General features: G+C 37.9%; 2 protein-coding genes and 2 long non-coding RNA genes across 5 annotated transcripts; 2 read left to right on the top strand and 2 right to left on the bottom strand.

Moving 5' to 3' along the window:
• The first annotated feature begins 21,465 nt into the window (after window positions 1-21,465).
• Window positions 21,466-22,502, top strand: LOC115925332. The gene is made up of 2 exons (XR_004064631.1): window positions 21,466-21,515; window positions 22,257-22,502. It is a non-coding gene; the product is annotated as an uncharacterized LOC115925332 (long non-coding RNA).
• Window positions 22,503-28,802: 6,300 nt separating this feature from the next.
• LOC115925330 lies at window positions 28,803-30,105 on the bottom strand. The gene is made up of 2 exons (XR_004064630.1): window positions 30,055-30,105; window positions 28,803-29,298 (listed from the first exon to the last, which is right to left on the bottom strand). It is a non-coding gene; the product is annotated as an uncharacterized LOC115925330 (long non-coding RNA).
• A 19,791-nt stretch (window positions 30,106-49,896) lies between these two features.
• Window positions 49,897-60,688, top strand: LOC105445794. The gene is made up of 6 exons (XM_030989004.1): window positions 49,897-50,132; window positions 57,094-57,258; window positions 57,671-57,753; window positions 58,853-58,956; window positions 59,827-59,876; window positions 60,513-60,688. Exons 1-6 carry the CDS (start codon window positions 49,983-49,985, stop codon window positions 60,639-60,641), a joined length of 681 nt encoding a protein of 226 aa, XP_030844864.1. The 5' UTR covers window positions 49,897-49,982; the 3' UTR covers window positions 60,642-60,688.
• A 2,597-nt stretch (window positions 60,689-63,285) lies between these two features.
• LOC590148 (COMM domain-containing protein 9) lies at window positions 63,286-70,487 on the bottom strand. Of its 2 annotated transcripts, XM_030989469.1 has the most exons (8): window positions 70,314-70,487; window positions 68,600-68,731; window positions 67,496-67,580; window positions 66,678-66,732; window positions 66,271-66,305; window positions 65,507-65,610; window positions 63,882-63,981; window positions 63,286-63,718 (listed from the first exon to the last, which is right to left on the bottom strand). In XM_030989469.1, the coding sequence occupies exons 1-8, from the start codon at window positions 70,362-70,364 to the stop codon at window positions 63,675-63,677; spliced, it is 606 nt and encodes a 201-aa protein (XP_030845329.1). In that variant the 5' UTR covers window positions 70,365-70,487; the 3' UTR covers window positions 63,286-63,674. The 2 variants fall into 2 exon arrangements, with proteins under 2 accessions (XP_030845329.1, XP_030845328.1); XM_030989468.1 differs by having other exon boundaries at window positions 63,286-63,981; window positions 70,314-70,485.
• Between the last annotated feature and the right edge of the window lie 1,602 nt (window positions 70,488-72,089).

The following is a 72,089-nucleotide window of genomic DNA, read 5'->3' as shown; positions in this document are numbered from 1 at the left end:
TCTGTGACACTGCTGATGATAGCATCTCATTCCAATGACGTTTTCAAATATAATTCTTGTTGCTATAGTTACCGACTCCAATGAAGCTACTTTAATGATCGCAAGGTAGTTTATCTAAGCTCGATGCAATCTAGATAAACATAATTATCATTTTCAGCCGATCATTCTGTTGATAAAAATGACTTTCTCAGACTCAATTTGTGTACGTACATCTGTTGAGAGCTATGTGTTAAAGTATACGAGTTACGCCCCTTCGGCGCCACACAGACGTTTAAAGCTAGCGTTGAAACTGATAGGCGTGCCTAGACCAAGTAAGACTAAAGTAATAATCTTTACTAGAATTATTATTTTTATTATTATTTGTAATTCAAAAAGTTTCATAATTTTTTTACTACGAGAAAATAACACTACTTTTAGTGGTTACTTTTATTATTATCATTATTGTTATTAATTGTATTTATACTCGTAATATTATAATTGTTATAATCATTATTACACCACTGTATTACTATCATTATTTTTATTTTTATCATTAGTACCATTATTTGGGTACATAGTAGTAGAAGTAGCAGTAGAAGTATTGTCAGTATCATCGTTATCATTATCATTAATTTAATGATCATCATCATCATCATCATCATCATCATCATCACCATCATCGTCGTCGTCGTCTTCATCGTCACCATAACACTGTTAAAACACTAGCAGTTTTCACAATGTCATCGGTTAGCATATATACACTTTTGGATCAATATACAGCAATATATTTTATGGCTGCTTTATAGAATAATATATTTGTAAAGCGCTTAGAGACATTTGTGATAAGCACTATATAAAAGTTAAATATTATTATTATTATTATTATAAAAATATGTATAAACGAGTTGGAAAACCATATTTTATGTTTATAGATCATGTTACAATGACATGAAAAACTCGAATGCAACCTGCAAGCCGTTAAAAATAATTCTGAATTTTCAGATTAAAAATTGATTGTTGGCGATGCATCACTCTCTGCTTTGAATGGCATTATATATCTGGGCCCTATCCTACAAAAAGTTGATATCAATCGCAACCTATTTTTTGTGTGTGATTGATATCAATCGCAGCTATGTACATAAGAGATAGGAAACTGCAAACTTGCGATTGATTGGAGGACTTGCGATTGATTTGGATCAATTTCAACTCTTCGTATGACGGGGCCCAGATAAGCTTATAATATTTGCTCGGAGATAGATTCGTTTGATGTTCTGATAATGTCCCATTTTTGCAATTATGGAAAATGAAATATGAAAAATGATAACTGCTTTATAAAATTGGCCTATATGAGTTGAAAAAACCCTATTTAATATTTATAGATGTTACAATGACATGACAAACTCGAACACAACCTACAAGCAAAACAAAATTTCTGAATTTTTAAATGTTGGCGACGCACCACTTGCTGCTTTTAATTGCATTATATATCTGGGCCCTATCTTACAATGAGTTGATATCAATCGCAACTTATTTGCGATTGATATCAATCGTTACATAAGAGATAGGAAACTGCAAACTTGCGATCGATTGGAGGACTTGCGATTGATTTGGATCAATTTCAACTCTTTGTATGACGGGACCCAGATAAGCTCATATTATTTGCTCGGAAATAGATTCGTTTGATGTTCTGATAATGTCCCATTTTTGCAATTATGGAAAATGAAATCTGCCGCCTTAATTCTTATGTGATTGCCTATCGTGTGATCTAGTTTGATTTAAAATGATAGGTATTAATACACAGATAGAGGGAGGGGAGGGGAGAGGGTGTGTGTATATGTGTGAGGGTGTGTGTGTGTGCGTGTGTGTGCTTAAAAAGAGAGAGAGAGGGTGTGTGTATGTGTGTGTGTGTGTGTTGTGTGTGTGCTTAAGAGAGGTAGAAATAGAGAGAGTGTGGGTGTGTATATGTGTGTGTGCGTGCGTTGTGTGTGTACTTTAGAGAGAGAGAATGTGTGTATGTGAGGGTGTGTGTGCTCGTGTGCGTGTGATTAAGAAAAATAGAGAGTGATGAACATGAGAGAGAGAGAGAGGGAGAGAGAGAGAGAGAGGGAGGGGAGAAAGAGAGGGAGTGGGTTGTGACTGAATAGTACCACAATATTATTTCAATACTTAGGCGAAATTTAAATCGCATACAAATTATGCATATTAACTGCATTGTGTAAAAACAATAAAATAAACAAAATACAGACCTCCTTGAATGAGTAACCAAATCTGCATTTTAGTCCATTTTCTTTTAAGAATAAAGTTTGAACTTTGAACTTTGAACCTAATTAAAAGACGACACGAAACGAAGAGCGAGGACTAGCACAAAAATTGCAAAGACATTCAATATAAATCTAACTTGGGTAATTTCAAGACTCAAGAGCATCACTCGTCACCACTTGAAATGAGCGATCATGACAATGATGTATTACATGATTCAGACATGATGGCAATATAATATCGTATTGAAATTGCCCTTGATATACTAAAGGTGATATTTACCAAGGTCTTGTAAAAGTATTTGCTAACGTGCTAACGTGATATTTAAATAAGTAGTGGACTATAACAAATGCGGCAAATAACGAAAGAGATGAACATTTGTGAGTTTAGAGGGGGAGTGTTCTTCTTTTTCTTCTTCCTCTTCTTCCTCCTCTTCTTCTTCCTCCTCCTCCTCCTCCTCGTCGTCTTCTTCTTCTTCTTCTTCTTCTCTTTCTCCTCCTCCTTCTTCTTCCCCTAATAAATGCGCTATAGGGAAGGGAATAAAGCTTGCTGAATATCTTCTATTTTATTAGTCCTTTTTCATCCAGGAACGGGGGATCTCGACGAAAAAAAAAAGAAGAAAAACATCTCAACCGTTTAGTGCATCATTACAATTTGCCCTCAGGAAACGTTTGCATAATTGACGCAGCAGACACGTCGAGTGTTTCGAAACGTTTAACAACATTTCACAAGCAAAACAGCAAGCCGTGCTGCGGTTGTTGGTCTAGGGTAAAACGAGATGGGGAGCGTGTTAATGGGAGTAAAGATACTTATGAGAGAGAGAGGGGAGAGAAAGAGAGAGTGGTGTAAGAGAGAGAGAGAGAGAGAGAGAAAAGATGAAAATAAGAGAGAGAGAGAGAGAGAGAGAAAAAAAAGATGAAAATAAGAGAGAGAGAGAGAGAGAGAGAGAGAAAAAAAAGATGAAAATAAGAGAGAGAGAGAGAGAGAGAGAGAGAGGGAGAAGATAAACATGATTAAGAAAATGAGTTGTAGAGTAGAAAGAGATCAGACATAGACGAAAGACTTCATGCATGACTGATTGTCAATGAAATGGAGTCAAATCTTTTGTCAATTCTGCTTGTTGCTACGGCAGACAGCCAATGAAAACGAACTTTTTAAAAATCAAATTATGGAAATGCAAGCATCACTTTAAACACACCTGCTCTTACCACTATACCCACAACTGCAATATTGTAACATGACGAACTGTTGTATAATTTGCCTTAGTCAATATTATGTTAGCATGTAATTATGCTTAAATACCTTTTTTCTTTTTTCTTTGGTAGAAATTATGTTCATTAAGTGTTTTTTAATTGTTAGTGGTATTTAGGCAGTAGTAACGTGACACGTTTAACACAAATTTAACTAAATGTTATGTAAGTTTTTTTACAATGTATTATATCCAATTCGTGTAATTCATATGCAATTCAGTTTTGAAACTGCCATTCATGAAAGATGCAATAAAATACCATTTATCTATCTATTTATCTAAACAAACAAAACTCAGAATATATTTCATCCCTTCTATCACCCCACTCTACAGGTCGTTCTGGTTTACGTTCATCACATAATATTAGACTTAAAGAAATACGTACCAAAAGAAATTGGGGGGATAGAGCATTTGCATCAGCAGCTCCTTCTTTGTGGAATAAGTTACCTCTCTCTATTCAGACGGCCAACACTCTCTCTTCTTTCAAAACTGGGCTTTAAACTCACCTGATGCTCAATACATATTGTTAAATTTATGTTGAATATGTTAAATATTGATTTAAATTATTTTTATGCGCCTTGAGCATTTCTAGAGATGGATATGTTGCGCTTTATAAATATTGTTATTATTATTCCTTGCTCATTTTTCCTGATTGAGGTGTTATATGAAAGGGCAAAAACTGAACCTTCTAGAAATGTGAATTTTTATTCGAAATTCAGATACCGCCCGCCAAATGACTTTTTTGTTTCCTTCCTTCAAATTGCTTTTAATCACTCATGCGTGACATATACATCATATTAGTTGCATCAAATGAAAGAGGAGGATCTAAGCTATACAAATATGTGTCTTTTAATAATTAAGATTGTGATTAAGTTATGATAAAACTCGACAATTCTCGGTTTCGTTTTTTCTGGGTCGCACTGTATAAAAGAAAGAGAGAGGTAGAGAGAGAGAGAGTGATAATATAGAAAGAGAGAGAGAGAGATACGAAAGTGTTCTAATGAGTTATTCTAACATGACTTGGCATGACTGCGGCACACAACTAATATAGGTTCACATCTAATACAGATAACAAGTGAGATACGAAATATCAACGGTGATGTTTGAGACTTTATAAACATAGTACACGAGGAGAGAGAGGGAGAGCGAGAGAAGGAGAGAGGAGAGAGAAAAGGAGTTACATAGATTACAGAGCGAGGGAGAGGACGATAGAGTGAGGGAGGGAGAGGAGATGAAGATCGAAAGAGTGAGAGAGATAGAGAAAAAGAGAGAGAGAGAGAGAGAGAGAAAGTGAGAAAATTGAGAAAGAAAGAAAGAAAAGGGAGACAAGGAGAGAAGGCTGTTAGTAGATGGATAGCAATGAAGGGGGAAGGGGCACTGGGTGCGGAAAGGATATTATCATACGTACATGATTGGTGTGAGTGCGTGTATTTCGACGGCAGTGTAGGCCTTCATAACTTTTGATGACATAATCATGTTTACTATAGCTCATGATGATCAGCCAATATATATTAACTTAATATTTGCATTGCAGTATCTATAAACAAAATTAACAATTTCGATTTCAACCATTACGTATTCTTGCTATGAGCAGAGAAAGCTACATGACGAGTTTTCGTCAGTTTGTTGTTGTTGGTGTTTATGGCGTTTTCCATCGTCGTGGGATGATTTTCGCCATAAAGATGCATTGGTGCCCACAAATAGCAAATCCTCTCATGAATTATAATGAGTTGCAATCAATATGTGTTCTACTTTCATATAACCTCTCATTAAGGGCAAGGGCGCAGTAAAGATGCATTTATTTCTGCGCGCGCAGTTTAGCACTGCAAGTATCAGGGGAACATCGCCTTTTAACTTGTGTTTATCATAGCAGTATCTACAAACAAAATTCTCAATTTCGATTACAACCATTATGCATTCTTGCTAACGCAGAGAAAGCTACACGAAAGGTATTTTTCAGTGATGCATTGGTGCCCATAAATAGCAAGTCTTTTCATGAATCCTAATGAGTTGTAATCACATGTGTTCTACTTTCATATACCTTCTCCTTTCGAGGGCAAGGACAAGTTAGAGATGCATTTATTTCCGCGCACGTGCAGTTTACACTATGAATATGACGGACAAAGAAAGTGGACAAAATATACAGTTCCTTAGGTAGACAAAGGAACATCCCTTCACTGCTATTATGTTAAAATTGAATATGCATGTGACACCTGTTCTACACATTTTTACATAATAGTAGTGAAGGGATGTTCCTTTGTCTACCTGAGGAACTGTATATTTTGTCCGTTTTCTTTGTCAGTCATATTCATAGTGTTAGCACTGTAAGTATATAGGGGGAACATCGCCATTTATCTTGTGTTTATAGCAGTATGCCTATGTATAAACAAAATTTACTTGTTTGATTGTACAATGATGTCAATTTTGCTATAGCAGAGAAAGCTACACGAAAGGTATTTTTCAGTGATGCATTGGTGTCCATAAATAGCAAATCTTCTCATGAATCCTAATGAGTAGTAATCACATGTGTTCTACTTCCATATACCTTCTCCTTTCGATGGCAAGGGCGAATTAGAGATGCATTTACTTTTGTGTGCACGCAGGTAAGCACTGCAAGTATTAGGGGAACATCGCCATATTATATTGTGTTTATCATTACACTCAACAAAAATTAAAGACGAGAAAGTTTGCAGTGCAGGACAGAGTCTATTTCTTTCTTTCGTTTATTCGGAATAATGTACCGAATCATCACTAATAAGATTATTGTAGAAGTACTACATGCAGAATGATGGCAAAGACTTAAAAAGAATGCTTAATCAAATCTGCGAATCTGACAATGAACTATTACGTAATCTGAACATGATTTCTGTAGCGAATACAATAGGGAATTTAACTCGAACTTACTTTGGTCTCTTGAAAGTCTGGGGATCGTTCATGCTGGATATTTTCCAAAATGTTCTTCCAGAATATATTTACCTTTCCTAGGAAATTGAACAAATAGAAATAAAACAACAACCAGGGAGTGTTTCACAAAGATCCTAAGTTGAACTTAACTCCAGGTTAGACTTAAACATTAAAATAAGATACATTCAAAAGCTAAAATTGAAGTATTTTAGACTTTTCATAAATTCCACATTAAGAACATGAAATCTCCTTGATAATAGAAAATATGAATGAGTTGAATCAACATTTTTGGCTTTTAAAATAACTTTTACAAAATATTTTCATAGATGCCAACAGATTGTTAAGTCCAGCTTGGAGATAAGTTCAACTTAGGATCTTTGTTAAACACTCCCCTGTAACTTATTTATTTGAAGTCCCTTTTCATTTTAAGAGTGGTTTTCCCTAAGGGTATAATGCCGACAAAGGGAATATAAATAATGAGCTTATACACATTCGAAACTCTAGTTTTGCCAACAGAATGTTAAACGCAACGAAACAATCTCTTACAGGTCTATCTTTCATGTCCTTTTTAAGTTTAATTGACCCATAGCTATCCGCCCCCCTTGTTGTTGAACCCAAGCAAGTTTTTATATTATATTTATATTTTGTTTTTCATTTTTGTGAAGATGTTATGTGATGTGACCGACGATTTGTTTGTTGTTTTTGCAAAGTAACTATAATATTACAGATAAAAAATCGAGAATTATAACAGATCTTTTGCACATTTTGCGAATTACTACTTTTTCACATGTTGTAGGGAGTCGTGAATGAAATTCCCGGACTTAGAATTAAACAGTGGAAGACTTCCCACGCTACTCATAGTAATGACCTATCAAAGATAATTTATGTGGAAGCCGTCGTGTGTGTCCTCGGTTGGAAGTTGTGTGTCCTTGGTTGGAATCCCCCCCCCCCCCTCCGCCCCAACCAAAACAAAAACAAAAAACAACAGCAGAAGTAATAAAATAAATAGTCTTTTACAGTTTTTACGTTCAAGTTCATTCATCTACTATTTTCAAATAACATTGCTTAACATAGAGAACATAATAATAATGTTTTACGTAAACATGGCGAGATGAAAGGGTACTTAACCCCCTGCAGAATCCGATTTCACGTGCCATCTCCTCCAATTTGGTATATCGATCAAATTTGGTTAATGTTTTACTCAAGGTGCCGGCCTTGAATATGTTTAAACCCGTGCACCATCCAAAATAGGCGACTTGGGATGGAACCCTGGTTCTACAAACACAACTTAAAGAGAAGGTTGAGTTCTGGGAAGAGGTGAAAAATAATTTGTGAGCGTTATCATTCTTATTATGCAAGTGTGGAAGAACATCAGATAAGACATGTTCCCTGAAAAGCATGGCTCTTCAAATGCCTTCATATTCTAAATATGTCGTGTAACATCGCAAAAATCTGGGTAGGATTTTTACCCCATGTGTTCGTGTAGTCCCATATACATCTTTCTGTGTACAGTGTTTGTAACTTTACCAAGACTTGGCCAAATTTTTTATCATTTTGATGATTCCAGAACCTTGCAATACACACAAACTCTTATATGCTAGATGATCAGCCTTTTATGGTCGATTCCACACCGTTTCTTTCACAATGCAATCGCATGACCAGAACTCAACTTCATCTTTAATATGGCACACAAGGCTACCGTTTGGGGAGGAAGTCGTCAAAATTGTCTTTCAATTTTATTCACTACTGTCTAAGGGCGCGTTCATGCTTGATTTTGAAGGCAGAATGAGCGATTTGTAACGCTCATCGTAAACGCTCATCGTAATCGCAGTTCCACGGTGCACTGTTCATGCTCACTTCTCCAGGCAATTCTCCTTGGGTGGCCTTCAGCTGGATTCGCAAACCTGTGTGCCATGCTACGTAGACCCACTAGAGGTCAGTGCGTTGACCCCATTTAAACGCGTTTACAAATTGTAAACGCATTTTTTTGTGAGTTTACGATCGGCGATCGTGATCGCCGTTTTTCGGTGATTCTACAAAAGTGAGCATGAACGCAATCGTGTTTTAAGCTTAACGCGTAACAGATGCCTGATTCTGGCCGTCAAAATCAAGCATGAACGCGCCCTAATCATCGTTGTTCATCGTCCGCCTTGTCGCCCCGAGGGCAAAAAACACTATTTTGATAGATAGTTTGATGCGTTGCACCAAGACGTCAACGGAATGATTGCATTGTTTACTGGTCACGATAATGTTTCCATCGTCGGAATGATTTGTGGACGTCAACGCGGAGATCGGGTTTCGTTGTGATTTAATCGCTCACCTCGACTCGATTTAAAACAATGATGAAGACGGACTAAAAGCGACTGCCGCGCCTTTGACTAAAAGTCACGTTCATATATGACTAGGTTAACCACCCGGGTTTGTTTTTTTAATGTATAAATGAATTGCAACTGCGCGCAACAAAGGTACTACGTGTATTCACATAGCTCTGTGTTATCAGATACAGAAATCAGAAGCGTATAACACTTTACGGTTGCATTATGAACAAGGTCTATGAACTAATGCGCCGTGTCGCTATGACGTTGGATTTTACAGTTTTAATGTGAAAACAGACTTTCTGAATTTAGAATGAGTAAATAATTTGAAGACGTTGCCAACATGCCATTCATGATTTGATTTACCTTTGTGTGTTTATACACCATAAAATAATATGCGATAGAAAGAGGAAGGGGAAAAGAGATTGTGATGAGGCTTCATTTCAAATTAAAACGTGGAGTATGAAAGTGACTGATGTTTTGGAGTTCACGCACAACTTCACAACGTTTTATGTTAATACGACGCTCCAATGGCTGCCTTCTGTCTATTTCCTTCTTTCTCTGACGTCATAATCGAAAGAACATTCACACTTTTGCTCTCGAACATAACATTTCTTCTGTGTTTGGTATAGAGAGTGGTGTAGGGTCACGTCTTTAGACCTCGCTGGTATGCACACATTAGGCGCGCATGTGGAGAGGTGATCGGGCACCAATCTTGATGCAAGGTCTTGAGACGGTGTGAACGTTCCTATTATTACTTACGGATGACCTACATTTTCTATTTTTCACGATCCATATGTCTTAATTTCTTGAAATGTGACCGTCTCACCTGAGAAGCATAGTCTACGAAATTGGAATGCGAGCACAGATGAGCTTTAAATTGGATCACTACGGCCGGTACTCATGGAAGCGTACTAAATGGTTTTCATATAGCATAAAGTGTTATGTTTGATAGGGAAATGCACGGGAATAAACTTGATGAACATTATTATTCTAATTCTCTTCAAAATCAAGGAAATCAGAGATGTGTGAGATATATCTATAATCACGGTAATAACACTTTGCTTATAGTTTTGTGCGGACTTTAAAATACAAATCTAGATGTCTTCTTTTGATCTCGAGGCTTTTACCAAAACGTTAGGTGATCACAACGTTGATTAAAATTTTTACCATTATTGGAGAATATTTCACCAATATGTTTCCTTTTGTTTATTGTCATTCACAACACTATGATTGGATTGCGTCTAAGGTCAAAGGTCAGATATCATCTATAAATTATCATAAGGCTCATTAAGTCAACGGATTGGTAAACACGTGTTAATGATTGCCACAGAGGCGCCTGGACGGTTGGTATCCTTAATGAGAAAACATTAAGTGGACAAACGGAAGACATTTTGATTCATATCATGACGAAGGAAGAGCTAAGAGGAGAAGAATGAGGAAAAGGAGGAGTATTAGGAGCAAGAGAAGAAGGAGGCGGAGAAGGATTAGGATAAAGAGGTGAATAGAAGGAGGAAGAGAATGAAGAAGGAGAAGAAGGAGAAGAAGGAGAAGAAGGAGAACTAAAAGGAGAAGGGGAAGAAGATGGAGGAGAAGAAGGAGAAACTGGAGAAATCTAAGGAAATAGAGAAGAATAAAAATAAAGAGGAGGAGGAGCAGAAAATAAAATTTACTTTCTAATTTGTCTTAAGAACTCAGATAAAGAGATAGAGGAGAGATAGACAAAAAGATAGAAAGAAAGATACATTGAACAAAAGATAGAGAGAGAGAGAGTGAGGAGGAGGGAGGCTAGGTGGAGATTAACATAGCGGATGCAAAGAAAAAGAGGTGAATATTAATGTGGGTTTTTATCGTGTTTATCAATATTAATGATAAAAAATGATAATGACTATTGCTTTGCAGAAAGTGCGGGAGCTATAAATAAATGGATGGGGGAGAAGATTCGTCGCATAAAAGTGAGAATTATAAGCATGAGGACATTTTTTCTTCCTACAGACGATGCTGTTTATATTAACATGTGTAATGCCTGTGAATTTACGGAATGGTTATCAGAGATTTTAAATAAATACCCCAGGCGCCGTTTTGCTCATTCTCTCAGAGTGGAAACGAATGTCTTTAAAGGCATCGTTTAACAATGTTAAATCTGAGATGCACGTCCCTCGTGTTACCAGTGTCTGTGATATGGTGTAATATTGAAGACTTGAAAAAACTGCGCTTCAAAATGATCAAGAAGTTCCTCAAAAAAATAAAAGTCTTTGAGTGACCGGTTTTACCATACTCGTTTTCCCCGATATACTGTAGTGTTATGAAAACCGTTTGGCAAACGGTTTTCAAAATTTGTAATTCCAATCATAAATATCTTGATAATCAGACAGGCGATCGGCTTGTAAAAGTCATGGGATTCCTGACTGACCTAAAGGTTTATAATTATCATTGCAGCATGAACTTAATCCAGGATTTTGTTTCAGAATCTGAGACAAAGTTAATGTGTTATTATGCTACAAAGATGAGTTTTATCATTCTGTCAAAACATGGTAAAAAGCCAAATATTATAATGCATACTAACGCATAATAGTGGACGGAGGGATTGTATACTTCACTAACAAGCCTAAATATACATCTCATATTCTCATTAGTATGTGCTGCTGATCCAGATAAACAGGTCTAATACTCCTGGGGCCATGTAACACAATTACACAAAGCTTAGCAATTGATCTTTAATACGATTGTTTTCTGCGATTGATTGCACATAGTGATCCCTACAATCAATCAAACAAAATTCAATCGTACGATCAATTGCTAAGCTTTGCGTTACGTAGCCAAGAGCCCTGTCTCATAAAACTTGTTATCTATAACAAGTGTTAAATTCCTATGACGAATTTGCTCTTACTCTCAGCAGATCTCAGCTTATAACAGTAATGTTGTTGTAACTTGTTATTGAATATTGAAAACAAGTTTGATGAAACAGGGCCCTGATCGCTTTGATGTGGAGTTTCGCAAGGAAACGTTCTTGGCCCGCTTTTGTTTATACCTATACTATCACTATCTATAATTTTCTATACGAACGACTGTACTATTCACATTCCATCTGCATGTTATTCTGTACAACCGATTCCCATGTAAACCATGACTATGCTAGGTGGTGTGCAGAAAGGGCGGGGGTGTTGAGGTGAGGGAGGTTTTAGGAGAATGCATACCACACTGTCGAATTTACACACGGAGAATTACAAATGCGCTCATCTAAACAAAAATCATCTTCTTTTCCAATCAATGTCACCTTCACCACTCTCCCTTTGTTTATCAATTGACGGCCGTTCATATAGATATTCATCCGCAGTTTTACAGTCTTTTGTCTTCTCTTTTAAAAAGAAAGAATAACAAATTGTCACGAGACCCATCTCCATGAGACTCCAATCTTTCGTCACCATCAGGAGTTCTGACTATCTCCATTTGAAGAAACCCTCTCTACTGGGCCCTGTTTCATAAAACTTGATATCAATAACAGGTTACAAGCTACTGTTATAACCTACTGAAATCGTGGAATCTGATTGGCTGAGAGCAAATTTGTCATAGAAATTTAGCATTTTTAAAAATTTTGTTATAGATAACAAGTTTTATGAAACGGGCCTCTGAGGTTTCCATCAAGCTGACAAACCGCAGGACTGTCTGCATGCATGGCGGTTTACACACCTGATAAAACAACTTCGATATCAGTGGTAGACCCGGGATTTTCTGGCGGATGGAGGGGGAGGGGGGGGGGCGGCGAGTTCGAAAACATGCTGACATGCAAAATTGAAGGAATGAGTTCATAAATGAATAGAGAATAGACTAATACAGAAATGAACACATAAATAATTAATTGAATAAATAACGAAAAAGAAAAAACATAGAGAATAAAATAGATAAAGAAATTGAATTAATATATTTAAAGTGATCAGCACACCATGATTCCTCCTTTCTTCTCCCCTTTTCCTTTTTTTGTTGTTGTTGGGGAGAGGAGGGGGGGGGGGGTGGATCCGCCACCGGACATATAAATCTAAGCTTCAAGTCTGCGAGATTTCGGGGGTGTTAGGATATTTTTAAAAGCGATGATTATATTTGTGTGCTAAGCTAAACCGTAAACACATTCATTGCAGAACAGTATGACCCCCTAGCATGCGATTTTAGTTACATTAATTAATTAATTCATCATCTCTAATATTGCCCTTTCTTCACTTCTAAATATAAATATGTCTATATAAAATTGAAATAAATGGAAGATCACACCATTTATTTCATTGTCAGTGATATATTAATTAGGAGCACGACGGTGGAACATGATTCTGCGTGCTCTGAAAGTAACTCACTGTAGTTACTCTGAGGATGATACAAGCTCTCTAATTGGTCGTATATCATTGTCAGTGATAACCATTATCTTGCAAGACTGTCTGTTCGGAACTAATTAGGGCACTCGGCTGTCAGAGAACATTGTTTATTGTATGGCACATGGCTTGCTGCTACGTGAATAACGGTAATCATTAATGGCGTAGCTATTAGAAGGAGGGGCGGGGCACTTGTCCCTCATTCGTATGCTAATAAGAGAGGGGAAGACGAAGAAACGGAGAGGAGGTAGAGGAAGAAGAAGGAAAAGAAGAATGAAATCAAAGACGAAGAAGAGGAAGAAAGGCAGTAAGGAGGACGAGAAGAAGAAGATGAAGAAGAAGAAGAAAAAAAGAAGAAGAAAAATGTATTAAAAAAAAGAAAAAGAAGAAAGAAGAACTATAAAAAGTAGAAGAAGACAACGAAGAAGGAGAAGAAAAGGAGAAGAAGAAGAATATGAAGAAGAGGAAGAAGAAGAACGAGAAGAAGAATGAAATCAAAGACGAAGAAGAGGAAGAAAGGCAGTAAGGAGGACGAGAAGAAGAAGATGAAGAAGAAGAAGAAAAAAGAAGAAGAAAAAGGTATTAAAAAAAAAGAAAAAGAAGAAAGAAGAACTATAAAAAGTAGAAGAAGACAACGAAGAAGGAGAAGAAAAGGAGAAGAAGAAGAATATGAAGAAGAGGAAGAAGAAGAACGAGAAGAAGAATGAAATCAAAGACGAAGAAGAGGAAGAAAGGCAGTAAGGAGGACGAGAAGAAGAAGATGAAGAAGAAGAAGAAGACAAGAAGAAGAAGAAAAATGTATTAAAAAAAAAGAAAAAGAAGAAAGAAGAACTATAAAAAGTAGAAGAAGACAACGAAGAAGGAGAAGAAAAGGAGAAGAAGAAGAATATGAAGAAGAGGAAGAAGAAGAACGAGAAGAAGAATGAAATCAAATGCGAAGAAGAGGAAGAAAGGCAATAAGGAGGACAAGAAGACGAAGAAGTATGAAATGGATAAGAAGACAACGAAGAGGAAGAAAAGATAGAAGAATAAAAGAAGAAGAAGGAGAAGGAGAAGAAGAAGAAGGAGAATAACAAGAATATGACGAAGAGGAAGAAGGGGAGGAAGAGAACGAAGAGGAGGAAAATGAAGAAGGAAAAGAAGAAAAGAAGAAGACGACAACAAGAAGAAAGAGAAGAGGAAAAAGAAATAGGTGATCAATCAAAATTAATACTTGTTTTCTTGTTAACTGAAGGACATTGTTTGTATCAAGCCGCATAACTTTAGCTTACATTACCGATCATCACGTTCCAAATATTCATCACTGACATCAGGCACAATCAGGAAGTATGCGATTGACATGATTGATGTTAGTAAAGGAAAGTCATGTTCGGCCATAAACAATATTGATTAAACCTACCTTGTGAAAGGATTCTTTAAAACAAACAAAAAACAAAGAAGAAAGAAAGGGATTTCTTTTCACACCACATCACATTATGATTAAAAACGCTGTAATGTGCTTCATGGTCATAGCAATATTATTTTGTCACGTCCTTGGAGTCGTGAATGCCCACTTGAAAATCCTTTTTTTTTCTTTATGTGTGCTGCTAGAAATAGAAACCCTGTTCTTCCTGTTAAGTTTATTTGTGTATATCCTTGTTTACAGGTAATCCAAGCACGTAACATACATTGTGTTTTCTTTTAATACGAACAGAAGATATCAGGACATTTTGTTTAAGCCCTGCCATATGCTATATTTCTCTGTTAGTTTTCAAATCTTTCCATGATATTTTAACCATTCTCCTGTACTCCCAAATTAAAGATAATACGATTTCCCTTTCCATAACATTGGTTAATGTCCACATAATTTGTTTTAAATATAATTGAAAGCAGTCGACATATTCATTATTTTCGCTCAATATCATAGACTTGATCTAATACACGAAAATAAGAAGAACCATACTCTAAATGTAGAAATAGGCAAGATCATGTACGAAGCATTTATATCCTGTTTAATTGTCTACACGAACTGTCACCGCACTTGAAGACTCAAGCCACCTCCAGGCGATTGAACATGTTGACAAGCTCAGAAAAAGACAAAATAACGTTTGAAGCGACAAGGGGGAAATGACAAAGATATAAATACTTGGCGAAATTATCTGACGTAGGAGGGGAAATAAAGAACACTTTGCTGGAGGAAAAGGAGAAATGCGAGCCATCATCTAAATTGGAATGTGTTTAATTGTTCTTTTATTTGGCATGGAAACGTGTGAACTTTGAGAACCTGAGGGGTTTGTGATAGTCTTTTAATACTAACCCGTTACCTGCTATATATAGATGCGATTCTTTGTGAAGGAGTACAAGTAATTCACTAGTACCTGTACTAATCTATTGCATACTCATTTATACCAAACTGATGGTGAACGAATTTGTGTTTTTATTTTTTTTTATTTGACATGGAAACGTGTGAACTTCGAGAACATGAGAGGTTTGTGATAGTCTTTGAATATCAACCCGTTACTTGCTCGATAAGATTCTGTGGGCGAATAATTCACTAGTACCTGTACTTATTTATTACAATCACAATAATTATACCAAATTGATGCTAAACGAATTTTTGCTTTTATTTGGCATGGAAACGTGTTAACTTCTCGAACCCGAGGCGTTTGTGATAGTCTTGTAATACTAACCCGTTACTTGCTAGATGAGATTCTTTGGGAAGAAGTACTAGTGTACCTGTACTAATTTATTACATACACAATTATACCAAATTGAGGGTAAACGAAAATAAAATAAAAATGGTGACCATATCATTAAACACAATTCAAGAGCCGTGAGCAAGATGTTTAATGATCGGTTGCTCCATAGCCGACAGCTCGAAAAGCGGGGAGGAGGGGGGGGGGGGCATCTCACTGCCCTATCCACTAGCGTATTTGAAAGAGGGGCAAGAGGCAATTTACCCTTCCTGACAGATTACCGACAACGAAATGAAATGACAATTTTTGCATACCCAAGTAGTTTACAGGTTAGACATTTTCTAAATCAGTGATATTTATTACTTCTGGAATACAAGGGCTAAAGACACGTTAAAGAAATAACAACTATCGCTCCGTCGCAACGTAAGTTCCCAAATAGACATGTTATAAGCATAGGTCATTATTACAAAATGGACATTATAGAACAATGAGATAATGAAGCAATGGATCCATATTTCTCCAGCCTTTGAGCTGTACAACTTCCCTAGAAACGCAGACCAGGTCAATTAATATATGTTTCACTTGCTTATTATCAGTGACCGTAAACTTGTGTGTTTTGTCCCTCCTGAGGTCAAGGCCTGTATAGCATACTGCCTCATATTTTGCAACCTGCGAGAAAGAAAGAAAAAATATCAGTTTATGACTATAGCTAAAGATGAAATTTAGTTAAAAACACGATCCCAACGACTTTCGAAAGATCAACCTAAGGCAATTATTAAAGGAATCTGTGTGTCACCTATTGAAATGACTGTGTGAAACACGATTTCCATGGGATATTGAATTAGCAATTGAGTTGATTTTATCGAAAATGGTGTCAATAGTTGTGTTTTAAGACCACTTTGATTGCACAGTTTCATTTTGATTTGTAGAACTTGAGATTAACCAGTAATACCGTTCAATGCGATCTACGTTAGATGTTAACTAACTGAAGTGTTACATACATGTTAGTGAGGGCTTGAGTGTGCGATCGGTATAAAAAAAACATACTGCTTCACTGAAAACATTCGAGGAATATCCTCTTACCAGTTACCAGGGGCGTAGTTACAGGTATCCACGGGGGCACGCCCCCCCCCCCACCACCGAGTCATAAAAATGGGTAAACAGAAAGCAAAGGCGCGTATAGAGGGGAAAGGATGAAGGGGTGAGGGACAAGAAAAGAAAACGTCTGGATCTCCCTCCCCAATGATGAGTTATGTAAATGCACATTAATATTTTCATTTTCAGACATGTGCCCCCCCCCCCCACACCTCCACTCCAATCATGCCACTGCCCCCGTCAATGAGTAAATTCATGTTACGCCACTACCAGGTACCCATTTACTACATCATTGTGGTTAGCCCGCAAGTGTGGATTAATATCTTGTCAAAAAACATCAGCGTAAACCCAAACCATAGTTATCCGCAGCCCAGGAACGCATGTGTAAACGTAATTTGTAAATGTCTGAACACGTGTTTGTATATTTTACTGTAATATTCAATTAGTTTGTGTTAGGTTATTGAACGCATAAAATAAATTTCAAAAAAAATTAAAAAAACGCATACCCACGAGAGCTAGACACATATTACACGTTTGATGCGCAAATAAAACAAAACGAAAACAAAAAGACAATAACAAAATTAAACAAAACAAAACTAGCGATTTACAAAAACCCATTACTCGATTGGCTTGCCTCGGGGGAGAAAAGACACATTTATAGAATTCATTTGATCCATTTAATGCCAGCAGGATGTGTTAAAGTTATTACTTCTTTTTGTATTTGAGTGAAAGATGAATCGATTTGTGTTTTTAAAATAAAAATCACGCATGAGATAACGACAATCGAGAAGATTGATCAATTTCATTTCGCCAGCATTCCCCGAACGATTCGAATAACGAAACTTTCGGAAAAACAGTAAGCTATCTCTTTCTCTGTATGTCCCTGTCTCTCTCTCTCGTTGTTGTTGTTTTTGTTGTAATGGCAATCAGTCAAGACCTGACTATTATCACCAACGCCTTTCTTTTTAATATTAATTTCTTTCTTTTTCTTTTTTTTTAAATAAGAGTATCAAAAATAAAAATTAAATATAGGCTTCTCTCTTTTTTTCTTTTTCTTCTTTTCCCCCTTAAAAAAGAAATGAAAGAGAAAATAGATGAAGAAAAAAAAATACGACAAAATGTAGATTTTTTTATCCTGTAGGTTACCGCGTAGTCCTGTCCGTTCTAAGACACCGTCCAGACACCGTCCTGTCTCTCGGGTGTAGACAGGGGGCTCTTTGGCCCTTTGGGAAAACATTAATAATCTGGAAACTCGAAAGAAGAAAGGAATTGATCAACAATTTTAAAATCAAGAGGGTACTTTTCCGGGGGAATTGGCTCTGAGCGACTTCGCAGATTTTAATGAACCTTCGATTAAAAGAAAAACAATTTTGTGATAGAGAGGAGTTTATAATACCTGTTGCATTGGATAATTAAAATGTTTAAGGGAATCAAACAAAATGTGGGCTTTTGTGAGTGGTGGTGCAAAAAAAAAAAAAAAAAAAAAAAAAATGCTCGATTATTTTGGGTTAATTGAAACGTTTCGTTCTTACAACGAAACGGTATAAAGCGTTTTGAATGTTAGCTTCTGATGAATTTAGGAGCCTTAAAATATCGTCGGGATTTATGCAATCTGTTTCAGCGAGTAGCATGGATCTTTCAATTAAATATTTCGGGCACTTTGCTATAAAGTGTTCAGTGGTTTCTACTTCTCGACACGAGTTTATACTCTTTATACTCTTTCTCCTCACTCTCTCTTTCTCTCTCTTTCTCTCTCCCTGTCTTAATCATATCCATGTGCACATTTACTCTATCTCTTTCCCTTACACGCATACGCACATGCTTTCTCTCCCTCTCCACTCTCTCTCTTTCGCTCTTTCCCTCGTGCCTTCTCTCTTTTACTCACAAACATACACTGATACTCTTTCTTTTTTTCTCTCTCCTCCCCCTCTATTCCCTCCTGTCTCTCTCTTCCTTCTATCGCTTCTCTTTCCCTTGCTCTCTCCCTTACTCACAAACGTACACATAATCTCTCTCTTTATCCACCTTCTCTCCCCCACCCCGTCTCCACCATCTCTCCCCACCCCCTCTCCGCCACCCCCTCTCTTTGGTCAGATGGTGCCCATATGGGCGCTGCTGTGGTTATGATGAAAACCGCCTTTTATTTCCCGCAGAGGATTTGTGGTCACTGCCAAAGTGCCTCCATTATAGTGTTGGTACTCTTTCCATATTTTTTGCATCAAATTTTGTCGGAAATCGTGGACAGAAAGAAAATTCGTTTAGGATATGATTTGATTAAAAACAAATTGTAACATCAATCAATGTTTAGTTTAAAATCTAAATTGCCTCTTGTGTTATTATGGGTATACTGGTAATTTTTGGCAGCCCTTTTTCCCGCTTGTTTTACCTCCATTCCGCGAAGTCAAATAGAAAAGCAAAAGGTGGTATAAAGCTTTAAAACAATCTCATTTTATTTAGCTTTCCTTTGGTACTAGCGCCAATTGCTACAGTCGCTCTTTTGCATGTAGTGCAGATAGTCACAAAAGAATAGGCATACATTACCTGAAGGATTGCCCTGTGCAACTCACAAAAGCTTTCTACAATACCCTTTTCAGTCTTGATTGGGTATACATGGCAACCCTTTTAACACAAATTACACTGCACGGAAAAATCGAATAAACTAGAATCCCTTGGTCTAACAATCCCTACGTAAAAACAATTTGAATTGCGCATAAAGAGATAATTCCTAGATATCTTTCTAGAGGGTGTGTATATTTCCTTTGTTAGCATGCATTGCTGACACTGCGTAATTTGGAATGATTTTACATTATGAAGTTAAATTCAAGCCTAAAAATAGCATTTCTCCCCCTTCTTGTAAACGTTTTCGATTGAATAAAAGGTTTCGTAAACCAGGAGCGTTCCTCATCAATTTCGCCGCGTGATTTTTCCCTTGTTTTGGAGACACTTTACACGTTTCTGCTCAGAAAGATGACATATTGAGCAGAATTTAATTTAATATGATTTCCCAGAGCATTTTATTTATCTAATTCCATTTTCCCTCGTTTGCCATTTCTGCCCGGCAGCTTGGTTTGACAATGAGCTTTATGAGGGAGCGGTGATTGAATTTTGAATGTTTAATGAAAAGTGGTGAGAGATGGAAAATAAATGAGAGGGGGAGATACCGAGATAGACGTAACTCCATTTCTGTTGGCATCGAGAATTCTATACTCTACCAATTTCAGCAAGTTATAAAGCCAGTTGGCAGCAAATGAATTTGTCAACAAAATAACAAAATGACCTTCAACAATATATTTCATAAAAACGGCAAACTGACTCCAAGCTGAGGGTAATACAATGGTCTTTTGTTGGGCTGATGTTCGTCTCGTTGGTCTGCCTGGTGTATGAGAAGCACTAAAAACTGAGTCCTTCCTTTTTTAATATCCATCATAACACAAAACAGTAACAAGGGCATAGTTGTACACAATTTTGACAATGGCAAAAAATAATAATAAAAAAATTGAATATCAAAAGACAAATGGGAGGGGGTATGTTCCCCTCCATCCCTCTCCGATCAGCTACTGATATCTAAATCAATAATGTGCCTGATTTACATCAAGCTTGCTGTCAGGTTTCCTTTCCCCGGCAGAAACCACGTGACACATTCTGCAATTAGGGCGTTCAAATATGCTCAGTGAAGGCGCGTCTGACTTGTCAAACGCGACGGATTCGACGCCGCACGGGCAACCGCGACAGTTATTCGATAAACAAACACCTTTCTTCTCCGCATGCTCTGTCAGTGAAAGGCGTAGCCACAGGTGGGCACGGGGGGGGGGGGGGGGGGGGGGGGGGGGGGTTGTACCTGCCCTTCTTATCGGAGGTTGTAGGATACCTGCCCCTCTGAACATTGCTCCACGCTAACTAATTTCCAACACTAATTCTACCCCGAAACCCGATCGCCAACAATATACATTTAAGGAAATAAGGCCGGATCAATTGCCGCCAGAGCAAACGACGAGGCACAAATAAAATATCAAATAAACAGGGAGAGAGAGAGAGAGAGAGAGAGAGGGAGAGAGAGGGAGAGAGAGGGAGAGAGAGTGATAAAAAAGACAGATAACTAGACAGAGATATATATATATATATATATATATATATATATATATATATATAGCGAGAGAGAGAGAGAGAGAGAGAGAAGAAGATGGAGAGAGAGAGAGAGAGAGAGAGCGTGACACGAAGATGACAGGACCTCCTCCAACACCCTCTCTCACTCCCCCAGGTCCCCCTCCATAATACTCGTGTCCCTTCAACGGCCTGAACCTGGCTACGCCACTGTTCATATTGAAATCCATTTTGACTGATACATAAGAAGTTCGTTCATACGGAAGCCCATTAGTGCCACCTACGAAATAAATTTAAGAGAAATTATCTGGCGGCCGCCAGATAATTATCTGGCGGCCGCCAGTTAATTATCTGGCGGCCGCCACTTAATTATCTGGCGGCCGCCAGATAATTATCCGTGTCTTCACGGTTGTTTCATCGCAAAGCATGCCGGGACATAATTCTAGTACATTTTTACCTTCGCCGTGATCAGCTGTCCCGTTGCAAACAACGGGATTCTTATCGAAGCAACATCTTAATCTTGTACATAATCCGCTACTCTGCAGTGATTTTCTTTCACTCCAGTATCGTTTGTACGGTAAGAAACCAGTTTGTGTTTATTCATTTTTATGACGAATAAAGCTGATAATACGACGTAATGCATGAGAGTGGGCCGGGTCAAGCTTTAGTAAATGTAGGCCTAGACCTCTAGATCTAGTCCCGTATGTTTAAATGTGTGTGCATTTTAAGTAGACTGATTGCCTTGTGTCTTAGGTAGAAGTTAACCAAATTTACAGTAAAATGAGACTTATGTCTCAGGAAATATGAATAGGTCTAGATCCTATAGACTATACATATTTGATATTGGAATAGGATCTACTAGAATGACCGACAGTTGGATAGTGATGGCAATTAGTAAATGTAAAAAAGTAAAAAAGGCCATGAAAACGATAGATTTGTCGATCTTGATCTGAATATAATAGTCTATTATATGTATTGATGAGCTCTACTTGAGGATCTACATGACAGGGGCGTATGAAGGAATTTTTTCGAGGGGGGGGGGGTTAAAATTTGAAAATCGTGCCGAAAATTTCACATCGACTCAACCAGCCGGTGAATGAGGGGGGGGGGGGGGTCGGTTAGAGCATCTATTTTTTCCCGAAAATATGAATTTGGCAGACCGATATTTTGTTCAGTTGATGGTAAGGTCACCTTTTTGGGGTCACCCTTTAGCACAAAAATATTTCCCCATGATCTAATGTGATAAGGGTTCTTTTGTTACCGTTATTCTTCAGGTTACAAACTTAAATTTGATTGTCTTTTTCCTTTTATTTATCAGTTGCAGCATCATCAAACACTATATGGCCGATGAATCAGAAGATGACGTAGATGCTACGAGAGAGCTCATTTCACAATGGACAACAGAAGTGATACGTGACTTTCTACAAGGAGGGGACTCAAGCTTGGAGAAGTCATTATTTTATGGGTGTTCTCTGCCCTGACGCTGGGGGTACTGTTCAGCCATTCGAGGTAGAGAGGTAGAGAGGTAGAGAGGAACTGGACGATGGATGGATGGGGGGGGGGGGGGGGGGGGAAGAAAGGCATGTAGAGATGGCCGTCTACTATGTATAGAGACATTTGTGTGCTACTGGATAAGGACCCTCCATCACTAGAGGGAAGAATAATGAGAGACTACAAAGAGGGGAAGGCATTTAGTTATTTTGCCAGTTTCTGGTTAGGGAGACATTTGTTTCATCTCCTGGGAGAAAGCTGTCTGAAATTCAAAATGTATTTGATACTTGAATAAATTTAGTTCATTTTCTAGACTGGTTCATGTCAAACCATTGATTCTGCTTTCTTGTGAGTATACACTGTAGTCAGAGAGAAAGAGAAGTAACACGAGTAAAGAATGAAAATTGAAAAAGAAGCCAATATTTGAACGAGGAGGAGAAAATGGAGATTACGTTGTTGCCCATCAAGTTGGAATAATTGTTCTTACTGTTTGTACATAATGGTCATATATTATAAGAACTGTATTGATCAATCTCAGGAGTCTTATACATGTAGATTGATTAATACAGTTTTGAGATGATGATGATGATCGTGATGATGAACGAGAAGGAGAAGAGGAGGAATATATCAAGAGTTGATGAAGAAAAGATTGATAGAGGGGTTATCATTACAGAGAGAGAGAAAGAGAGATAGACTAACATGAGGAAGGGAGAGCAAGAACAAGGCTATGACATAGGGGAAGAGATAGAAATCAAAATTATATTTATACAAACATTTACTAAATTAAAATAATAAATTAGAATACAAGGCGAGAGGAAAGAATGCAAACTAAAATTAAGCAAAGACCATCACTATATCGTTCACATTATAATATAAATTAAGAAAAGGTACATGGAAACATGTACATTTGTAAAATTCAATCTTTCATTCTCTTGATCTTCCTCTTCACACCTAATTCTTGCTCTCCCTGTCTATCTCTCCCACCCCTCTCCGTCTCTCTCTCTCTCTCTCTTTCTCTCCCCCTCTCTCTCTCCTTATTATCACTCTTTCTCTTTCATTAAGTGTCGACATCTCTCTCAATGCCTCTCTCTGTTTCTATGTTTCTCTTGTTAAATATTTTAAACATCAGGTCTGTCTGACCTTCCTCTCTTGAATAAATCATGAATAACTTCAACTCAGTGTCCTACATACAGTAATGATTGCTTAGTAGTCATCTACAACCCTCGCTGTGTTGTTTGATTTTATTTATAAAATAAATATAACCATGAGATCAATATCAACAGGTTTAATGCAATGCATATAAGTTGACATCCTATGAAGAAGTAGTACCAATCTCTACCAATCTCTGGTTCGTAACAAAATTTAAAAAATTAAAATATAAAAAAAACGCTACTTTTAAAGCGCTTACCACCAAAATCTCTAAGCGCTATAACAAACAAAAATAGACTGATAAACAATTACATATTAAACAAAACAAAAAAAGTGTGAATAAACCTACAAATTACAATACATATACTGTACATGTACATCAAAGTGAACAGAGCCTGGCAGCAGAGTTTTGGATTCTCTGGAGTTTTGCAATGAAAAAGATCTGCCCGTATTGACTTAACACAGGGGACTTATGCTAAAAAAAAAAGGGGGGGGGGTGCTGGGAACACGCATGTGCTTACCCTAAATAACACTGAGTTGGGGGGGGGGGGGTACCACCTTTAATGCAAACGCATTTAAAGGGATCCGGTAACTTTATCTCAGATTCTGAAACAAAATCCTGGATTTAGCTCATGCTGCAATGATAATTTTAGGTCAGTCAAGAACTCAATGACTTTTACAATCCAATCGCCCGTCTGATTATCAAGATATTTACGATTGGAAATCGAAACCAAATTTTGGGTTTGTCAAACGCTTTTCATAACACTACAAGTCTATTAGGGAAAACGAGTATGGTAAAAGGGGTCAATCAAAGATTTTTACTTTTTTGAGGCACTTCTTGATCATTTTGAAGTGCAGTTTTGTTAGGGCTTCAGTATTAATACACCATATCGCAGACACTGGTAGCACGTAGGGCCATACGTCAATCTCGAATTAAACATTGTTAAACCCCGGCCCCCCCCCCCCACTCAGTGTTATTTAGGGTAGGCATATGCTTGTTCCCTCTTTTTGAAAGCACCCCCTATCTGAGGACTGCCAACATTTCCGAACCCCCCTTTCGCGGGCTTTTCCTGCCTTGGAGACTCCCCTAAATCATGAAAAATGCTCAATGTACCCCCCTAAATTCGGAATAATTTCTCAGGAGTCCAAAGAGATAAGAGAAATAAAGAAAAAATACCCCCTTTTTAAAGAAATCTCCGGGTGAAAAGTTAATACACCCCTTTTTGTACAATTCTCGGGCCGGACATTTTGGTAACACGCATGGGGTCCATCTGTTCTCGGAGTGGGGGGGGGGGGGGGGCCTGGTGTTAAACAATGCCTTTTACAATACCTTTACAACATACACCATTGGCTGTCACATGGTTTGGAAATCACATTACAGATAATAATTCTACAATTGTAAGGTTTCACCTGTCATCATTTGATACCCGAAGGAACGCTTTTTTAGGGGCTAAATCTAATTTTTTTCACAAGGCAAAATTAACTATATGCCTTCCCCTCTTTGAAGTCTCTCATTATTTTTCCCTCTAGTGATGGAGGGTCCTTATCCAGTAGGTACATACATAGTAGGCCAGTTCTGCATTCCTACCCCCCCCCCCCCCCATCCTCCCTATCCATCCATTGTCCAGTTCCTCTCAGTCTTAAAGGGGAAGTCCACCCTGAAATTAAGTTAGTTTTAATAGGAGTAGAAAAATGAGAGAAACAAGTCAGTGAAAGTTTGAGCAAATTCCGATTAAAAATAAGGAAGTTAGGATTTTTGAAGTTGTGATCAATCAAACACAAATTGGCAACTCTATGACGTATCATGCGAGCTCAACTTCCATTTGCTCAGTACTAAAAAAATCTAAAATTTTCATTTTCCCTTAAGAAAAATTTCAACCATTCATGCACCCTAAATATAATAATTGCAAATATGTTTCTATACTCCCCCTGCAAGGAACAAATATATATTCCGTCATCAATAACGAAGAAAACATGATTTTATGGAATATTATGCACAAAGCAAATGAAGGAGAGCTCGTATAATAAGTCACAGAGTTGCCAATTTGTATTTGATTGATCACAACTTCAATAATTCATAACTTTCTTATTTTCATTCAGAATTTGCTCAAACTTTCACTCACCTGATTTTCTTATTATTCTGCCTCTATCGAAACAAACTTATTTTGGGGGTGGACTTTCCCTTTAACCTCGGATGGCTAAAAAGCTACCCCCAGCGTCAAGGCAGCCGGCAGAGAACACCCATAAAATAATGACTCCTCGGTTTGCAAGCTTGAGTCTCCTCCTTGTAGAAAGTCACGTAGCACTTCTGTTGTCCATTGTGAAATGAGCTCTTTAGTAACATCTACGTCATCTTCTGATTCATTGGTCATCGTGTTCGATGATGCTGCAACTGATAAATAAAAGGAGAAAGGCATGTCAAATTTAAGTTTGTAACCACAAGAATAATTGTAACAAAAGAATCCTTATCACTTCTTTAACACAAGTTCATGTAGACCCATGTAGATGCTCAAGTTGAGGTCATCGATATCAGACTATTATATCCAGCAGGGGCGTACGCAGGATTTTTTCAAGGGGGGTTTTAAACAAAACAAAGGGGGTTTTAGGGGGGTTTTCTTAAAAATACACACGTAAAAAATGCCAAAGGGGGGGGGGGGGGTTTAACCCCCAAAACACCCCCCCCCCCCTGCGTACGCGCCTGATATCCAGATCCAGATCGACAAATCTATCGTTTTTATGGCCTCTTTTTTACTTTTTTTTACATTTAGGGCCTAGAGTCTAGACTAATTCATTTGCCATCACCATCACTAACTGTCGGCCATTCTAGTAGATCCTATTCCAATATCAATTATGTATAGTTTATAGGATCTAGACCTATTCATATTTCCTGAGACATAAGTCTCATTTTACTGTAAATTTGGTTAACTTCTACCTAAAACACAAGGCAATCAGTCTACTTAAAATGCACACACATTTAAACATACGGGACTAAAGTTAGATCTAGGCCTACATTTACTAAAGTTGGACCCCGGCCCACTCTCATTACGTCGTATTATCAGCTTTATTCGTCATAAAAATGAATAAGCACAAACTTTGGTTTCTTACCGTACAAATGATACTGGAGTGAAAGAAAATCACTGCAGAATAGCGGATTATGTACAAGATTAAGATGTTGCTTCGATAATCCCGTTGTTTGCAACGGGACAGCTGATCACGGCGAAGTTAAAAATGTACTAGAATTATGTCCCGGCATGCTTTGCGATAAAACAACCGTGAAGACACGGATAATTATCTGGCGGCCGCCAGATAATTAACTGGCGGCCGCCAGATAAATAACTGGCGGCCGCCAGATAATTAACTGGCGGCCGCCAGATAATTAACTGGCGGCCGCCAGATAATTAACTGGCGGCCGCCAGATAATTAACTGGCGGCCGCCAGATAATTAACTGGCGGCCGCCAGATAATTAACTGGCGGCCGCCAGATAATTAACTGGCGGCCGCCAGATAAATAACTGGCGGCCGCCAGATAATTAACTGGCGGCCGCCAGATAATTAACTGGCGGCCGCCAGATAATTATCCGTGTCTTCACGGTTGTTTCATCGCAAAGCATGCAGGGACATAATTCTAGTACATTTTTTTTCCAATCGGAAATATCTTGATAATCAGACAGGCGATTGGATTGTAAAAGTCATTGAGTTCTTGACTGACCTAAAATTATCATTGCAGCATGAGCTCAATCCAGGATTTTGTTTCAGAATCTGAGATAAAGTTACCGGATCCCTTTAAATGCGTTTGCATTAAAGGTGGTACCCCCCCCCCCCACAACTCAGTGTTATTTAGGGTAAGCACATGCGTGTTCCCAGCACCCCCCCCCCCTTTTTTTTTTTAGCATAAGTCCCCTGTGTTAAGTCAATACGGGCAGATCTTTTTCATTGCAAAACTCCAGAGAATCCAAAACTCTGCTGCCAGGCTCTGTTCACTTTGATGTACATGTACGGTATATGTATTGTAATTTGTAGGTTTATTCACACTTTTTTTGTTTTGTTTAATATGTAATTGTTTATCAGTCTATTTTTGTTTGTTATAGCGCTTAGAGATTTTGGTGGTAAGCGCTTTAAAAGTAGCGTTTTTTTTTATATTTTATTTTTTGAATTTTGTTACGTGCCAGAGAATTTGGGAACACGCATGCGGTACCTCCGTTCCCGGAGTGGTGGGGGGGGGGGGGGCGGGGGTGGTACTACTTTTTCATAGGATGTCAACTTATATGCATTGCATTAAACCTGTTGATATTGATCTCATGGTTATATTTATTTTATAAATAAAATCAAACAACACAACGAGGGTTGTAGATGACTACTAAGCAATCATTACTGTATACACTGAGTTGAAGTTATTCATGATTTATTCAAGAGAGGAAGGTCAGACAGACCTGATGTTTAAAATATTTAACAAGAGAAACATAGAAACAGAGAGAGGCATTGAGAGAGATGTCGACACTTAATGAAAGAGAAAGAGTGATAATAAGGAGAGAGAGAGGGGGAGAGAAAGAGAGAGAGAGAGACGGAGAGGGGTGGGAGAGATAGACAGGGAGAGCAAGAATTAGGTGTGAAGAGGAAGATCAAGAGAATGAAAGATTGAATTTTACAAAATAAATGTACATGTTTCCATGTACCTTTTCTTAATTTATATTATAATGTGAACGATATAGTGATGGTCTTTGCTTAATTTTAGTTTGCATTCTTTCCTCTCGCCTTGTATTCTAATTTATTATTTTAATTTAGTAAATGTTTGTATAAATATAATTTTGATTTCTATCTCTTCCCCTATGTCATAGCCTTGTTCTTGCTCTCCCTTCCTCATGTTAGTCTATCTCTCTTTCTCTCTCTCTGTAATGATAACCCCTCTATCAATCTTTTCTTCATCAACTCTTGATATATTCCTCCTCTTCTCCTTCTCGTTCATCATCACGATCATCATCATCATCTCAAAACTGTATTAATCAATCTACATGTATAAGACTCCTGAGATTGATCAATACAGTTCTTATAATATATGACCATTATGTACAAACAGTAAGAACAATTATTCCAACTTGATGGGCAACAACGTAATCTCCATTTTCTCCTCCTCGTTCAAATATTGGCTTCTTTTTCAATTTTCATTCTTTACTCGTGTTACTTCTCTTTCTCTCTGACTACAGTGTATACTCACAAGAAAGCAGAATCAATGGTTTGACATGAACCAGTCTAGAAAATGAACTAAATTTATTCAAGTATCAAATACATTTTGAATTTCAGACAGCTTTCTCCCAGGAGATGAAACAAATGTCTCCCTAACCAGAAACTGGCAAAATAACTAAATGCCTTCCCCTCTTTGTAGTCTCTCATTATTCTTCCCTCTAGTGATGGAGGGTCCTTATCCAGTAGCACACAAATGTCTCTATACATAGTAGACGGCCATCTCTACATGCCTTTCTTCCCCCCCCCCCCCCCATCCATCCATCGTCCAGTTCCTCTCTACCTCTCTACCTTGAATGGCTGAACAGTACCCCCAGCGTCAGGGCAGAGAACACCCATAAAATAATGACTTCTCCAAGCTTGAGTCCCCTCCTTGTAGAAAGTCACGTATCACTTCTGTTGTCCATTGTGAAATGAGCTCTCTCGTAGCATCCACGTCATCTTCTGATTCATCGGCCATATAGTGTTTGATGATGCTGCAACTGATAAATAAAAGGAAAAAGACAATCAAATTTAAGTTTGTAACCTGAAGAATAACGGTAACAAAAGAACCCTTATCGCACTAGATCATGGGGAAATATTTTTGTGCTAAAGGGTGACCCCAAAAGGGTGACCCCAAAAAGGTGACCTTACCATCAACTGAACAAAATATCGGTCTGCCAAATTCATATTTTCGGGAAAAAATAGAAGCTCTAACCGACCCCCCCCCCCCCCCCCCTCTCATTCACCGGCTGGCTGAGTCGATGTGAAATTTTCGGCACGATTTTCAAATTTTAACCCCCCCCCCCTCGAAAAATTCCTTCATACGCCCCTGTCATGTAGATCCTCAAGTAGAGCTCATCAATACATAGACTATTATATTCAGATCAAGATCGACAAATTCTATCGTTTTCATGGCCTCTTTTACTTTTTTACATTTACTAATTGCCATCACTATCCAACTGTCGGTCATTCTAGTAGATCCTATTCCAATATCAAATATGTATAGTCTATAGGATCTAGACCTATTCATATTTCCTGAGACATAAGTCTAATTTTACTGTAAATTTGGTTAACTTCTACCCAAGACACAAGGCAATCAGTCTACTTAAAATGCACACACATTTAAACATACGGGACTAGATCTAGAGATCTAGGCCTACATTTACTAAAGCTTGACCCGGCCCACTCTCATGCATTACGTCGTATTATCAGCTTTATTCGTCATAAAAATGAATAAACACAAACTGGTTTCTTACCGTACAAACGATACTGGAGTGAAAGAAAATCACTGCAGAATAGCGGATTATGTACAAGATTAAGATGTTGCTTCGATAAGAATCCCGTTGTTTGCAACGGGACAGCTGATCGGCGAAGGTAAAAATGTACTAGAATTATGTCCCGGCATGCTTTGCGATGAAACAACCGTGAAGACACGGATAATTATCTGGCGGCCGCCAGATAATTATCTGGCGGCCGCCAGATAATAACTGGCGGCCGCCAGATAATTAACTGGCGGCCGCCAGATAATTAAGTGGCGGCCGCCAGATAATTAACTGGCGGCCGCCAGATAATTAACTGGCGGCCGCCAGATAATTTCTCTTAAATTTATTTCGTAGGTGGCACTAATGGGCTTCCGTACGTTCAACCCCCTCGAGTGAATATTAACTTTAAGAATTAAAGTACACTTTGGTTTTCCCATTTCGAGAATACACTTTGCAAGCAGTATTGTAGCGTGCATGGATGAAACTTTACTTCTCATAGTTAGTTTTTCGTGCCAACAACAGTATTTCGCCTTTCGCTACTTCCGGAAATAGTATTTTATGGCCATTGGCCAAGTTTGCCTTATGGGGCGCATCATTATAACAAAATGCCTTTTTAGGGAATGTTATCTCTATTCTATCACATTTATGGAAAGAATCAATAAAGTAACTAGGAATAATGAATTTATTGGAATTTATTGGAATACTCCAAACAGAGAACTTGTGTTTTATCGAGTGTGATTATAATTATTTACCCAATGCATTCCTCTTTCAATCTTTTTCGTGTCTTCTGTTTTATTTTTCTGTTTATGTACTTTATTGGAAAACTGTACTGTTTCATATTCATAAAAATTAAAATTTGTATTTGAAAAGATGATTTGGTAACCAAGAAAAGAAATCAAATTAAACAACGACTTGTGGCAATTTGGACGAAATAACCCTTTAAAAAAGTATCAACTAAAATAAATTGTTCATATTCTACCGATTAAAAATGAAATAGTTTACTTTAGTGGCGGAACCAGGGTTCACTTGGAGGGAAGATGGGGGAGGGGACAAGTCCAACAAAATCCGTGACAAGAAGAAGAGGAAGAAGAAGAAGATGATCAAGAAAAAGAAGAAGGAGGAGAAGGAACAAAGTGGAGGAGGAAGAGGAGGAAAATAATCAGAACCATATCAAAATCATTTTGGGGATCTATATTTGGAGCTATGGGGGGGGGGGGAAGCATATTTTGTCTATGTAAGGTAAGTGCCCCTTGGTCTTACCACTGTTAATAATTGATGAAGATTATTTATTGTCCATCAAAGCCAACATAATTTGTATATATAAATTCTCTTTTCACAAATACACTCATCAACCCTTTTAACGTTTTGTGTATGTGGGTGTGTCTGTAAAGCATCACTGTCAGGAGTTTTGTTTTCATCACAGCGCCGTAGAGTATATTAACATAGTGGCCGCGCTATATTAATTAGTCTAAACATTTTCATTATTAATAAAACAACCTTGGCACAATCAACCATTCAATAACGCTCTATTCCCCTCGCTCTCTTGCCCTGTTACATCAAGTCACGCAACCTTTGTAACAAAAAATATTCCCATATCTCACCGCTTGCTTCCGAGTGCTCCTTTGTGCTATACCTCTTGATCACCCGGCAAGCAAGATGGAATAAATTGAAAAATATGTAAGATGCTTAAGAATTCTCCAGTGGATATTGAGTGTCGGTCTTTTGATACTGTGCTGCTCTCCAGATCTATGGGTAACTTTACACTCGGCGTAGCGGCTGAAGTAGTTTCGATCGGCACCTAGAGATTTGCTCGGTATATTGTCATCTTGACCCCGACTACATCATGCCTCGGTTGTCATGGTTATTAGGGATGAGAGAGATGGAAGTGTGTGTGAGTGAAGTGTTGAAGGTTTGTGAGATAGGATTGGATGATGAAGGTTTTATAGAGGTAAGTGTGAGCGTGAAGAAAAAAAATGGAGATAGAAACAGATAGAGTTATAAAAAAAAGGGATAGAGAGTTTGTGAGGCTGTGTGTGTGTGTGTGTGTGTGTGTGGGTGCGTGTGTGGGTGTGTGTGGTGTGTGTGTGTGTGTGTGTGCGTGTGTGCGTGTGTGTGTGTGTGGGAAATAAAGAAAAAGTTAGGGGAGAGGGAAAGGGAGTATGTGTGAGAAGGATCATGTTTGTCTGCAGTGACTGTGGGTTTGTGTTAGAGAAATGCATAAGGAGAAAGAGGGAAGAGAGAGAGAAAGAAGGATTCACACGCACACACAAGACTGTGAAAGATGAACTTATCGGTATCATATATTTATATATATATAATTTTTTTTAATCGGTTGTTCGGTAGATAGATAGATAGAAAGAGTATGTGTGTGTGAGAGAGATAGAGAGAAAGAAAGAGACAGAGACAGAGAGAGAGAAAAGCTGGGATAGCCGTGTTTGAGTGCATGCAAGGGCATACGGCACTATATTAAACTTCATGCTAATTTTTACTTGCCATATTTAGGTCAAAAGCGAAGTGGACCCTGGAGGAGAAAATGACACCAACACCCTCTTGCATTACAATGAGAAATATATACATCACGATAATAAGTAGCTGCTTTCATACTTAAAGGGAAGGTTGAGTTCTGAGAAGAGGTGAAAAATAATTTGCGAGCGTTATCATTGTATCATGCAAATGTGGAAGAACACCAGATAAAAAATGTTCCATGAAAAGCATGGCTCTTTAAATGCCTTAATATTCTAAATATTATAGCGCATGTAACATCATAAAAATCGGGACTGATTTTTATGCCACATGTTCGTTTAGTCCCATATACATGTTTCTGTGTACAGTGCTTGTAACTTTACCAAGACTGGGCCAAATTTCTTATCATTTTGATGATTCCAGAACCTTGCAGTACACACATATGCTAGATGATCAACCTTTCATATCGATTTCACACCGTTTCGTTCACGATGCAATCGCATGACAAGAAATCAACTTTATCTTTAAAGGAGGAAGACCACCAGACACCAGGTTAATATGAATGAGGACCAACACAAATTAATCAAAGAAACTGGTCAGTTAAAATGTGACAGAACTCCGGTTAGATATTGAAATGTTAATAAGGTTAAAGTTTTGACGATGACGAACGCAACCTGACATTTCAATCATTTCCTTCAAGAGTACCTTTTCCTTTAGTTTGTATTAAAATACATGAAATGATATCCAAGGTTAATGGTTATATAAGAGTTAAATTTCAAGGGTCCACAATTGTTTTGGCCATAATGCCTTCCACTCTGTACTATGGTTAATATCCCCCACAATGCAGCAGTAATGGTGTCATTCTCCTATTATAATGACCATTCTTTATCTTGATCCCAATTTATATCAAGCCTCGATAAAATAACAATTTAAGTTCTGAATATGTGACTCGTTCACTCTATAGCCTAAAATTGGCTAGGGTTTACCTTTAAAACCTACGTTAAAAGATAATGATCATCGTCTTACAAAATGGCCGCCCTCCAAAAGTGCGTTTCTTTTAAAAACATATCTTTTTACATGACCAACATAACGCCATCCGTCAAACGCAGTATAAAGTTACTTCGCCAGCCTGATGGATATCACTCTTTTAGAACAAAAGTATTATGCTCGTGTTACACCCTTTCCCTGAATTCTTAGCTTCAATTCGGGTCTTTCAACCTTTTGAAAAGCTCCTCTACAAAACTTAAGTTGTTATCTTTGCCATTTATGAAAACACATAAGATGTGCGTGCACTATTGCTCTTTGTGTAATGCAACTGAGAGCTTGTATATAATTATTCCTTATAGTCTAAATGACGTTCATGGTGAATTACTGTCTTGATTTTAAACTAACAACATTTCTTTTTTCTATTTTTTTTTTTTTTACTGTAGGGCGAACTTGTAATTTACGAGGCGCCGAATGAACTTGAAATCAAATGCTCAAGGCGCACTTGTGAAACAAACACAAAAATAGATCACATTAAATCATCTGCATTATAAACGAAGGAAAAGAAGTAAGAAAGGACATACAAATCAAACATATATGTGTTAAGGTTATTTTGTAAACACTTTTCAAAACTGTGGTTCTTATCTTTTATACCTCACTTTTTACATGTCATAGTTGAATTATCCGTGTGAGCATGGATGCTACCACTTTGAGCATGGTTTTCACTCCAAACGATGCGATCCCTAAGTGAACCTCAAAGTTGATTTTCCCTCCCCGCACCTCTCAACACTAGACATGTTGAACCGAGAACAAAAATGACGGACAAACTTCAGGCAAAAACTGCTAAAGGAACACTTTCGATCTCTCTTCATAACTCATGCGTGCAAAAGGTGTCAGGGGAGCAGCAAAAATTCCAAAATGGCGAGGTAAAAGGGGAGGACAGCTATCCATGCATTACACTGAAGTACCCGGTTTTGTCGCTGGAAAGGGGGGGGGGGTGCCAACATTTATTTCAACATACGATTGGGGTATGTGCGCGTGTTAATCCTATGGGGATATTTAAGAGAATGAGGAAGGTTATGGTATACGGTTAATATTGAGGGTAGATTTCGGATATTACCCCTCCTAGAAATGGAAAAATGAAAAAAAAAAACTCACAAAATAGGCCTACTTTTGACCTTTACCAGAACTTTTATTTCATTTCATTTATTTTTCAACTTTCCAGTTTACCTTTTCTTTAAACACCCTATTCTCTCATAGAAACGGAAAGAGGCTCTTTATGAAGTCGAGTACGGAAGGCCGTTAAACGTGAAGGGATTTGTTGGAGCTCTTTAAAAATTCCTTTAAATCCTCTAAAAGCCCTTCGCAGAATCCAAATAGAAACAATAAAGCGGAAGAGTTGATTCATAATGCTTCAGAAGAAAAAAAATCCCAAACAAAAACAACAACAAAAAAAAAAGAGGAAAAAATACAGTTATTAATATCTATGAATTTTGTTCGCATTCTAGTTAGTACATCATTTTGATATTTTGGGACCACACGTCTTTTAACTGCAAAACTAGTATGTTCTTTAAGTATAACGACAAATTCGTCAACTCGACCAATGCATAAATTCTGCGATTTATTCCTTTCCTTGTCGGGGAAAAGATATTTGATGGCTGCCCTTTAGTAGTTTAAAAAAGGATTGCCCTTTTCAAAGATACTGTTTCATTGTGGTGACTGGTCGTGCGATGACATTTTGAAGAAAACTGCCTGGAAGCAATGCGAAAAGGGCTGATTATGTAGAACTGTATGCGTACTGTGCAGTTTGGGAGATTGATGATTAAATAAAAAGAAATCAATCGACCCAATCTTGCTGAATTTGTGGAACTTATTCTCAGCTTTTCAGCTATTTCATGTCATATTACAAATAACAGGCAATTTTTATTGTAACTCTTTTCATTGGTCTCCTGTTTAAAGAAAATTGTCCAAACTGACTTGTAGAGGATAAGCAAGCTCAGTAATCATTTTAGAATATTCAACAAGTTCCCTTTAAAGTCCAGCCCTATAATCAGAGTGAACTTTTCAACACACTGAGTTTGCCACCAACTATTATCTTGACGCCAGATCACACACTTTACACGACCAGACTCAGGAGAGCATAAACAAGTAGATACCTGCATCATAATGATTAAAGATAACACTTGAAAAGACACGTTTCTTAAAGAATTTATCATCTTCGAAGATCAAACTGACTACTTTCAAGCTGATTTTTGACGACACGGTTGTCTGATCGGGGCATGTCAAAAGAAGAAGTTAGAGGCGACAATGCTCTAGCACCATACATCAGAGGTTTAGCTAAGTGTCACTTGAAGGCCGGTCTCAACAGGCTGATAAGAAAAACAATCGTCTCCCAAGCAGTCTCTTGAAGACTGTGAAAAACATTGAATATATGCCAACGCGGATTCTATATTTAGTGGTGGTTATTTTACCCGACTGCTAAGAAAGAATAAATGCTTGTTAGTAAGCAACCAGAGGACTGACGGCCTTAGGTCCTCTCCGAGGGACTGGTACTGAATTCTCTAAATGTACAGGGGTTAAAGGGATAGTTGAGTTCTGTTGCAGAGGGCGCTACACAAAATAATTTTTTTGTGAGATAATGAAAAACTGAGTGTCAAATTTGAAAGAACATACAATTTAAATGACAAAATCATCTTTGTTTGATCAAATCGGTTCAGAGACGGCTGAAATATCCATAAAATAACGATTTCTAATAATTGTGTACCACAACAAATATTAGATAATTTGAAAAAGGCGTTGAAAAAAATTAAATAGCGCCTTTTACATCGTATTACAGCCAATGCCGATGTTGGCTTTTTGTTGGCCTTTTCGTGTTGGTTATATTACGCACGACCAGCCGGTCCATGTATTGTTATTTTTAATTATATAATTAATTAACGGTCACCGTATTTTTTTGAAAGTGGAGCTGAATTGGTATGATCGTATTGGCTAAATTCCACACATTTTAGGTTCTAAAAGGGCACTAGAAATGTTATAGATAAGAATAAGAGCAATAACCACGCACTTTTAAGGAATGAAAAGCGGTCTGAAAACAGAACTCAACTATCCCTTTAACACTCTTCCATTTGAGATTCATCTTATTTATCTTATGCATATCCACTTTACTTTGCATACATTCACCGAAAAAATGAGAGAGATAATTGAGATTCGTGTATGGAAACATGGTCACCTCATGACAATTGTGAAAAGAAGACAGCTTCAGTGGTTTGGGCATGTAACTAGATGGAAGAATAGCTTGGTAAACATCATCTTGTGAGAGAAAAGAGGGGCAGACCAACTAGGACATGGACTATTAATGAGCAAACAGTTGACGGGAATGTCATTCGAGCAGCAAACTAGAACAGCTGAAGACAGAAAATTATAGAGAACCTGTGTCTCAAGGTCCATTTCATTGTCGCCCCACCGGCCTCCAAGCTATGAGACTAAGGGTACGTTTATGCTCAATTTTGAAGGCAGAATGAGCGATTTGAAACGCTCATCGTAAACGCTCATCGAAATCACAGTTCCACGGAGTACTGTTTATGCTCACTTCTCTGGCTCCTCCAGGCATGATTTTGGCTCTGCAGCTGGATTTGCAAACCTGCTCTGCGCATGCTACGTTGACCCCATTTAAACGCGTTTACAAAATGATTGTGCGTTTATGCTTCCCCAGAATCGCCGATCCAAAACGCATCTTTTTGTGAGATTACGATCGGCGATTACGGTCGCCGTTTTTCGGTGATTCTACAAAAATGAGAAAGGACGCAACCGTGTTTTGAACTAAACGCGTAAGAAATGCCTTATTCTGGCCAGAAAAAGTTGAGCATAAACGTACCCATAGATAGATAATATAGTTAGGGATCAGTCTTCGTCTCGGAGCAGAAATCAATGCTAAAACATGGGGCACCCACCCTTAACAGGGTGATTCGACTCGGGAAATTTGTTCTCTGTGATTATGTAGTGGATTCAACTAGAAATAAAGTTATACCTACATAATTCCTAAACAATTATTGATTCCTTCTGCAGTAAGAGAAAAGGGTCAACATAAACCTGCAACACCGGCATCCAAAACCTTTTATCTAGATGCGATGCTTTTTTTTTCTTCTTTCACTCTGGGTGATTTGTGACAGAATTAAGTCAAAAGTCCAAATCCATACAATGCTCGATTATCTAAATTTATTTCATAGTACACCTTTTTCATACTTCTTTCACAATGTAATCACGTAACTAGCACCCTGCTTTATCCTTGAAGTTTACGTGCAGTTTCAACGACACGAAAAGGCTTTCAAAGATATTAAAAAGCAGTTTTTTAAGTCCTAACCTGTCATTGTCATAGAGCGATCATCTCCTAAATATCTTTGCTCCGGGCCTTGACGATTTAGATAATTGCATCGCAGAGGTGGAACTCCCGGCGATCTAAACTGAATCTATATAATTTTTTACAAGATCAGATCTGGCGACAAATTTCTGTAGATGTTTCGACCGTTCTTTCAGTGTTTCTTGTGTCCTACCCCTGAGGGCGTCATGACATTTATATTTCGTTAACGCTTCTTTTTCCATGACGGACAGGGGAAGGGAGAAGGGGAACGAGAAGAAGAAAAGAACAGAGAAGAAGAGGGAAGACGGTTGAAAGAGAAAGAGAACGTGAGAGAGGAGGGAGAGGGGGCAGAGAAAAAAATATGATTGAATGGGAAATATGTAAATAGAGAGAGAGAGAGAGAGAGAAAGGGGGGAGAGAGGAGAAACACTCGCACACAGAGATAGAAAGTGGATGGGAAGGGGGATACTAAAAATTGATAAGGGAAATAGAGAAAGGGTGGAGATAAACGATGAGAGAGAACGAGAGAAAGTGTGTCAGAGAGAGGGGGTAGAGCGAGAGAGAAAGAGAGAGAGAGAGAACAAGGGGATAGAGAGAGAGAAAAAGAGAGAGAGAGAGCGCGAGGGGGAGAAGGCATATCCTGTTTATTAATGTGTGTGTGTGGGGGGGGGGGGGACTATACCCCGTACGCGTTATTTTTTTCGGCGGCACAGATTGGGGTTAGGTGCGTGTTGAGCCTATGGGAAAGTTTAAGGTTAGGGTTAGGGTTAAATCAAGACCCCTTTAAAAAAAAAGCCACAATCTGTGCAACAGAGGAAAATAACGCACCCCGTACACCCCTAGAACAAGTATCCATGAATTATATTCCGTGCCGACAGCCATGTCTATACAGTCCCCGTCATACCACGATACTCGTATTGTGTTTGTGGCGTCCTGACGTCCTAACGTCCCCTTGAATGGGTTGCCTTAAGTTATTTGGTGACTTTGAAATGCAACACGAGACATTGGGACATGTTTGTGCTTTCAAATGCTGTCATTATCGAATTAGAAATAAAGTTGATTACTTGACAGGCGATTGTTCTGTGAAAGGAACTGGCTAACGGCTATTTGAGAAGGATGGAGTACGTGAGAATCACTTTGTTTTCAATGTTAAGAACTGGTAAAGTTGCAAAGGATAATTCATAATGGAGCATGTACTCTTTTTCCTTCTGATTTTTAAATGTTTGACGAGTAGCAACGTTATTGGACAAGGATTCCTTTTTTGCACGCATGATCTATATATTTCTATTTTGTAAATTTCGATACTAATACTTCCTTATGTGTGTTGCAAAGGCATCACTGATAAGGAATCATGCGGAAAAACAGTAATAAAAACTCATGGTTAATCAAATTGAATTAAATACATTCAAACATGACGAATGTTTTTTGTGTGTTATACCGTTCAATTAAATGTAATTGCTTCTTTGCAATGATTTAGCGAACCTCTTCAGTTGCTCCACGCTTCTGGAACTCCCTCCCTCCTGTTCTTCGCAACACTAACCAGCTAGAAAGTTTTTAAAGCAGGCCTCGAATCCTATCTTTCCGGGCAAACGTGTAGTCCATGAATTACTACTGGAGGAGTGGGCGCCTTTAAATGTTTGAACCAAATAAATGGCGCCATACAAGTGCTGTGGATCATCATCATCATCATCATCATCATACAAAAATGCATTTGATCGAGAGGACTCTTCCCCAGTTCCGAACGCACATGGTGGCACTCTGTGCGTATTCACCCTTAGTCGGCCTTGCCTGGACAATAGCGACAAAACGATATTTCGACAACAGTGCATGGAAAGTCACTTTTAACAGAATCGTAGACTCTTAAATCTACTCGGACAAGTTCAATGACAATACCCTATTGTGTATCCCATGCATATGAGTCATATTCGGATTACGCACTTCGTCACTGTAGTGTTCGCACCTTTCAAAAGGTGAATGGACGAGGATAACTGCACTGTCTTGAGAGGATTTGCGAAATACCTTTTCTTTCGACAGATGTTCAAGGTTTCAATTACAACAATTATCTTCATTGTTTTATATTCCCCTGAATGTCATCATTATAGGCGATGTCTACCCAAAAGGGATACACCTGTTTAGGTACACTTTCAAGGAGGAGCGTAGCGGTTCTGAGGTATCAATATCACTACAGTGGCGTAGAACAGGGAGGGAGGGGGAGGGGCAAAGGGAGATGTACTCCAACTCACATCGTGAACAAGGGACTCAGAGAGAAAAGAAAAGGGGAGTGGAGAGGGGAAAGCAACCTTTTTGCATTTTTATTAATATTTATTATCCTTTTTTTAACAGAGAATTGACTTCATGTTTGGATTATAATCCATAACAAATAATAATCTGCATTCGAATTGATTTGATTTGATTTAATATGATTTCCATTTATTTTCCATATTCTCCATGATCACACATATTCAACTGTTTTGTATGGTCACATAAAACCATACATATAAAAGAGGGGTTGTCATAAGCACAGCTAGAGCTGACGTCATCATCATGAAGAAAAACAATTATACAATAAAATATACAACAATACAAAGTGCAATTCAAAAAAAGAGAGAGAGAGTGTGTAATGAGAGGGGCGAGTTGCATTCAGATAGTATCAAGTAGAACATTATTTTTAAGTCTGTAGATACCAAAAACCTTGACCAATCTCCTGATAACTGAGATCCCATATTCGAATGTGCATTTCACATACATGAACCATGGACCTAGAAAGACGGGTCCCCCATAATACCAGTGTCCTGTTACGCCATTACCTCATGGCAAGCCTCAGTATAGATAATAGACTTATACGAAAGGATGTGCTAGCTAAAAGGGGTTAAGAACGGGTTATTGTAACTGGATCTGTGGGATTTATACGTTTTGAATTCCTTTTAAAATTTCGTCAGCGTTTTTATAAAATGAGGAATCCGTCATATTACTGTACGAAATTCGTCGGTTTATAAAAACGCCGACGAATTGTATATGTATGTATAGTGACGGAAGCAGGAAACGATGCTTGCCTTTTTGCCATTAAAATGCTTTGCGGTCTGCCTCTGTCTCTGTCTGTCTCTCTCTGTCTCTCTCTCCCTCGCTTGCTCTTTTCTCTCTCACATACACACACGCACACGCACACTCGAGTTCAGCGACACCCACTGACCCTTTTCCTTCCACTCTCTCTCTCTTTCTCTCTTTCTCTTTTTTTCTCTCTCTCTCTCTTGACCTTTTATTTCCTTACCATTTTTGCAATGAAACATCATGTTCTGCTAGTACCCTTTAATGATACCTCCCCCTCCTCACTCTCTCTCTCTCTCTCTCTCGCTATCTTTCTCTTGAGTAATTATGACTCCCAATAATTTCCTTTGACACTTGAAATTCAAAAGGAGTGAGGGCAGCAAGAGCAGGATGAGTGGAGAAGGGGAAAACGAGAGAGAGCAAGAGAGTGTGTGTGTGTGTGTGAGTGATACTGTTTGGTGTGTGTGGGTGCGTGTGTGCGTTTGTATGCTTATGTATTTCGAGAGAGAGAGAGAGAGCGAGAGAGAGAAGAGAGAAGAGAGAAGAGAAAGAGGGAGAAGGATGAAAGAGTGCGAGATACAGTAAATGTGTGAGTGTGTGTGTGTGATAAAGAGAGAGAGAGAGAGAGAACGCAGAGTGAGGCTGGTACTTTTACAAAACAAGAAACATTATGTTACTTATACCTCAATTATACGCTTTGTTTCCGTCACTTAATCACAGCGTGCCTTCGGGGGGAAAAAAACCTTTAAATATAATGTTTTTATTATCTCAATTTCCTACAGTTCGCCGTAATTGCTTTTCCATTCCAAAAAAACAAACTCCGTCGAAATGCACACCTACAGTGGAAAAGACTTTCGTTTTCTTAGAACAGTGATAAGTCTTTAACTGTATCAAGATTTTGAGGGTATCGCTTAAAAACCATTTGGAAACATTCTTACCTCAGTTTTTTGGTCACGATATTTTGATAAAATACGCGTATCCAGAGTATTCTCTTCCAAATAAAATGCTTTCTAAAATGGGAAACATGATACAACAGGGGATATGGATAGAAAAAAGACAGAATATAAGCATTTTCTCTGTGTGTAGGCTTATATACTCATCGTAATATTTCGATCTGTTTGAGGGATATATTTGGATTACTTTTTGTTATGTTGTTTAATTTTGGTCATTTTCTTTTCTCTTGACTCAAAATGTTACCGGTGCAATTTTTTAGAAGAAGGTTATTTTACAAAATCAAAATTAGGTACTTTTTCAACTTCTTGTCGATGTTATGTTGTGTCAGGTAGAAGGAGGGACGGTAGAGGCATTCGCCCGGTTGCCCCGTTCCCCTTTTAAAGATAGTTTGACACTGTTTTGTTGAGCAATTTGTTCTGTTTGTCTGTAATATTAATGGCATGAATAGTTTTCCACATATCTCAGACACAGACACAGCCGTCTAGGGAAGACAGCATTCATTAACATAAAATACCGATGTGATGTCTTAATTGTCTAAATTATGATTCCAGGGGCGGATCTAGCTTTTTGCTAAGGGGGGGGGTTGACCAATAATGACGATGCGGAGCATCATCCACGAGCCGCGAAGCGGCGAGCCGATTTTTTTTGGGGTGTTTATTTGAACCCCGTAAGTGATGTTTTCCTGGCATCTATTAACACAATGGAGACCATAAAAAGCAGTGCATGAACACGTCCGTATTACACCCCCATGTATGGTAATTTACCCTGTATGCCAACTTTTTTGCATGATTCAAACATACCTTCCAGTAAAAAAAGATGCGAGACTGGATTGCCGCAACTTCGTTGCCCTGTTTGCTTCCATATTGCTTGTCACTACACTCAGACCAGACTGATAAAAAAGTGAGCAACTTGAACAAGTAATCCAGGAAATGAGCAGCCCAGCTCAGCGTGCGTTGCCAGCTTAAATCTTCACAAAATCCCCACCCAAACGACACTTAAAATATCCCCAAAGTTGCCAAATTTTGACAGAAAATCCCCAAATTCGTTTTTCATAAAACTCAATATTATTTTCATTCCCAAATATTTATTTTTCATCCCCAAAGACTTCAACAATCCCCCAATTTTTTTTTTTTTTTAATGTGGGGATTTTGGGGATGAGAATCGGCAACGCTGGCCTAGCTTGTCACTTCGGCGGTGGCCCGTGTCCTCAAAAAAGCTGATGGGGGGGGGGGGGGCAAGGGACTCTGTGACATTTGTTCGCCCAACCCCCCCCCCCCTCCCCCCAAAAAGAAATAATAATAATAATAATAATATTAATAATAATAATAATAATAATAATAATAATAATAATAATAATAAATGAAATAAATACATAGAAATAGAATAAAATAAAATTACAAGTTTAAAAAAAAAGATAAGATTTAAAAAAATGGTCCCCGGATTTTTTTTTTTTTTTTTTTTTTTTTTTTTTTTGGGGGGGGGGGGGTTGCAACCCCCCCCCCCCCCCCTCTAGATCCGCTTCTGGATTCTCAGCTTATTTGGTGTCAAATGAAAGGTGTTTTGTTTTTTTACCGACATCGCTACCACGGCTGTTATGTATTTTCAATTGTGCCATCTTTCGGTAAAGGCGTACGTCACCTCGCGCACCTCATTAGTTGGTGATGCATTTTGGGACATGGCTGTCGACACATCGGGACATCGGGAGCAGCAGGTGTCATTTTACGTAAATCTGAAGGATCGGTAGAACACCTTGCCTTTATAAGCAAGTTGTCGCGATACTATTAACAATGCTTTAGATTCAATATGTTAATATTGTACAGATATATTGCACCTTCGTATTTGCATTTGTATGTTTAGCGCGCCATGAGCGTAATGCCCGACAGACCCGGTGCGCTTCAGAAGAAGCCATCATTATAATCATTATTGTTATTATTTCGCGGGCCAAAACTACACCATAGCTTATAAGATGATAACAAATCACAGTGATCTTTAAAACAACGATTTCCTCGAAATCAAACTACGCTACCAGGACAAAACATTGGAATAGAGATTTCGATCTATCGTAGCTTGCGATTGGTCGTACACTACCTGTGCAAAAGGGTCCCATGAACTTGTGAACTGAAGACGGAATTAACCGGCACCGACCTGGCAGGTGGCTTGTTGTCAAATCGGTATCATTATGCCCTCTTTCACTGTAAAAGCCTGTAGCTGTAGGCATCTGAAATTAACTCATACCATTCTAAAATCTCAACAGAATAAGCCCAAAGTAATTTATGCCCAACTTTCAAGCCATGTAAAGCGCTTAGAAATATCGTCGATGAAGTAAGCGCTATACAAACGCGGAATATTATTATTACATTGCCGTTAAATGCAAAGTATTCAGACCAGGAAAAAAAAGATTACGCAAGTGCCTTAAAACTCTTTTATTTTGCCGAATAGCGAAGAGGAACTGGTGCTTTAAAAAAAAACAATTCTCTTTTATCATCTGAAACAATTGAAACAGGATAACAGTGATTTTGAGAAAAAAAACACAGTTTGTGTATTTTTAAAAATCTTTCTTCTCATGGATACCCGAAAATATACAGAAAAACAATGCAAACGTACCGAATACGTTGACATTTTTATAGAAACGTTTCGTTTCGTCCCAAGAATGGTATAGTTTCCGTGGCTGGTATTGTTTTAGGGCTCAGAATATATACATACATATATATATATATATATATATATAAAGACTGAGCCAAAGTAGAAATATCGTCAATCGTCCTGGAAGGGTTAAAAAGCTTCTTAGAGTGGCTTCTATATCAACTAACTTTAGTCTCGTTTACTTTATCGATGACGCGATGCCCAAATGTCGATGCCTTGTCAGATGTGGACAATAACAATTCATTTGGGAAATCAGAAATAACGTTGGACAGAAAAGACAAACACTGTCGATGAAACTTAGCTTGATAAAGAGAGGTTGAGAAAAAAGGGTGGGGTGAAAGATATAGATAGAAAGAGAGAGAGAGAGAGAGAGAGAGAGAGATAGGGGAGGGAGAAATAGTGGGGGAGATGAGAAGTAGGGAGGAAGGAGAATATACTTATAAGACTCTGAACGCTATATGTGTATTTGCACTGCTATGCCTATGCATTGACTATGTGAACGTATTTTCTCGATGATTTAATACTCTTAATACACTGGTGGAGAATTGTGTCCATCACAATATGGTAAATATGTTTTTGACGCCGTGATGACATGTTTTATCACACTTCATGGAGTATGTTTCCACATCGTGGTAACTGCGTTGATCTCCGGTATAAAATATTTCGATACGTTTTATTGCTGTAGTGTGAAAACGCTACGACAGTTGGCATGCTTTTAACACACAGCGGTTTTTTAAATTTTATTCGTAATATTTTTAAGGGGAGGGCTTGTGAGAGCTCGGGGTTCTCGCATTTATCTTCTACATGTACCTCATTTTAATTCATTTTATGTAGTCTGGAGCCCCCCCCCCCTCCTCCCCCACCCGCCCTCCAGAACCGCCACTGACCGTAGCTGATCGATTCCTCTAGAAGGATGTCTATGGTTGATTTCCCTCGGGACGGCCGAAGAAAAAAAATCGTGTCATTTTGACAATAAATACAAGCTATTTGTACAGCTGGTGGTTGGAAGATAGTACCTGGGGCAAGGACGCGGACGGGTGACTACCCCTATGGGTGGTGTGTTGATGTGCTGGGGAAAACTTAGTGGTAATTATTAGTTTTATAAGATGATGACGTGGATCCTAATCATACGATTGGTTGAAAGCGTCCACGTGACATGGCGTTTATTTTGCCTAACGCTTAATTTGGATAATGACCGGCCATTATCCAATGGTAAAATCCAATTTTATAAAAACAAATGAAATATAATCTTATAAAAAAAATAGTACACCCCATTTTGTTCGGGCATTAGCAAAATTACCCACAATCTGTAACTTCAAAACAGTCCAAACACTGTGTTAGTCCGTTCCAAATGTACCTCTTGTGGGTAATTCACACTAATGCCCTCAATGCTATATTACTTTCTTTCGTTGCCGCCGGGGCTGTATGTAACGAAGCACATAACAAAATTCAATGCCGAAAAAAATATATAGTTTAAACGTCATCTTGAATTCAGTTTGACGTGTTTGCCTAGAAAATTAAAAAGAAATAATCAAAACAAAATCAACAACAAAAAATAAACAGACTAAAAAATATAGCTGCTTTTATTATAATCAATTTCTTCTTGATAATAAAAACAAAGTCTAAGACCATCTTGAAGTAAACATCTGTTATACCTCTTCCCTTTCTCTCTCTTTTCCCCATCCCTCCCTCCTCTTAGGGTATTCTAAGATAAGCAAATAAATTTGAAGAAAGTCCGAAACATATACGCGTTTCAAAACATCTTGGCGTTTATCATCTCTCAGAAACATGATTCTGGCTCATACGCGTATCAAAACGCACCTTTTTCAGAGTATCTAAAGACGTATGAAAACGTGCTTGCATGTATTATGTTTAGCTTGTGAATAAAGTGTGTGCACCGGTACTCTTCGAATCGATTTTTCCTATGCATTCCATAATTAATTTCGCAATGTCTTGCTCTCTGTCATTTAGAAACGAAGAATCTACGAAGATAATGACAAATGGAAATTTAGACCAAAGGCAATCAGATAGAGATAAAAGAAACTAGTAACTAGACAGATAGACTGATCCGTTGATAGATAGATAAAACGATGAATAGATAACTAAATAGAAAGGTAGATACATAGATAGATAAAGGAGGGGGAAAAGAAGAAGAAGAATATAAAGAATGATGATGATTATCGTGACGATGATGAGAATGATTGCGATGATGAGGATGAGGACGATGGCGATGATGATGATGGCGATGAAAATGATGATTAATAGCATTTATATCACACCATATTCTTGTAAAAATAAAATAAAAAACATACAAAAGTGCAGGCACCTCTATATGAGTCAATATTTTCACATTTGCTGAATTAGGTAAGTTTTAAGGCATGGTTTCGGGGACTATCTAGATAATTTGATAGATGGCTAGATGGTCAGAGAACCATGGAAAACAGACATATACCCAATGGATATAGAACAGATACTCAACAGAAATGTTAAAATCATGAAATACAACAGTTTTTTTTTTTAATCGAGGAAAAAGATTCGTAGGGCTATGGTAAAAATTGTTTCATTTGTTTTGTTGATACCATGTTTACGTTTCCCCAAACAAAATCATGTTTGTGGTAAATCGAAATGAAATATTAAACTTTCATCGTATTGACAGTTTCCTTTCCTTAATCTGGCCAGAAACCGCGAAAACAGCCCTATTTCAACTCCCATCTTCCCGCTGTATATACTTGTTAATTCAATGAACAATCCTGCAGTATATCCCTTGTGGGTTTTTAAGGTCTCGTGACAATTTCCAAGAAATTATACGGTAGTTTCTAGGCCTACCCTTCTAATGTTTTGTGTACACGTCGCATATTGATGTACTTAAAGATTTAAGCTGTTCCAAAAGTGGATTACCTAGGAAATGTCAACATTCCTTTTGTTTAATATGAGATTTTGCAACGTTTATGTGAGGTTTTGCAGCCATTAATGATGATAATTTGGTTTTATTTACCCAGGGTAGCCACGTCAGTATAAATACTGGTCTTTTTGTGGGCCTTGAAAGTGCCAGGCACCCATTTACCGTGTTTACACGAGGTTGGTGAGTGGCAAATGCGGATTATTTTTTTGACTAAAGGCGGTATTGGCAGCCTCGGATTCGAACCCTCAACCCACGGATTGAGAGTCAAGTGAGTGAACCATTACGCCACGACACCTCCATAAATCTTCAGGAGTTGGAATGTGTTTAAAATTGTGGGGGCATCGCCCAAAAGGGCACTTTAAATGATACCATATACCATCACCCCTGATCAAGAACCGAAATTATTTTAACAACTTGATTATTGCTTTATCTTCTTTATGATTTACTTTAATTAGGTACGGATACATAATCATTTGCTTATTTCACTTTTTCCATTCAATTGGGTGGAGGGGGGGGGGTGCAACTCTTCCCACTTCCATATATATATATATATATATATATATTACTTCTTGCATATCTTTCTTTCTAGCGTCATTTATGTTCTCGGTGGCAAAATATTGTCGATCTGGGATATAAAGCAAATAATCACCTCCTTTACTTGAGTGGACAAACTTTCCTCGCCTCGCCGATCCCGGGGGCTATACCATACTAGTCGGTTCCGGTAATTATTTGCCGACTATCTCATAAAATTGTAATTCCAATTTCATTTCCGTTACCTTAGCTGACTATTACCCTTAATGACATCCTAGAATATGGATGCAATTTTAGTACCCATGGTAACCAATATTTAATGGGCAATCGAGCCTGCATCTTCCCGTCATAACCGTGATAACTCGAGACTGAATTGACCTTTCTGAGAATTACATCACACCCCGGAGTAGTGTAAATATTTATTAAAACGTTAGTGAAAGGCGAAATATAGGACACAGCATCGGGAAAAGCACAACAGGGGAAAGAAATCAATTTGTTATGATGAAAATGATGGTGATGATGAAAGCAACAATGTGTGCGCGTTTGTGTGTGTATGTGTGTGTGCGTGTGTGTGTGTGTTTGTGTATGTCTATTTTGTATAGACTATTTGCTAACTCAAGTAAGGCTGTCGTAAAATTGATAGGATTCGTACTCCATTTTTTAAAAAGAGATGTAAACTGATAACTCGAATAAGAGCAGTAGCGATTCTAAGAGGATGGGAAGTGGGAGGGGGGGGGGGTTAAAGCCACCCATTTCTATCAGTTATTGAATGTATTGACATAAAATAAGCATACATTTTGTTGAAGCATAAAGACTAAAATATTCTGGATTTCGTAAATTATATTGAAAGATTGTTTTCTGCTCTTTCAAACAAAGACATTTCCTTGTATTGCACACACCCACATACACAGACACGCGCGCGCGCGCGCACGCACTCACACACACACACACACACAAAAAAAAAATCAGGTTCACATCTACATTATTTTACAATATGTTTTGAAATTCTTATGCGGAATGTCATATCATGAAAGAGCTGGTGGGTGAAACACGAGAAAAATATTCTTGTATATATATCTTCTTCTAAGAGATCCATTAATTAACAATTCTTAATATTTCTGCTTCATGCTCATTCCCCATCTTCCTAAATGATGATCAAATGCAGTATTAGAGCTCCCCTTATTTCCATTTAGATTGTAATTTCAACTCCTACTTGAAAAAACATAAATTTGGCTGTTCATCACAAGCAAGCTTTAAGAGGAAAAACTATACGCCGCTGGAATGCTGTATATTGTATATTTTTGTATATTTTTATGTTTAATGGTGCTGCCTGTCAAGCGTATGAATGTATCCAGTAGATTTAGATTTACTTCACATTGTTGTTGTTTATTTTTGTTTGTAAGTTTGTGTACTTTAATATAGTTTTTCTTCTCCATGCGCCTCGAACACATTAGTCATGTGGAGTTGGCGCATTAATACTCTATATTGTTATTATTATTATTAATTTTATTTGATGTTTACATGACTAATCCTGTATTTTAACCATCATGATTTATTTTACCTTGTAAATGACCCGCAATTCAGCTTCGGTTGCTAGAACGTCATGTGAATAAACCCTTATTGAATTGAATTGAATTGAATATACTTTCTCGATACGCTGATTGTCAAGATCTTTGTAAGACATGGACTCATTCTTCGACTCCTGGTTATACACAGCATAGAGGAACAAGTGAAACGCATTATTCAAAATTGGGAATGGTTGTGAAAGTTATTTAAATGATTACAATGTTGGCCTAGAGTTTAAGGGAAAATCGGTGAAGGTCATAATCAACTGTAACGATTTGTGACAGGGAAAGTCAAGTTTCTTTTATCACCGAGGCATGATTATTCTCCCCCACTTTGGACATTGAAATTATCTACATATTTTCCCTTTTTTTTCTTCTTCAAACGCAGCATCTTTCTTCCTCGACGAGAACTTGATTGACCTTTAACCCCTGACCCCAAGGCACCAGGAGGATACTGGGATTACTTCGAGGGAGGAACATGGAGGCCCTAACGGTACCACCTTTGCCCCCTATGCCACCGATGGGGAGGAAGAGGATCACAACAAGGGGCGGGGTCCCGCAATTGACCACCAAAAGCTCGACAGATCTACTCCCGATCGAAATGCGACTGGGGACAAGTAAAGATGCTGTAAGTTTGATTTAATGTTTTCATTTCTATTAGGCCTACTATTACTGGATTTTATCTAGGTCTATCTTCTGAGTGACGCTTATCTCACCTTCTATTTTCTAGCTGGTAGTTTTCAACGTCATGCATTTTGCCAGTGTGCTGTGCCAAAGGGCTAAATATTTCACTATTCCTAAGGACTTCATTTTATTTTATGTCGTTGCATTTAATTTCATTTTATTTAATTTAATTTTATTTCATTTTATTTTCCTTTCTTTTCATTTCATTTTATTTCGATTTATTTCATTTCTTTTCATTTCATGATTCATACTTGATTCGCACTCCTTTTCTGGTCATTACAGCAAAAACACTAACTAACCTCGGCTGCACCTTATATATAAAAAATGGAAGGAGGAAGAAGGCAAGAAGAAGAAGGAGAAGGAGAAAAGAGGGGATAGAGAAGTAGAAAGTTAGCTCGATTTGCGTAAAACGATGATATCTGGGTTAACTAAACACAACCATTGCCTGTATCCTAGAGTGTATAGATGTATATATCGCTTCTATTATTGGGAAAAGATCGCCAGAAGAAGAGGAATGAGAAGGAGAAGGAGAAAGTTATCTCGCTTTGCGATAAACGATGAAATCAGGGCGTAAACTAAACACACCTATCGCCCGACTATCCTCGGGTGTATAGGTGTATATATCGCTTTTATTATTGAAAATAGATCGCCAGATTCCCCACTTTAGATTTATGTGGATCACATTATAATAACGATCTATCAACCTGGCTTATTATGCAACTAAGTCACTGACAAGCGAGGTTAGGAGATTGCATAATGGAATATAAAACCGTTATAACGAACAGGTTTTGACAGTAACAAATTGTTTATCAATATGGATTGCTAAAGAAAAGGTGATGGTAATTTGATTTGCATTTAAAGACATACTAGCGAGACTTTTCATATTCATTTCTTCACAAATCGTTCACACCGGGCTTGCTTGGAAGGGGAAAAATATCGTTGTTGGCATGGTCGGTGTTCAATAAATTTGACCCCTTTTTGTTAGAAATAAAAATGGCGTTCTTAACCAACTCAACGAAATGTCAAAGGGTGAGATGGGGTGGGGTGGGGTGGGGTCGGGGTGTAGTTTGTCCGCAAAACTTCTCCCCCGTCTCATGGTCTCGCTTTCTCTCTCTCTTTCAAAATATGCAACCCCTACCTCTTTCTGAAATTTTTAAATCGGCAATCGAGTTGTTTTTGTTTTAAAGATATCACTTGTTGACGATTAACAAATTTGAACGCGCCCCGAGCAATACGAAGGTACACCAATTTCTCGACGATGAGCATGCGCATTAAGTTCGCGATTGCAACGCGGTATAGGATATTGGTACCCAGTAGACTCCGCTCGGGGCGTTCGCAGCGAAATAAATCCTCACCCATCATTCATGGAGTCGAAATTAAATATTGAGGGATTAATATTTTGACAGCCACCAGAGTCGGGTTATGCTAAATCCCGAGGGATGGGTTTCTGTTGATAGCTTGGGTTCCTATAGGCGATTACGGATGGAAATCAAACTAAGGCCGACACTATAACTCAATTGGTTAAAGTGGTGTCACAGTTGGGAAAAAGGTCACGATAATCAAATATAGGCAGAGAGAGTGAGAGAGTGAGAGAGAGAGAGAGTGGGGAGAGTAGGAGAAGAGAGAGAGAGAGAGAGAGAGAGAGAGAGAGAGTGGGGGAGAGTAGGAGAAGAGAGAGAGAGAGAGAGAGAGAGAGTGGGGGAGAGTAGGAGAAGAGAGTGAGAGAGAGAGAGTGGGGGAGAGTAGGAGAAGAGAGTGAGAGAGAGAGAGAGAGAGTGGGGAGAGTAGGAGAAGAGAGAGAGAGAGAGAGAGTGGGGGAGAGTAGGAGAAGAGAGTGAGAGAGAGAGAGTGGGGGAGAGTAGGAGAAGAGAGAGAGAGAGAGAGAGAGAGAGAGAGTGGGGGAGAGTAGGAGAAGAGAGAGAGAGAGAGAGAGAGTGGGGGAGAGTAGGAGAAGAGAGTGAGAGAGAGAGAGTGGGGGAGAGTAGGAGAAGAGAGTGAGAGAGAGAGAGTGGGGGAGAGTAGGAGAAGAGAGAGAGAGAGAGAGAGAGAGAGTGGGGGAGAGTAGGAGAAGAGAGAGAGAGAGAGAGAGAGAGTGGGGGAGAGTAGGAGAAGAGAGTGAGAGAGAGAGAGTGGGGAGAGTAGGAGAAGAGAGTGAGAGAGAGAGAGAGTGGGGGAGAGTAGGAGAAGAGAGAGAGAGAGAGAGAGAGAGAAAGAAAGAAAGAAAGAAAGAGGGGAGTATAGGTAAGAAAGACAGAGGGAGAGTGAGGGAGAGAATGCTACATGCACGACAGCATGGTGGGTGATTGAAAACAAGAGGAGAGAAAATTAGGAAAGAGAAGAATAAGATGACGAAAAAATAACCAAGTCAGATGGAGAAGGGAAACAAATGTAATAGAGATAGGGATAGGGAAAGTAGGAAATAGATCAGAGGAACGAGCCACAATGAACGAGACAAAGAAAGAGAAAGGGAGAGGGAGAGAGCAAGATGGACAGAAAGAAAGAAAGAGAGAGAGAGAGATAAGGAGGGGTGGGGTCAGTGATCCTAAAATCTAAAAGATTCGATGATTTGAAATCCTTCTTCATCTGTCGCTATATAACTTAGTCTACACATCTAGCAAAGATACACATCTAGCAAAGATACACATGCTTATCTTTGTTAGATATGGAGTTAGTCGAAATGTTTTTGGATCTAGGTGTAATTTATAAACCAACTCTTTACAAATTGTATATCTAAGACCCTCTTTACAACCCATATGTAAAGGTTTCGAGGTATAGGGGTTCATTAACTTGACTCTCAATCCAGGGGTTGAGGGTTCGAACCCCTGACCGGTAGGTCTACTGAATAACGTCAATTGGCAAGACTTCCACACTTCCCAATACCCCGCATGGTGTCAATGGTTACCTGACAATTGCTGGGATAATAGTAATTGAAGTGCCCTCTAGAAGAACAGCATTGATTCTAAGAGCAAAGACAAACTGCATGTTGCCATTATTTTAACATGTTTAGTTTTTATGAAACAATAATATACAACTTGCGTGTAGAGTGGCTAGCAGAAGGGCTTTAGCAAGTGCGCATGCCATAAAGCAAACGTTATGGTTACTTGCTTCTATAAACACTAAGAAATAAGGGTACGATTCTGCTTCAATTATATAGCAGAACACTCTGCTACAATAGCAGCACCCTCTGCCAAATACGCGTAGGTGGATGAAAATCTTTACCCAATAATTGCACCCTTATTTGTTTATTGTGTAGGGTTTTGAGTGCTCTATGCATGTTCTATAATCTTTAAACAGGAAAAGGATTCTCTCTTCATTTAAATACAAATTTGAAAAAATGAAAATGGAAGGTAACTACCTAATCCGAGTAGTTTCGTATCAAATAAGCACATACGTTCCCCCCTTCTTTTTGTTAAGTTTCGGGAATTTTAAAGCTAACCATCTTCTGCTTAATGCAATAAGGCGCACCCATGTTTATCAGGACAACACGCCCTTCTGCATGCCGCACTGCGGGGCGAGGGTGATTAGTAGAGTGGTCACAGCTTGATCTCATCTTCAATCTATCATTGATGAGGAGGTTGCCATGGTGATCACGCACTGATTGTCCTCCTCTTCACCTCTACGTCACGCATCGTTTCACCCGGGGTGCGGATCCGGGATATTTTGGGAAAGGGGGGGGGGGGCACAATTCTTAAAATATACGCGATTATAGAGGCAGTGTTTTTTCTTTCACAATAATTACGTTAAGCTTTCGGTAACCCTATATTCTAGGCAACGGTGCCGATATCTATTTTGTTGGTAAAGAGCATCCAATCAAATCAATTTCACAATTTGCTTCGCAATAAGCGTTGACGTGGGTGGTTAAGAGAATAAATGAACATGAACCTGGAAAGCTGGTGCTTTAGACGAAAAAATGCATCGACACTATTCTTTGACTTCAGCCGTCCATATGGTGTCACCGAAATAATAATCGTGAAGGCTTTCTCATTGACCAGGAAACCTACAGAGTAAATGTACAATTTTTCTTGTATGCGTGTGTGGATGCGTGTGCGAGTATGCTGACAATGGCAAATTTAGTTTTGTTAAAAGGGCGGGGGAAGGGGACAGTCTGCTATGATTGTGGTGCAACCCTCTAGATCTGCCATTTGTTTAACCTTTCTCTCTCTCTTACGGGAGTCTGTTTTTCCCACTGACCTATTTCTAGCAGGAAAGATATCTGTTTTGGGCTAAGTAATCATCCCTAACGCGAGAAAAACATCGTTTAAATAGGACATTGCGAATTTAAAACTATTATTATGTAGGCTATGACGCACAATCTTCCTTTTTGTCTCGCCTGCGTAGCAAAAAGTGAGACATAGGCGCCGCTTTTTCGGTGACGGCGGCGACGGCGACGGCGACGGCGGCGTCAACATCAAAAACTTAACCTAAGGTTAAGTTTTTGAATTTTTGATATAATTTTTAAAGTTTAGGTTCTTAGTCAATGAAACTTTGACCATAGGGTAATCAAGTATCCCCAATCATGTGAGTAGAATTTCAGATCACAAAGTCAAGGTCAAAGGTCATTTCAGGTCAACAGACTTGGACTATGTTGTAGCAACATCATTGAAAACTTAACCTAAGGTTAAGTTTTTGAATTTTTGATATAATTTTGAAAGTATAAGTTCTTAGTCAATGAAACTTAGACTATAGGGTTATCAAGTCTCCCCAATCATGTGAGTAGAATTTCAGGTCACTAAGTTAAGGTCAAATGTCATTTAAGGTCAACAAACTTAGACTTTGTTGTTGTATCAACATCAAGATTTTCAAAATGCTTCTTCTTCGTTATTTTTCAACCGATTTTGATTCTGATTGTTTCATATCATAGGGCTAGGAGGGGGATTTAAAATTTCTACACAGAATCGTGAAATTCATTATCTATGCTAATTCATGCAAATTTATTCGAAATCACAAAAATGCTTAATCGGGAGTGCCAGGAGGGTCAAATCTGACTGACATGAGCGCTATACAAGAACCCACTATTATTATTATTATTTCTTCTCTTTCATTTCTCGACCGATTTTGATTTGGTTTGCTTTATCTGGTAGAGCTAATTTTGGTACACTAATCTTATACACCAGATATTGAAATTGTTCTCAATTAATTAATTATGGTAATTTATGCAAATTGATTCCAAAATAACAAAAATTGCTTCTTCTCCCTCATTTCTTGACCGATTTTGATTTGATTTGCCTTATCTGGTAGAGCTAAATTTGGAACACTAAACTTCTACACAGAATTTTGAGATTTTGCTCCATTGATTAATTATGGTAATTTATGCAAATTTATTCCAAAAATCACAAAAAATGCTTCTTCTCCTTGATATTTCGACCGATTTTGATTTGGTTTGCTTTATATCGTAGAGCTAAATTTGGAACACTAAACTTCTACACAGAATTTTGAGATTTTGCTCATTGATTATTTATGGTACTTTATGCAAATGAAATGAAATTATGTCCCTTCCAGGGCATCAAATTTTTATTTTTTGACCAGTTCAAAAGTGTACCACATAAAATTTACGATATTTGTTGTTGCGAGACGCGGATGAGCGCTACGTCATTGACGTTCTGGTTTATCATATTGAATTGCGTTATGCAGGCGAGACCGCCGAGAGCGTTTCCCTTGTTTTTCTTCTTCCATTTTCATGCGAAATTTATAATAGAAAGATAGATAGATAAATGGTTTATTTATTGATTTAAAAATTAAACAAAACAAAACAAACATCGTTGGGGCAAAGCCGACTTGAGATCACTTTACAATTACAGATTGCATGTAAACAAAGGTCATTAGCATTGACAAAAATAACATAGAACAAATTATAATCAACAATGCTAGAGTTCGTACCAAAAAGGGTAATTTGCATTGACAAACAACACATAGCCTAGTCATCAACAAATTACCTTTAATTTGTAATTTATTATCTCAATTTGTTTTGTATTAAACTTATAATAACATTTGATTCGATATGTTCTTTTGACAATGTTGATAAATATCTTATAAGCAATTTTAATATAGTATATATTGTCTCCTCTTCGATATGATATAGGGATTGGAATTGTGATGGAAGTCATACACACACACGCGCGCGCACACACACATCACCATCCTGGCTAGCTGTATAGACAGGAAAGTCCGGGGGGGGGGGGGTGTTTCACAAAGATCCTAAGTTGAACTTATCTCTAAGTTGGACTTAACAATTATGGAAAGCCATTAGCATCTATGAAAATATTTTGTAAAAGTTATTTTAAAAGGCATAAAATGTTGATTTAAATCATTAACATTTTCTGTTATCAAGGAGATTTCATAATCTTGATGTGGAATTTATGAAGAAAAAAAATTTATGAAAAAATACTTGAATTTTGCTTTTCAATATATTTTAGTTTAAGGCTACAAATGGCTATCCATAACTTTTAAGTCCAACTTAGAGTTAAGTTCGACTTAGGATCTTTGTGAAACACCCCCCTGCTTTCATGCTCAAAGCAGTCAAGGAATTCATGTATCTACAGGTAGTACTCATTTAAAACCTCGTTGGAGGAACTATTATCATAATCGGTGTAATTATTAGGTCCTGTCATTATTGGTGTTATTGTTTTAATTATTATGATTACTAATAATTAAAACAATAACACCAATAAGGACAGGACCTAATAATTACACCGATTATGATAATAGTTCCTCCATACCGAGGTTTTAAATGGGTACAACAATTATTACAATTGTTATTATCATTATTATCAACATCAATCAACATCATCATCATCATCATCATCATCATCATCATCATCTTCATCTTTTCTAAGCACGTTTAATAACTATATAATAGATTCTACATTTTTTGTTTGCTTTTTCTTTCACCTTCCTGCAATTTCTAGCAACCGGCGGCTATCGTCAAACAGCGCCAAGTCCTACGCCTGGAGGTGCCCGGTGAACCGACCCGCAGGAAATCGTCCACGGACATAGAACACCAGCGACGGGCTGCAGAACTGCACTTCGAATCAACGTCTCTGGTGGAGGGCGGTATTTACATCAGATGTACGGTAAATATTGCTTCTCAGAATAAGGATGGCAATAATAAAGAAAAAATAGATTCATAATTTTAAAAGTGAGAATAGTAAAGAAAATGAAAGAAAGAATAAGAAAATGGAATAAAATAAGATTTAAAGATAATATATATTTAAATAAAATGTATTGAAGTGAATTGTAATGGAATGAAATGAATGAAATAGAGTGAAATAAAATGAAATGAAATGAAATAAAATATAATAAAAATAAAATAGAATGATTTGGAATAGAATAGAACAGAATTGATGAATATAGTAAAAAAGAATGAAGTCACGTGCCCACAATCAGCCAATCATTTTACTATGATATAAGTCATCTTTTATATAATGTATATACTATTTTATGAAGATGGTATGATAATGATCTCTATCTCTTTGTCTGTTGTAGTTGAATGACATGGAGACGTTTGCCCAACTGAGTACATCCGTTTTAAAAAGCGGGGTCCCCACGGAAAAGGCTAAACTACACGGGTATATAATCTGTAATTCTTTTCCACCATTGTTAATTTTCATGCTACAAGGCGGTTGATGTTTCTTTGAAGCCAAAAGCTAGAGCGTTAACTCAAATATTATCACAGAGTTAATGGCCTTCTGGCTCCAATCACACATAGGTCTCTTTCTATATCCCTCAATTCTTCTTCATCTACATGCATTCTCATCTTTCTAGCTCTCGCCCATCCCTGGTTTACTTCGAATCATCGGGTCTACGTGTCAGGTCGGGTCGCTTGATCGCGTCACACGACCTTTCGTGAAACAAAACCGGAAGATGACGCGACCTTTCGTCGATTTGCCGTAGGGTTTTCACAAAGTTCCGGGTAAATGGGACCAGACTATTTGTAGATAAGAGGGGTTTATATCACAAACATTACCCCCGACATTACGTGAATAAAGCGTCATGTTTTAAAAGGTCGCGTAACGTACGCGACCAACCGACCCGACGCGATGACCAGATGAATCGAAGTAAGCCCCCATTCCTAGATCTTTCCCTCTTCCATCTCGTTGTCCTTTCCTTGGAAACACTAAACAAACTTCATGATTACCTTTATTTATCAATACATTTTAATTCTCATATTTTTAGCAAACACTCTCACATTCTACAGCTATCCGTATATGACACGCTGTGGAACTAGACAAATGGGTGGAGCAGTGGTTTGTCTCGCGTGTACTTTTTTGGGTGTGAAAACCGGTTTTACAAAAAGAAAAAGAAAATGAAGATTTTTTAAATTTAAGAAAAGGAAAAAAAGAAAATTTTGAAGCATTAGTGGTATATTTTGGTGCTTTAATATCTATAGTGCCTGTATTTCAAAATGTAAATTTACACGTCATCAGTATGTGTATAATTAGGCACATGTATGTATTATTCTACATAATAATATAACTATAATGTTCATAATATCGTTTTTTACGGCCTATCGTTAATTTGCTTTCTTCACTCCGCCCCTTCCATCTCTCTCTCCTCTTATCTATATATCTACTTCTCTCTCCCTCTCTTTCTCTCCTCTATCAATGTACTTCCCTCTCTCTCTCTCTCCTTCTCTCTCTCTCTCTCTCTCTCTCTCTCTCTCTCCAGGGTATCTCGAAGCTTACAAACGAACAGCAACGGTAGACAAACAGCAGCCTTGCGTCTCGGGCCAATGCTCCTCCAAACACCGTTCGAAATTACTGAAAATACCGGTGAGAATTCATTCATTATAACGTTGAGGATTGTAATCATGTACATGCAACATGAACAAGTGGAACGTGGCAACAGTAGTAGTAGAAGTAGTAGTAGTCAGGCGCGTACGCAGGAGGGGGGGGGGGTTGAACCCCCCTCCCTTTTGGTATTTTTATGTGTATAAACCCCCCTAAAAAAAACCAACCCCCCCCCCCCTTTGGTTTTTTTTTTTTTTTTTTTTTTTTTTAATAATAAAAAAAAAATCCCATGGCTGACCTAAAAATGGTGACCTTACCCCCCCCCCCCCCCAACGGAGCAAAATGTCAAATTTTCAAATTTCGAGACCAAAAAAAAAAATGCCCTCTTACCCCCCCCCCCCCCCCCCCCCCCCCCCCCCCCCCCCCCCCCGCTTATTCAGCGGCTGGCTGAGTCGATGCGAAATTTTCGGCCTGATTTAAAAATGTTAAACCCCCCCCCCCCCCCCCCATACGCGCCTGGTAGTAGAAGTAGTAGTATTAGTAGTACTTGTAGTAGTAGTAGTAGAAGAAGTTGTTGTCATCGTCGAAATATTATTAGTAATAAAGTAGTAGTAATAGTAGAGTTAATATAGTAGTGGAGGTAGTCGTAGTAGTATAATGTGGTGGTATAATGTGGTGGTAATGATGATGATGATGCCTGGTGGTGGTGGTGGTTGTGGTGGTGGTGGTGATGGTGGTGATGATGATGATGATGATGATGATGGTGATTATGATGATGGCGGTGGTGGTGGTTGTGGTGGTGGTTGTGATGGTGGTTGTGGTGTTAGTGATGATGGTGGTGATGGTGGTGGTGTCAGTAGTCTCAACATCTGTACCACTCTCATTATTCAATTCTCACATCTTTTAATACAGATGCAAAAGCTTTGCCTATTATTGGAATAGATGTCTTAAGGAGATGCAGGGTAAGTTCTTTTGTTACTTATTTTTTAAACATTTTTTTCTTGACCACGATTCATATTCAAGACCTTTTTAAAATGTATTTTTGGTTTTTACTAAGTTAGGGAGGGGGTACACAATTCCCCCAAAATGCAATAAATATATGAAAAAAAGTTGGCACATTGTAACGAATAAACACAATCAAAGAGACTTTAAAAAGTCAACAGCAATTTCAATTGCTTTTTCCACCACCTTTATAAATTTATATTTTGGAAGTCGTTGTGATCGTGTTTACAATTCATTCAAAATTTCAAACAAGAAAAAAAAAAAAAAAAAAAAAAGGACAAAAAGATATCACTTATTTCAAATAAATTTCTTCTCACATATAAATCTTGTATATTTCAGGTACCGTATCCAAAATTTTAACTAAACAAGAACAGACTAAGGAAATATATTTCTGACTTGGTTAACCTAAACATTGTTATTTTTTCCCCAGGGAGTGGAGCAAGTGCAGTATCATGCGCGGATTAGCAATTGAATCCAATGACTGGGGTAATAACAATTAACATGTAAAAAGCACTTAGAAACGTATTATTAAGCGCTATACAAATGCGACTATTATTAATATTATTACTTTTCTTTTTCATTTATGCAACGAACAGTGTGTGATCGACTTGGACCGGTCCATTTTAAGAGTGGGTGGAGCTCTCGGCGGATCCATTCCCCTCCTTTCAGAAGATGATGTTTTCCACGATTCCAGATTGGTACGGTCCATGTCATCATTGATCTGACGTACAAGACGGACGCGTCGGACGATACCATCTTGTCAAATGGGGGTGCGCTCATGACAGCATTCGTTTGAGAACTGAATTTTCCATGCAATGGAATTGATCAAACGAAATCGTTGGCGGACAACTGTTATCAAGCCTACATGGATCCGTTTCATCGATTCTTTGAATGTGTAACTAAAAATGGAGTCATCTTATTTTTAAATTAGCTGGTTTAAAATGTTTAATATGAAAGGGTGCACATAATGTTGTAAATGCAGGTCAGTTGTAACAGATTAATCGTATGTGTAGATAATGTTTTGATAGGTTGCACATAAGGTGAAGTATATAAGAAAAAGCAAATGTTTTTGTCTGGGTTCTCATTAACAATATGGAGTAGTTCTTTTACATTTTATATTTACAACAAAGCTTTCATAGCTAATATATATGTATATTTCTTCTTTAAAAAACACCCCCAAAACAAAAAACAAAAAAGAGGGGAGATAATGATATCATGTAAGATTACTCATCCCTGTCCTTTTTTTGGTTTAGACCACGTGAAACAAAAGAGAGTATAAACCAATCAATTTATGTATTGATATAAAATCTCTTCATTTAATTTACAAACAAATAATCATGTAATTGTTGCTACTTATTCCCTTTACATCAATTTGAGTACAATTTCTCTGAAGTGTACTTCAGTCTTTCAGGTGACACTTCCAACAAATGTTCTCATGAACAAAACCTTCAATCGACAATTGTTATATTCACAGATGCATAAATAATGATTTCAACAACAGAGTAACTTGCTTTCATTATCAAAGAGTAAGGTACATGCATACACTTGCTACCAGGTCTAAAAAAATAGATGTTGTATTGCCCTTTGCGACCGACCCGAACATTTTGAAATCGACGGTCGGCTTTTAAAAAAAGGTTGTTCTTTTTTACCGTTTTTTAGGAAAAAAATGGATTAAAGCATTCAAAACTGAGATATATCAGCCCAAAGAGGGAGGTTAAAAAAAGAAAAAAAAGAAGAGATTCCTGCCCGACTGACCCGTGTTTTGGCACGTAAAGGGCAATACAACATATTTTGTTTTATGCCCTATAGACCAGTTTGTAATTAGCTTGTGGTATAAATGACCCCCAAATATCCACAGATCTTTAAACATGCACACGTCCTACTTCGTGTATTTTAGAATAATCACTGCCAAAGTGTTGGAGGTACTTCATGAATACCTTTGTTTGTCCTCTTGTAAAGAATTTGTACCTGTGCGTCAGAGAGTATGCCTTCAGTGAATAAAGGATGGGTCTCAGTGGGTTTTACAATTTAGGTACAGATGACCTTTATCTGCCCATGCGCAGATACGACTTAGCTTTAATAGTCATATTAAATATAATTTAAACATATATCACTGAAGACCATTGTTTTTGCACATTATTCTTTCCATTTCCAACACAATCGCTATTTTCTTGTCGATATGTGGATGATTGCGTTTTATATATATAATGCTGTATATTAGGTCCATTATTTTCAGTGTAAACTTACATTCAAGCTTTAGCATTAGGATTGTAATGTATGTTTGTTTTATTGGTAAATAGTTATTAAAGTAGTGCAATATAAATAGATTTTGGTACTAGGATAAAACATTTCTACTTCTTTAACTGACCTCTAGGGAATTAACTTTTCTTCCTTTTTTTTAAACTGCATACTCACAAAAACAAGAGGAAAGATTTAGCTGGAAAAGTATATTAAAACTCTATTGCAGGTTATAAATATACGTATAGATGTGTTAACGCACTTGTAATCTGCCTTATTTTGTGTCTTGCACTCTGCCTATCCAAGTCATATGTAATTAAATTAAATGCATGTGTCTTTGTTAAAAGCCTCGTTACAAATTATTTCATACACTTGCTAAAAATAATTGAATTTCAATAGTCAGAATACAAATTGCATATATATCATGTGTTACTAAATAGGGCAAGCCATAATGTTTGGTCTACCTATTCACAACTAATATGTATGCAATTTGCATTCTGAGTATTGCAATACATTCATTCGTACCAAGTGAATGTAATAGACCATCGCTAGGTAAACACGTATAAAATTGAATACATTTTGAAAATGGTATATTTACAGCCATCTTTTGTATATAAAAGCCTACCATGTGCTCAAAAGTTTAAGGTGTATCTTTGTTATCTGCTCTACAGCACTTGTAAATACGCATTTGGGCGAACTTTCTGCAATGAGGGATTTACTTGTATATTCTTAAAGTGCTTCTGTGTACATTGAAATAAAAAAAGAAATATCTAACAATTTCGTGATCAAATTTTGTTTCTTTATTCCTGTCCTATCTCATTTCTTTAAACTATGCTGAAATAGGCAAACACTTTTCTGTATGTTTTTGGCATTTTTTTGTTGTTGCTTTGGAGTGCTAAACCTTGAACATTCTGAAGAGATAGGTTCATTTTTATGCAGCTAACATGATCTAAATAAAGATTTGCTAATAGTCTTCCATAGCAAATTTTAACTACAGTCAAACTTGGTTTAGTGACCACCTGTCTACAAAGACCACATTTTTTGTTTCCCTTGAAAATGGCTTCTCATTGAAACATGTACTAAAGGAACCTGTAAATAAAGACCACCTGTCTATAGAGACCACTTTTTTCTCTCTTGGGTGGTCTCTATATACAGGTTTCACTGTATATTGATATCATCTGTTTGGAGCCAGAAGGATGTTAAGTCTGTATAAAAGATATAAAGCATGAACTCCCGACTCCAAATTATAAGATTAAAATCATTGTTTTCTCATAAAGAATGGCAACTTAAAACTGCACCACATTACATCTATTCATCGTTTCATCTGGCCTACACGACAGGAGTTCCTTGGTCCTGGAGACTTTCAACTTCAAAAAATGTCCATCTATTCTCAACAAAGATAAGAAATTGCTGGATCGCCTCGAATTCAAATTCTTTCACCATTAAATTTCCTTGCATGTCAAAATGTTCATGTGAAGGAATAGGGAGAAATTTTTGTTCCCCCGATTTCATTTTCCACCTCATTTCCTGGCTGCTACAGAGTTGAGCTGGTCCCTGATTTTGCCTAACCCATCTAGCTCACCTTGAAGTCAAATTCTCTAAGCCTTCACTTTCCTTGCATGTCAAAATGTTCATGGGAAGGAATGGGGAGAAATTCCCCTTTCCCCAGTTTCATTTCCCACCTCACTTCCTGGCTGCTACAGAGTTGAGCTGGTCCCTGATTTTGCCTAACCCATCCAGCATGGTGTCTAATTTCTCCTTACTCAGCTCCACATTGAGGGTGGACATGCCTGGCATGAGATGGGAACGGGATGCGGTCTCCTCAATCTGTTATACAAGAAGAAAAGTGATATTAATAATAATAATAATGATAATAGGCATTTCTATAGCGCCATCTGTCTAGATAATTCTATTCTGAGGCACATTTATTATTACCCCGGCTTTAGCCTAGCTGCCATTACAGCGCTCCAGCATTTCAAGGAATTAATTCCTGCCAGGTACCCATTTACATTACCTGGGTTGAGTGTGGCAAATGGAGATCAATGTCTTGCCAAAGGACATTAGTGCCGCGGCGGGACTCGAACCGCGGACCTTGTGATCGAAGGTCCTGCGACGTATCCACTCGACCACGACAACTCTACTGTGTGGACAATGCTGCTATGACAGTCCCATTGCAACACTAATGTCCTTTGGCAAGACATTAATCTACATTTGCCACTCTCCACCTAGGTGAAATAAATGGATACCTGGTAGGAACAAATTCCTTGAATGCTTTAGCGCCTTATTATGGCAGCTCAGCTACAGCCAGGATAATAATATGATACCTTGTATCAAGCCCAGAAGAGCATAATCATACAGTAGCTGCGCTATAAAAGTTGACCTATTATTATCTATATATATATATATAATTACACAAAAACCTATTCCCAAAGCAAATTGGTTCTGACATAGTTATTTTTCACTTTTTCTTTATCTTTGGAGTATGCAATATTTGGTGATGGTAGTTTGATCAAAGGATAGATCTCTATCAAAGAATAGTTTGCATAAAAATGTAAACAATACGTGTAATCATCTCTAGGATGCATATTTTCTTTAGAGAAAATCTCAAACAGAGAAAATGTGAGAGGTATTCAAAAGGAATGTAAGTTGCCAATTTGCAGTGGACTAATTACAATTTCATGACTTTCTTATTTGAGGATTTTCCTCAAACTTTCCCTGATCTGCTTATCTCCTTTTTTCTGCTATTTTACTGCTTTTATATTTAAACAGATTTAATATCAGGGTAGAATTCAAGAGGCCTTTAAAGGGACAGTTGAGCTCTTGTTTAAGACTGCAAATGCCTTCAAAGTGCATGGTTTTTGCTCTTATTCATATTTATGAAATTTCAAGTGCCCATTTTAAAATTGCTACAAAGGTAATTTTAGACCCCAAAATGTGTGAAATTTTGATTTAATTTGATCATACCATTCAGCTCAACTAAATACAATGACTATTAATTTAATAATTTAATGATAATAACCAACACGAAAAAACCAGCAAAAGCCAACATTGGCATTGGCTGGAATAAAACATATAAGGCGCTATCTCATTTTCTCAACAGCTGGTTCAAAGTTCTTGAATATCAGTGGGGCCCCACAAATATTAGAAATACTTATTTTATGGATATTCCAGCCGTCTCTGAACCTATTTTGATCAAACAAAGATGATATTGTCATTTAAATTGTATGCACTATCAAATGTGACTCGGTTTATCATTATCTTTTTTTGTGTGTAGCGCCCTCTATACCATAATTCAACAATCTCTTTAAGAGGCCTTACATAGAGACTTTTTTTCTTCTCCAGTATGACGTACCTGTAATTGAAGGATACATGTTGGTACTGACATTCTGGCTAAGGTATCGGAAGAAGTCTTGATGTCTACTCTCCAATCAAAGTCTACCAGCTTGGGTTGTGATACTGCACAAAATAACAGAATAAATAACAATCACAAATGTTACTACTAACTAAAACAGCAATAGTGGCAGTAATATAATGAGAAGGATGTCAATATATCAAGAGAATAATAAACTTTTTAAAGGTAATGATGTGTAAAGTCTATGATAGTGATGTTGATAAAATAATGACGATGATAACGCCATCGATAAAAAAATAGTAAGGATGATGATTACAAAAATGACAATAATAATAATGGCAAGGCATATTGACAACAACAAAATGAATGTGATGATATATAAGTTATGATAATAATCAGAATAAAGATAATGATACTGATAAAGTTAACAATGACATTGTAACAAGCAAAGTAATTATCAAACATCTCTGTATAGTTAAAGAAAGATGTACACTATTAAACACAACTAAATCTAACGTGTCTTACACCAGTATGCTCTATGAAGATCTTTCAATAGAAAGAGAGAGGGGGAGAGAGAGGGAGAGAGAGGGAGGAAGAGAGAGGGAGAGAGAGTGATGTTGAGAGAGATAGACAGAAAGACAGATAAAGAGAGAGAGAGAGAGAGAGAGAGAGAGAGAAAGAGAGAAAAAGGAGAGATTTAATAGCAAAATAACATCTCATTAAAAACAACAACCCCATTATTAAAAACTACAATCATAATTTACCTTTGTTTTCTATTGCTACTTGTCTCCATTTGTCTCTGAAAAAGAGATAAAAAGACAATTTGTTAAAGATGTTACATTGGAGGGGAAATCATCACAAACATAAATATTTTAGACACTGTTAAAAGACATGAAATCATCCCTAAACCTATATAAAATAAATTGATGGTTAGTGATAAAACAACATATAGAGAAATAATTCATTTAAACTAATTTAATACACAAAAATCTACATCTTATGGCTTCAACAAGCACATGCATAATTTCTGGTATTCTACATCACCACAGAATTCTTTTACTGCATTCCAGTACATAGTTTTACATCTGGAAATCATAAAAGTAAATAAGCATTGAAATCTATTCATAAAATGAGTTGTACTTTATAATTAAAAATAGGCACATGAACTTACAATTTGTCACCTATAATTCTTGATAGAAGCTCCTTCAAGTTTTTGTGAAAACCAGCTACAGGAACAAAATGAAAAGAAAAATATTTAATAATAATAATAATTTAATAATAGCCTAATAGTCCACTCCAAATTTTATTAAACCGAAACGGAAATTCTTTTCGCCCAATTGATTGTGAGCCCGGCAGCCACTGAGCAGCGCCAGATCGACGTTGCTCTATCCCTTATTGTTGAACGCCAAACAAGGTAGCAACAACTCCCATCTTTTAACGTCTTTTGGTATGACGCAGCCGGGGTTCGAACCCACGACCTCCCGGTTGTGAGGCGAACGCTCTACTTACTGAGCCAACACTCCTGTGTTTATGGCGGATAATCAAGAAAATTACTGAAATCAAGGTGACATTCATTATTAAACAAAGAAACCAAGAAGAACAACAACAACAAGAACAACAATGTAAAAAAACACTAGAAAATCAAGATACAAATATTTACATTTTTCATTGATACTACAGCAAATTAAGCTCTACATCAGCAACTGAAGATTTCAAAATACACTGACATTATATTTAATGAAAATCAAAGGCAATCAGATAGTATCTTCACAGGCAAAATCATTACCGGTACTTCTGTTTTGTTAAAATGACCCCAACCCCCCCCCCCCCCCCCAACAAAAAAAAAAAAGAAGATAGCTAGCTTTGATTCAAGTAAATCAAAATGACAAGTGACCTTTGACCTCATGACATACCCAAGTCATGCTGTTCCCAAGGAACTTTCTCATTGAAGAACCAAAAATATGGACAATATCCTCTTTGGTGACTTACCCGGGAAAACAGCATGAACAGAAGTAGCATCTGTGCAACCGATGTAGAGCGCATGCTTGATCACTTTCCTTAGAGTCTCTAAAAGCTGTATAAAGCAAGAACAAAAATAATCTTAAAGTTAATCCTATGAAGACATTATACATAAAAGCAATTTTTGTAAGGGCATTTCACCTAAGTACTTTAAAAAAAAATACCAAGGGCTAATTCTCCTCAACAATGATACAGACAAGGGTAATACATTAAGTTACTGTGCACTTTCGCCCTGTAAATATGTTTTGGTCCTCCTAAACCACCCTCAAGAAATGCCACATGACCATATTTATCTTAATGAGAATCAAGGGTAAAGAAGGGACCTGCTGACAACCCTGCATGGATGGTGAGAATTTGTTTGAAGGGGGGTGGGGGGGGGGTGGAAACAGCTTGGGAAAAAGAAGACCTAGGAAAAGATGGAAATAATACCATGTGAAATCTCAACAAAGCTCCTGAAAGAGAATGAAACAGATTAACAGAATTTGTTACAAACCATTTCATGCCCCGTCCCACCCCTCTTTACACTTCAGTAAATTTGTAGCCCTAATAAGCTGCCCCTACCCTTCAAATGCAATAATCTTGGTTATCATTTCTTTACTTCTTCCTTCGTTTTTTTGTCAGAGAAATGTAGAGTAAAAATCTCAAATTATAATTAAGGGTTTTCAAAATATAAAACGACTTTTAAAGGGATCTGGTAACTTTGTCTCAGATTCTGAAATAAAATTCTGGATTTAGCTCATGATGCAATGATAATTATACACCTTTAGGTCAGTCAGGAACCCCATGACTTTTACAAGCCGATCGCCTGTCCGATTATCAAGATATTTATGATTGGAATTACAAATTTTGAAAACCGTTCGCCTGACGATTTTTAATTAACACTACAGTCTATTGGGGAAAACGAGTATGGTATAACCGGTCACTCAAAGATTTTTACTTTTTTGAGGCACTTTTTGATCATTTTGAAGCGCGATTTTTTTTAGGGCTTCAACGTTACACCATATCACAGACACTGATAACATGTAGGACCGTGTATCTCAGATTTAACATTGTTAAACGATGCCTTTAACTGACCTTTTCCGCATCTCGAACATTGATTCCTAGCCCATCAGCCGTCTTTCCTATGACCTCTATCGGAAAGGAGAGGACATTGTGATAGAGGAAAGCATGTTCACACGCATGCTGAACAACATCCTTCCCACTGGCCTGCATGAAGTGGATGAAGTGTGGATGAAACATGAATGAACACAATATTAGAACATGTTGGTAATAGTGTTGGATGTACATGTAACTGTCAAAGGGACCCTAATGTGTCGGAAATTACTACAGTAGGCCTACTACTACTACTACTACTACTACTACTACTACTACTACTACTATCAATAACAATAATAATTATAATAACAGTAATAATTAATGATAATAATAACAATAATAATAAAGAAAATAATAACGGTAAACAGCTTTAAAGCCAGACTTGACAAACACTGGAAGAAGGAGCAATGTAATTCACCCTTCTCCCAGTAGACACTCCAATTATGACAATCCTGATATGACCCAGCAAGCAAGATACAGATGTAAAAAGACTATGGTGCAAGACCTTGAAGCTGGGACATCCCCCCCCCCCCCCCTTTGAAGTTAGACCTGGAAGCTTGGCAGCTGGAGAGGGCTTTCTTCAACAAGCTTTGGTATTCAAGGTATTCAAGGTATTTAACAACGATATCATCAACAACAACACCAACAATTTTAGTGGGTTCTTGTATATAGTACAGTGTATTAGGACATATTTCATACACTGATTAAAGCAAGTATTTGCAATCCGTTTGTTGTCATGCCCAGTGATTTATCTCAGATCCATGAACAATTGTGAGGGAATACGCTAAATTGTTCTTGAACTTAATTTTTTTTGGGGGGCAACCATATTTTATTCCAAGAATAAATACAGAATAATTATTATTATTATTCTCTATTCAGCAAAACAAAGTGTATACAAAAGAATTACATAGAAGAACAAATCATACAAAACAAAGGATGAAAATCATTAAAAAAAAAACACAATCGTGATTCCCATGAGCATTTTACAAGTTGCCAGAAATGGGGCAGCCTAGGCTTGAACACATGTACACTAACGCGGGTGTAAGTGTAGTATGAGGTCTACATATTTTAATGTGCACATAACTGTAGAAAATGAGGTACAGAGTTGAGTACGATGGACCCAGTGAATAGGTAGCCTTGCTAGATTACAGGAATCTCAAGTAAAATGTCATGAGCGAAACCGGTACACATTATTTGTTTGTTATTTGTCATCAATATTGAGTGGTTAATATTAAAAGTTTAGTATGGTAGCCAAAGCAGTTTTTCCGAAAATGTTGCGTGAATGTGCTGCAGAACAGTGTTGCCCAACGTTATACACAGGCAGGATAGTAATGCTGCTATGTGTGCTTCAGAGACGGAGTGAAAATTCAGTCGAAAAATATGAGCGCACAGACACACACGCAAAATTAGTCACGCTCACAGAGTCACAGTCACAAGTCACAGACACAGCTCAACTTAGCCTAGGATAAGTATTGGATTAAAGCTTTAAGTGCCATCCACACTAGTGGACTCTACATCTATTTTTGATAAGAGCTCAAAGTTAAAACAAAACAAGTCTAGCCTGGTTATGTAGATATAACTCAGGAAAAGGCAGCACGAAATTGTATAGGTGGGACTGATCACATTGATAAGTCAATAGCTTAAAGTACATTTCTAGCGTATGGCTAAGGATTACGCTCTCATAAGCAATTACCTTTAGAAGAAAATTCAGATGTTGAAACTCAGTGTCTTGGTGTACTGCCATAATCTCGTTGGAATTCTTCAAATATCTCGAAATAATGGGAAAATTGTTTTCCGATTAATTTTGATCACCTGACATACACCTCTTTTTCGCTGCTTCTCTGCGTCGAGTGTGCATTCAACGCAAAAATTTCTTCCACGTATTCACGAGGAACGGTACGCTGACTCCCGATTCAAAGTGAGAAACCCAAGCGCAGGCGAGTACTTAGCTCCATGGATATTCTGCGTACACCCCCCCCCCCCCCCCCCCCCCCCCGTTTTTGAGAGATGATAGTGTTTAATTACATTTGAATTACCGGCCACTTCTTCAGAATTTATGCACGTTACAACAAGCATTGATGTTTTGATTAAAAACATAAATATACTGTAAGTAAACAATGATAGTTTGATAAGGAAAATGTTTGAGATCAAGAAAAGTCACATGGGCAATTTCAGCGTCGATCAGCAGACATGACATTTTACATTTTGTTTGTTATTATTGTGTCGTAAAACGTGACTATAAGACATTAGGCCACTTAATAGCTGAATAGATCATGGACACTATTTTAAAGAGGCACTTTTTTGTTTGGCCCCCGAATCAGATTTGCAAATCGCGCCGGGGGAGGGGGGGGGGGGGGGGGGGGGGGGGGGGGGGGGGGGGGGGGGGGGGGGGGGGTGGGGGGGGGGGGGGGGGGTAGAGAGCACTAATGTTTTGTTATGCCCTCGAAAATTTAAAAAACGCACCACCCACCTTGAGCACCAGTGGGAAGGGGGGGGGGGAAAGATGACCCTTTTTTTTTGGTCTCGAAATTTGACATTTTGTTCCGTTGGGGGGGGGGGTGAGGTCACCTTTTTTAGGTTAGCCTTTGGCATATTTTTTTTATTTATTTCACAGAAAAGGGGGAGGGGGTTGCTCCAAATACACACATAAAAAACCGAAGGGGGGAGGGTCAACCCCCTAACCCCTCCCCCCTTCCGTACGTGCTAACTTGTCTGAAAATAGTTTTTCCCCTCCCGCGCGAAGCGCGGAAGCTTTTACGTTTCATTAAATCATTAGAAAAAGAAGACGATTCGTTGTACAGTATTTTACTCTTAATCCTCGTCTTAATTCATCCCCCTCTCCCGCGCAAAGCTCGGAAGCTTTTATATTTCATTAAATCATTAGAGAAAGAAGACGATTCGTTGTACCGTTCTCAACTCTTAATCCTCATCTGAATTCAGTTTTCCCCTCCTCCCTCCCGCGCGAAGCGCGGAAGCTTGTACGTTTCATTAAATCATTAGAGAAAGAAGACGATTCTTTGTACCGTTCTCGAAAATAATCCTCGTCTGAATACAGCTTTTACGTTTCATTAAATCATTAGCGAAATAAGACGATTCGTTGTACCGTTATGACTTTTAATCCTTGTCTAAATTCAGTTTTCCCCCTCCCACGCGAAGCGTGGAAGCTTTTACTTTTCATTAAATCATTAGAGAAAGAGGAAAATTCGTCGTAACGTTCTCGACTCTTAATCCTTGTCTAAATCAATTCCCCCCCCCCCCCTTCCGCGCGTAGCGCGGAAGCTTTGACGTTTCATTAATTCATCAGAGAAAGAAGACGATTCGTTGTACAGTATTTTACTCTTAATCCTCGTCTTAATTCATCCCCCTCTCCCGCGCAAAGCTCGGAAGCTTTTATATTTCATTAAATCATTAGAGAAAGAAGACGATTCGTTGTACCGTTCTCAACTCTTAATCCTCATCTGAATTCAGT

Source organism: Strongylocentrotus purpuratus, unplaced genomic scaffold, assembly GCF_000002235.5.
Source record: "Strongylocentrotus purpuratus isolate Spur 01 unplaced genomic scaffold, Spur_5.0 spur5_scaffold_18, whole genome shotgun sequence".
In the NCBI taxonomy this organism is placed as follows: domain Eukaryota; kingdom Metazoa; phylum Echinodermata; class Echinoidea; order Camarodonta; family Strongylocentrotidae; genus Strongylocentrotus; species Strongylocentrotus purpuratus.
The sequence above is the reverse complement of the archived record's forward strand: the minus strand, read 5'-3'. Positions and strand labels throughout refer to the sequence as shown.

Excerpts from the sequence above, each read along its gene's own strand:
- LOC105445794 (XM_030989004.1), top strand. The coding sequence starts at position 49,983 with ATGGAGGCCCTAACGGTACCACCTTTGCCCCCTATGCCACCGATGGGG. Across the intron at positions 50,133-57,093 it reads TGGGGACAAGTAAAGATGCT|CAACCGGCGGCTATCGTCAA; the intron begins GTAAGTTTGATT and ends TGCAATTTCTAG. Across the intron at positions 58,957-59,826 it reads CGAAATTACTGAAAATACCG|ATGCAAAAGCTTTGCCTATT; the intron begins GTGAGAATTCAT and ends CTTTTAATACAG.
- LOC590148 (XM_030989469.1), bottom strand. The coding sequence starts at position 70,364 with ATGGCAGTACACCAAGACACTGAGTTTCAACATCTGAATTTTCTTCTA. Across the intron at positions 66,306-66,677 it reads AGAATTATAGGTGACAAATT|AGACAAATGGAGACAAGTAG; the intron begins GTAAGTTCATGT and ends TCTCTTTTTCAG. Across the intron at positions 63,719-63,881 it reads CACCATGCTGGATGGGTTAG|GCAAAATCAGGGACCAGCTC; the intron begins GCAAAATCAGGG and ends TAGATGGGTTAG.